General features: G+C 38.2%; 1 long non-coding RNA gene and 1 pseudogene across 1 annotated transcript; both read left to right on the top strand.

Moving 5' to 3' along the window:
* Nucleotides 1-54,759: 54,759 nt before the first annotated feature.
* On the top strand, nt 54,760-60,183 carry LOC138334550 (uncharacterized; annotated as a pseudogene).
* LOC138335793 (uncharacterized) lies at nt 57,402-59,677 on the top strand. Its single transcript, XR_011210328.1, has 3 exons — nt 57,402-57,466; nt 58,796-58,880; nt 59,484-59,677. It is a non-coding gene; the product is annotated as an uncharacterized lncRNA (long non-coding RNA).
* Nucleotides 60,184-72,089: the final 11,906 nt, after the last annotated feature.

The following is a 72,089-nucleotide window of genomic DNA, read 5'->3' as shown; positions in this document are numbered from 1 at the left end:
AGAAGACACAACATAAATATACCGCAGTCTCCCAAAACACGCACCACGCACTACATACACGCAACACACCGCATGCATGGGAGGCCGTCCTTACATGACCATAGCTGTTAATAGGACGTTAATTAATCAAACAAACAAGTATCCGGATACAAATTTCTGTTTACTTACACCCAAAAGCACATAAATTACAAAAAATATGCATCGACATAATTTGATTCTTTTGAAGATTTTAAAAGTAGGTCTCCAGAAAACGATTTCACTGATTGCATTTTATTTTATGTCTACAGTTCGTGTGAATGATAATGTGGCCCTGCAGGTAGGGCGTTAGAATTTACCTGCTGCCCCTATTGCATGATCGTAAAAGACGACAAAAGTTAGGATCTTATCTTTTCTCTTCTTCCTAACTGACAAATCCCATTAGGGGTCATGTCCAGGTGACCTTTGGAAATGGCCAATCAAATTTCTACTTGCAAAATTTTGACAGTGAATTTCAGGGACGAAATAGTTTGAAAAAAACTGTCAGAATTATTTTGGTTTACGTAGTCATCTCGCCCAAAGAGCACAATAAAGCTGATTGTATCGGTACACTGGGACGAAATATCGTTTTCAATGGATGTGACAAGATGTAGAAAATGTATCTTATATGAAGACCACGTGGTATAAAGGTCATTTGGACGTGACCCCTTATGGGATATTGTCAGATCCTTTATATAACAGAGTGGTTATAAGGATCTGTATTTCAATCAGATTGAATTCTAACGTCCTACCTGCAGAGCCAGCCCTTTGTGAGGTGCTACACCACTGAAGAATGCCGCCAAAGACACCAAGAAACAAAGCCCACCTGATCACTTGGAATTGTAGGCTATATAGTATACCTCAGCAACAAAGCATTGTTTGAGATTAATACTGAGTGCAATAAGTGTTTATATGCATGAATCTGGCATGGAAATAACACTGGAAATAAAACATGTAAATTGCAAACACGAGACCGTCGAATGATATATTGCCTGTCACACCTTATACCCTGTTTGGCTATTAAATCGAATAAAAAGTTATTTAGCAATCTTTAATCCGATATTAATTTATGTTTAATTGCACTGGAGAGTACAGTTAATTCAGAATTAGCTCATTAGCATTTGAAATATGTTTTCTTTCCGACATTTAAACGAGAAAGTAAATTTCCAGAAAAGTGTTTTACTGATTACGTTTTTATTTTATACGTTCTTAAATCACTGATTTTTGACGTAATTGTTCAAATTAACCTCTTTACACTTTCCACCAAAGACCTATATTGTGATATCAAATCAAATCATCTGAACTTGTTATAGTGTAACTGATTTGTGACTCAAATGTCATGGTGTTTGTTGACTTGAAATATCAACCTTGTGCACTAATCCTTACAATGTACATTACGCATGTCATGCCATGTATTCTTTTAAGATTCTGGATTAAGGGTTTTATTTCATATATAACTCCGGTATAAAGTTGTTTAAATCAAATCACTTAAAATATATGTATGTTAATTGCATGAAGAACGATGGTATCAGGGCGTCACCTTGATGTTAATTTATTTGTCAAGTAAGAGTTAATACTAAAACAATTAACATAACATTCGATGGTCTTAGAACGGAGACTATTACTATGAATCAAGTTGTGACGTAACAGAAAGACGTGGTTGGTAAACGTATTAATAACAGCAAAGACAATTTAACATACACGCAAGCACTGCATACATAGCTGTTGATAGGACGTTAATTAATCAAACAAACCTCTCCCCTCATGTGGTTGCAGCGTATTGTGTGTATATAAATGTGGAAGGCTAGGGATCATTCGTAAAGTACAGAATTTTGCAGAAGGTACAATTATATCGTCATACCTTCAGGGACTTGAGTGTGGCGTCGTTTGTCGCTTCGTGTTTCAAGATATTCATATGACGTTCGTCGAAATGAATCATCTGAAATTTAAAGACTCCTTACTATATGTTTCAGTGTTAGGTTCAAGAACTTTCCAGTATTCTATAGAAGTATGTAGGGCACCTAGTAAGTAATTTAGATATGTAGATGTGAAACCCTGTCACATGTACTTTGTACAGATATTATCTAACCCTAGATTACAAACATGTAAGAGAGAAGTACAGCTAATTATTATCTAATTCCTTGAATCTGATGGTGGCCGACGACCCGATAAAGAACCATGATTAAACCTAAATTACCTCCATGCATGTACCCTACGTACTATTAAAGTACCTAATATGCGGTATACCTTATATAGAATACATGTTGTATTGGCATTATGACAATCAACTTAAGAAGAACTTCTCGTGTGTTCGTCACGGCGTATAGTATATAATTGCAAGTAAATTTTAACAACACAATTTGTCAGTCCTCTTGTTGTTACGTTTTATAGAAACTCTTGCTCTATTTCCTTGTATGTTTGGGACTGCGGGTAATAAATCCACCTCCCTCCCCATTACTTATCAATTTGGATTTAATAGACCGTTGGTTGACGCATGTGTCTCGAACACCACCTTATATTTTGATCACATTTTAGCAGTACGTTTTTTCCTCCAGTCGTCTGAAAAAAATCCACATGTTATGATGAAAGATGTGTTCCTCTTCACTGCAAGTAAATGTGTATTTTTTGCTTTGCGTTTCATTATGTATAAATGATGCATCGTTTTTGGATACTGTGTATGGTAATGGTGTCAACAGCTAAATCCATCCCTGGTAATTCACAGCTTGCTTGCGTTTAGGCAGTTACAAGTTTTGCTAAATAATATAATGTATTTTTCAAAAGTTTGCTTGTACTTTAATCACACCGTTTGTGTTTTTGCATAGTACTTTTGTTACTCGTGTAATTAATATAAAACAATGCTTTCCATCATCATAAAATTTGTAAATATTTCTTATTCAATTTTTTTATCACTTTATGAACACCGTTAAAATTAAAACTACTTTGTTTATAATGCAAAAATACGCCAAAACGCTGTGTATATTTCAAACATTCACCCGATGATATTGGTCAATTTTCCTTGATTAATGAATTGAATGCACAGAATCAAAGGCCTGTTACATCGATACAGTCAGACATATTGTAGAAATAATATTGATTGATGGTCATAAATACTGCTCGGGTCAGAAGCGGTTTCGATAAATGGATTACCATTGATGTGCTACTAAGAAATACAATAAAAATAGCTTTTCGAAAGTAACCAGATAGCCTTATTTCTACAAATATTATCCATTTTGAAACGATATATCCAAACAAATAAAGAATGAATGGAAACATTGAGACAACATCTTAAATCACTTCCATCAGTAATTTAATGCACTCAATCAATTATTTATCAGAGGAATTCTTTAACAGAAAATATATACTATACATTGAATGCTACCATTCCGGTCACCATGTGCCGTTGATCTTTAAGCTCACATCATTAACCTAGGTACATGTATTTATAAAAACCTAACGGATTTACTTAGATTGATAAAGAACGTTTACATAAGAAGGGCTGGTAATTGTTCGCTACATCGATCACAACGTTGATATTATCCTTTGGAAAGCTATAGAGAATATTGTAAGGGTCTTTTCCGATCGAAATTGGATTTTGAAATTGATTTAATGAATACAGACACGTTATGTTTGTTATGTTCTTTAACAGTTTTACTAAAATGCCAATAAAAGGTAAAAGCAAAGTGAACGACAAACATATTCATATAAAACACACTGCATGTATGTACATGTATCCATTAAACCCAGCCTAATTTAAGGCAAGTTTTCTCATACTTAATAAATTCATTCTAAAGATTCTTTGTTAAACAGACATGTATACAAACTTAAACAGGGTAGGATGTGGGCGAGTGTTTGAGACAGGAGAGTGGAGCAAAGGAAAATAAGACCAGAGTATATTTTAATCGTTTTTAAAATATATGCAAATTCCTCGGAATCCACTTGGCTTTCAACAAGATGATAAAACGGTCGAAGATAATTAGGTTAAGTGTCAACTATTCAGTCTATGAAAACGTGGACAAACCAGTGGTTATGCCAATTATCTCAAAATCTGTCAAACGCTTACATCCTCCGTAACAGGATTGCCTATGGTAAGTTGACAAGGCTTCGGCAACAAGGAATTGTTATCTTTATCGGTTTAACGTCGTTGTTGAATACACCCGATATTTAAAATTCACAAGCGTTAAATTCGGTAAGCGATGCTAACATCTCATTTTTGGTTGACAATACTCACCATAACTAGCATGGGCAATAGGGTCGAATAGTAATGAAAGGGGTCGTTTAAAAGGCTAGCGATCAACTCATTACAGAGCTTTTCCGTACTCCCTTGTGTCCAAAACGCTTCGAATGCCTTCCTACTGAAGACAAACAAATTACTATCGCACTCGTGTCTGCTGCTAAACGAATGCTGATTCCAATAAAAATGTTAATAAATTTACAAGTATTTTGCTGTATTCATCAAGTACGTGTTATTATTGAAGTGGCTTGCTTAAGTGGAACATTGACACAGAAAAAACTAGCTTGGATGTAGTCTTCATACCCAAACTGTTCATAAGCATTCCCTTCAGTGTCAATTAAATATACTTTCTCAAGAAATCGAGTAGAAAATATCGATACACTGATTAAAGTGTTCAAATATGTTCACGCTTTCCTTAGATTCAGTGTGGTCAAGTTGCTCACTAAGGTCATTTTAAAGTGCCAAATGGGGTTGTTCACGTGCAAATAAATACTCACGGCAATCCCTCGTGTCTAGATAATACAGTGCGATATGACATAGAAAAATACTAGGTTGTTCCCACCGACCATTTTTCTCAAGGTGAGCTAAGTCTTACGGTTTCACTTAGGTTTTGTACAGATTACGTGGCGGCCTTGAGGATGGAAGAAAGGATGCCTTATAAGTTTAAATGTACATTACAGTTTGTCCTAAGGTCTACCACGGATACCACAACGTTTGCGCTAGGCCCGTTACGTTTGTTTATTTAATTAACTTCCCATTAACAGCTATGGTCATGTAAGAACGGCCTCCAATGTATGCGGTGTGTAGCGTGTATATTCATGCTTCAGTGATATAGCACTATAAAAAGGGCAACAGTTCCACTATACAAGAAGACACAACACGAACATACCGCAGTCTCCCAGTACACTCACCTCGCACAACATACACGCAACACACCGCATACATGGGAGGCCGTCCTTACATGACCATAGCTGTTAATAGGATGTTAATAAATCAAACAAACAAACAAAAAAATCATGTTGTGTCTTCTTGTATAGTGGAACTGTTGCCCTTTTTATAGTTCTATATTACTGAAACATGCCGCCGAAGACACCAAGCAACGCATCTCACCCGGTCACATTATACTGCAAACGGGTGAACCAGTCGTCCCACTCCCTGTATGCTGATCGCTAAGCAGGAGCAGAAACTCCCACTTTTATAGACTTTTGGTGTGTCTCGGCAAGGGGACAGAACCCAGAGCCTTCCTCATAGGGGCGAACGCTCAACTCAAGGCCAGTAGTAAGAACTAAGGAGAATGAAATAATTAGAGAAGAAACCATTCATTGCCGATAGTTCATAAAAAATGATTAAATTGCAACAAAATGTGTTGCAAATTTTTCGACCATCTAAACTATATGTGTTGCAAATTTTTCGACCATCTAAACTATATTGTATACACTATTTAATTTATTGCTACAGCAGCTAAGCCACACATAAGGCAGCAGCTGGGCAACAGGTCAACAGTCCCCAACGGAATATTCCAATACCTTTCCAACTATCACATAGCAATACTCCTATTGAATGATATATGGGAATTACTTACCCCAGACATCGAGATATAAGACAAAATGTACTGTTCCTCCATCTGGTCAGGACAGGAGGTGTTATTTGGACGTTAAACCTGATAAATCAAACTGTCGATGATATCCAGACAATGTGTCATTGTTTCAGGGTGCAGAGACATTTTACGAATGTTTATCGGTGTAGTAAAGCAGAGCAGACTCTGACATTTTGCTATATGACAACTACTCTTCTTCCCGTGCACCTATAGCCATTTCGATTTTGCTGTTGGATACGAGTAGTTAACAAAGGGCTTGTTCATTGCTGAAGAAAAGCGTCACTATAGGTGATAACGTTTGATGAGTCAAAGTGTTTCTATACCGATCAGATATGCTGTTCTGTTATTGTTTCATTAAAATCGGTCCAGTAGTTTATAGGAAAGCGTTGTCCGGATCAACTTTTTTCTTCGCACGATGGCCCTGCAGGTAGGGCGTTAGAATTGTACCTGCTGCCCCTATTGCATGATCGTAAAAGGCGACTAAATTTAGGATCTTATCTTTTCTCTTCTTCCTAACTGACTTTATCTTTCCTAATGCCTCCCTTGGCACCGCCTCACTTTTGGCCTTGAGTTGAGCGTTCGCCCCTGTGAGGAAGGCTCTTGGTTCTTCCCCCTGGCCGAGACACACCAAAGTCTATAAAAGTGGTAGTTTCTGCTCCTGCTTAGCGTTCAGCATACAGGGAGTGGGACGACTGGTTTGCCCGTTGTCAGTATAATGTGACCGGGTGGGGTGTGTTGTTTGTTGTCTTCGGCGGCATGCTTCAGTGATATAGCACTATAGAAAGGGTAACAGTTCCACTATACAAGAAGACACAACACGAACATACCGCAGTCTCCCAGTACACTCACCTCGCACAACATACACGCAACACACCGCATACATGGGAGGCCGTCCTTACATGACCATAGCTGTTAAAAGGACGTTAATAAATCAAACAAACAAAATCTTCGCACGATAGGTAGACAAGTTGATTCCAGTATACCCCACTGATAACTCAATATTGTCGTTAATAAAATTCAACACTTTTTGGCTCACATGGCCCGAAGAGTATGTATAAATTTTGGATTTAACACCCCACCCCCGAAGGCAGGAGGGACGGGGACTAGTAGGGGGGGAAATAGAGGGAAATCCTTTAAATTGCTCCTAATCATAGAGTTCTGCATGGATTCTAACCAAATTGAATCATAAACATCCTTCGGGGAAGGGAAACAGGGTATTTATAAATTTTTGCTCTGGCCCTCCGGGGGCAGGAGGGGCGGAAGCTTGAGCAGAAAACTGGGCCCATTAGGGGAATTAAAGGTAAAATTCAAGTTTCTTCAGAAAAGAAACAATAAACTTTATCAGAACATTACTTGGCATTACAAACCAGGTGAGCGATACAGGCCCTCTGGGCCTCTTGTTTAAATTAACACTTATATCTAAACATGTTCGTGAATACACGGAACTTCTAAAAGTGTCGATTATAACGTAAAACACAGACGGGGATCGTTCATTATGGACCGTAATTTCACGCCAATGACCAGCACCAGACTAGTCAAGGTCTTAAACTGGATTTTAGAAAATTTCTGCAGGCCTAATGGTGATATAATATTCTTTACAGTAACTATTTACAGCCAAACCTGATAAGGATTGATAGTGGAGAAAAAATATATATAAATGCATGTATACGCTGGACATAATTGGAAGCCAACAACAAAGTATAGAAAATTGTGCCCGATTGATTTTCGACACATATGTACCATTTCGTACCCAGCTGAAAGATATTGTTGGCCGTGTACGTATATTCGTTCAAACCGTCGGGATCCAACGTGACTTTTTTATTCTGAAGCAATTAAAGGGGTAATATGTAGGCATGCCGTCGACACTTTTTTGTTTGTTAGTTTGATTTATTAACGTCCTATTAACAGCTATGGTCATCTAAGGACGGCCTCCCATGTATGCTGTGTGTTGCGTGTATGTTGTGCGAGGTTTGTGTTTTCGGTATATTCATGTAGTGTCTTCTGGTATAGTGGAATTGTTGCCCTTTTTATAGTGCTATATCACTGAAGCATGCCGCCGAAGACACCAAGCAACAAACCCCACCCGGTCACATTATACTGACAACGGGCGAACCAGTCGTCCCACTCCCTGTATGCTGAGCGCTAAGCAGGAGAAGAAACCGTCGACACTTGTTTGCTTGAAAGTATATAAAATTGTAATTTCATTATTAAAAGCAATACTTTCTTCAAAATTCAAGATGGTTGCTTATCAGCCATTTTGTCTACATTTTGTTTTATCTGTAGGAATGTTATAAAATACTATTTTACAACGTGTATGAAAAAGTTTACTTATAAAACTGAGAATATTTGATTGCTTGTAGAACAGTGCTTTAATTCAAAATTGTTTACTTTCAATTTTGACAAAATATGGCGATCTGTGTCCTGATGCACCTTAAGAGCATCACACATCTTGCTATTACAAATAAACATCAGAATAATAATTTTGTTTTTCCTGCCGCAAAGTTTTATTCGAAACGTTTCCCACGTGGTGATATGGGGAAGGTCGTAACTTGTTCTGCAGACACCCTAAATCAATAATGTACTTTAAGAAGAAGGCCAAATTGAACAGTATACATTTAGATGAGTGAATAAAATCTGACGTATCTTGTGTCTCAATAACAAAGATGGTTTATCTAACCATCAAACAATTTATGTAAAGTACTTTACCATGTATGATGTAGTAATTTGACAATTACGAAGGTGTCGAAATGCAAATAACATGCGATGTTTATGTTTTTATGAAGATGGATCTTACTTGGTTTGTAATGTAAAGTAATATTCAGAGACACACCGAGACAGACCATAGTTTTTATAAGTGTAGTTTCTGCACCTGCTTATTAGCGCTCATCATATTCTACATGGAGTGGCATGACTAGTTCGCCCGTTGTCCATAAAATGTGATTGGGTGGAATGTGTTACGGTGTAATTGGTGTCTCCCGACAGCCTTATTTAGTGATATAACATTGCCAAAGGGACCTGATTAGGGTAACTGCAGTTACCCGTATCCTATATGGTGACGGTAGAAAAATATGAGGAAATCTTACTGTCTGTTCACAGAATAGTCATGACTAATAGCAATGTACAACAGAACTGTCAATATCGTATTCCGTCTTAAACGACCCAGTAGATAGAAACTTGGCCAGAAATATTGTGAAAGCAAGTTCAGTATACAGAGAATTAGAAAGAGGAAACTAGATAAAAATGGTAAGGCAGAAAACCTGATAAAAGTAGACAGAACTAAAAAAGTAAAAGCAATCAAAGCATGATCTGCAAACTCAAGCAGTGTAAGAGCGAGCTAGGCACGTAAAACAACAAGCTAGAGCAGCAAAAGTCAAAGAAGCTCACTTTATGTAGAAAATGATTGTGATGAAACTACTGTTTCAAGGATCATTTATTATATATATTATAATAGAAATGCATCTTGTTTCTCATTCATTTCAGAGACATTCAGAATTCGAAAACTCCGGAGGTCCTGGGGGGCTTCGCCCCTTGGGGCCCCCTACCAGGGCGCTGCTGTTGCCCCTAAACCCCCGAACTAATTAAGGTTCCTCTTCTCCAATATTGATCAATCGATGTATCCATTATTAGCAAAATTTGAGACGTAAGTCATATGTGTCATATATCCGTCAAAACAAGTTATAGCTGTTGACAGTTACCCTAATCCGGTTCCCCTGTGAATATGTCAGGACAACAGTTCCACTATACAAGAAGTCACAACACGAACATATCGCAGTCACCCAAATCGCCTTCAATCATGTATATGCTTTAATAGCGTTATGCATCGCAAATTCAAACGTCTGCATGAAAAACATGGTGAGTTGTCCGCCTACCATGGTTTCTTACCCTCAACATGAAACTACCATCTTAATTGCGATGATATTAGCCAATGTTTGATCCAACAAAGTTACTTAAACTTAAATCAAGTCCAAGAGTAATTCAATATATTATCAACAAATGAGCAAGAAAAACAACCTTTTCCACAAATAATAGTCTAGAAAGAGTTATAAGAATGCTAAAGTACATATACTGAAATTATTGTGATTCAAGAAAGAGTGTGAAATTAAAAATACAATTTATTTTTATTGCAAGGGAACGTGCAGTTATGAGATTGTAGGCGTCAGTATTTTAATACAGCTGTGAAAACACTTCATTTCCTTCTCGGAGTTCAATTATCTTGTTTTTGAATTAACGTCTCCCAAGTTTTCTGCATTATAATTATAATTGATCTTTTCTGGTACTTATGATTGGATTTAATCTCGATTGTTTTAAAGGAATTGTATTTAAGTCGTAGGTTTCCGTCTTTTATTGTATTTGGAAGATGTTCAAATTGATACTAAGAAATCAAATAAAAGTACAGATGACTTTTCAATCCACTAATGAATAAAACTTTATATACGATTAAATGAAACGATGGTAATGTTGTTTTTCTTCATTAATACAGCTTCACCTAGATATATTTGCCTACTTGTCTATTGTACAACTCCCAATCATAACGTTGTTGCGCCACATGGATGTACTAAAAGTACATTGAGATTTCACAGTAATATGTTCTTTATTGGATAAGTTATTGATATCATACCACAAATTTGGATATGTTTCTAAAATATATTGCTACTATATACTATCGAGATATCAGGTGATAGACATTCTTTACCTGCGTCTTATTAACAGCCAGGGTAATTTAAGGATAGCCCAATCTGATTAAAATGCAGATCTTAATTATCATCACTACGTTTGATAAGAGGATCTGAGAAAATACCGTTAGGGGTCATGTCCAGGTGACCTTTGGAAATGGCCAATCAAATTGCTACTTGAATTTTGACAGTGAATTTCGGGACGAAATAGTTTGAAAAAACTCTCAGAATTATTTTGGTTTACGTAGTCATCTCGCCCAAAGAGCACAATACAGCTGATTGTATCGGTCACTGGGACGAAATATCGTTTTCAATGGATCTGACAAGATGTAGAAAATGTATCTTATATAAAGACCACGTGGTATAAAGGTCATTTGGACGTGACCCCCTATGGGATATTGTCAGATCCTTTATATAACGGAGTGGTTATAAGGATCTGTATTTCAATCAGATTGAGGATAGCCTCAACTTTATGCATGTGCAGCCAGGATTGATCATGCTTTATGTGGAATGGAAGTTTATACCGTGACACGGTCAATCATTATTCGGTTATCCAATGCATGTAGTTGAGAGCGAAGAGAGCAAATACTCCTTTCTCGCGCGGCGGCCATCTTAAAACGAGGCTGTGGGCGCAGGAGCAATATGGCGACAAAACTGGATCCAGGTCATAGCGCCTGGACAAAACTTTTGAAGAATGTGCCTATTCTGACACAAATCGGAATTGAAAAGTGGGCTAACGAGTGTGCCAGGATTCCTAGATCCCAACAAAGGAAAGGCTACAGCAATTTTGCTGAAAATTATATACACGACATCGAAGGTTAGCTGACAGAGAGTTTTCAAAGTCAAAGCGGTTCTACTTTCACTTTCACTTTTCCGTGAATTACAAAGCGACTGTAGATCAGAAATTTCGGGTCGCTCATATCGATGGATTTATTTATTCTTTTGTCACTCAATATGTGTTTCTGATTGACGTTTTATTCTGTAAATATGTATACGTGGTAGATATATTATGACAATCAACTGTTTTTTCCCAGTTAAGGCAACTACAGACGGACAAACTACATACTACTTTCTTCGTGGAAAGTGTTTTCCGTCCATGCGGAAAAATATTGAACCATACAATATTGAACCATACAATTTAAATGTAAGAATAAAGTTTATTTGTAAATTTTTGGTTTATACTTTCTATTGACTCCCGGATGACCAACACCTTCGCATGCATGTTTGTTTTTGGTGCTAGTCATCTGTAATTTCATGTTACAACTCATGCAGTTTTAAGGTGAAGATCTAGGCCTAGCCAATAAAAAATAAAAAAAAAACCGATTTGAATGCTGGCATGAGAACTGCAGATGTATTTCAAAAGTAATTCATATGTCACACAATTAAGCTTAATAAACTTAATAAACATGAATGACTCATGTGAAAATGCATTATTATAGACAGGAACTGATCATGAGGTGCCTGTAAACTGTATTCATTATATAAACATAATAATATATCAATATTAAACTTGATTTAAAACACCATTTAAACCATGAGGTTGATATTCCATATTTTCGTTTGTTTTTCTTTATATACATTGTCATCTAAAGTTCTAATAAACACATTAGGTTTATTGTATTTTGTCAATATCTTGAATATTTACCTTTGACCTTTGAAACAAGTAAAAACATATTTCTAAGATAGCATATATATCTATAGTATGGTATCACAAAAGATAGAAACAAGTTTTGACAATTCTTCATCTTGCATAATTGATATAGAACATTTTGGATGACAGTGTGTATTTTTGTTGTGAAATAAAATCAAAACCTGCCTGTAGACAATATACTTTAATTTTATTGGAATTCTTATTTATAAATTTACCAAAAATAAATAAGAAGGTACAATTTGTAGTTTTCCATCCACTCTTCTTTGTGGCATTACAAAAGAAAAGTCTAGTTACATATATACTTCATTTTTTGAATTTAGTATTACACATTTATACAATGTCAATCAAAATGCAATGATCTCAAGATGTACATATATTAAATATGTTATTGATAGGTCATGGAGTACATGTATGTGTGTTTATTTGTTTTTATTGTTTTTATGAGAATACAGTGGAACCTAGATCTATTGAAGTTTTTGTGGAATGGGAATTAAAATCTCGTCATATTTTCAGATTCCATATACCTATAACAAAGAAGAAAGACTATTGCTATGTGAGAGCAAGGATGTTAAAAATATTGCATTTCAAATTAAACAGTTCAATGTAACTGATTTCAAATTTAGTGAGTTCCACTGTTTTAACATTCTTTAGTAACATGCGACCAAAATTAATTATTGACATCAAACTTCATATATTGTTAAGTTTTCTAGTGTCCATTACTAGTGCAAAGTAATATGTAAATTGCCAGTTTTGTTAAATGTATGCTTTTACATGATGTACATATTATACAATGTACAAGTTGTATCCTGTTTGATATTAATCAATATATACTATGAATGTCTGATAACTGAATTGTTTCTGTATTCAAATGAAAAGCTTGCTTTGAAACAAACATATCAGTAGTACCATTTTTATCTGACAATTTTCAACATACCAATCTCATACCCATATTTGCGAAAATTATGCAAAATTACATATGTAATTATTCTGTAATCATGATTCTCATCATCCTTGATACTCCAGGGGATCTGATCACTTACAATCTCTACACGCCTGGACTATCTCATAGTAAAATTGGAGGCAACTCAGCAGAAAACATCTGACCAATCACAGGCCAGCAAAGATATCCTTTGAAAACTACAGAGAGGGCCTGCCGGCCACACAGTCGACCAGTGTACCGTTATACGGCTCCTTTGAAAGAGGTCGGACTTTCTATATGGAACCTCTTCTGTTCTGTCGCCTCCAATTTTACTATGAGATAGCCCAGGGGCATAGAGATCATAAGTGATCGGAACCCCTGGAGTATCGAGGATGGATTCTCATCTCATCTAACTTTAAAAGTTTAATGAGATATGGTCCCTGGCTGATTGTTGGATTGTTGAATGAATATGGTACTAGTAATAAGTAATGGAAATTGATCAAAGCTTCTTTATTTTAGGTCGAGTTGACATCACCTTTCAAGATTGTACAAGCGGTTTGCACATGTAAGGCCGGTAGAGCCGAATGTAACCACTTGATAGGGTTGTTGTACACGCTGCAGCATTATCAGAAGCTAGAGTTGAAAACCATACCTTTACAGGTGTCAAAAACATCAGTGCCACAGATATGGCATTTACCATCAAGAGTAGATGGTATAACTAATAGACCGATTGAGGAAATCAGGGTAAAAAGGTTGAGCCTCCTGCCGCTTCAGATAAAATTCAAAAGCATTCCATTTTAAAGAGAAAGATTGACGGTGTTCAAAGCACATTATACTGTCCATTGAAAACCATTCCCTACAAAGAGTTCACAAGTCGATTATACAAAAACTTGATGGAAATTGATATCGATTCACAATATATAAGATTGTTAGAAAATACTGACGTTGACAATTTGGATACATGTGAATCTAAGTTTGGACACGTCCCTGTTGGGAGTGTGCTGTCATATCAGCAAAAAGTAAACACTGTCGACTGTGGTGACATTATAAATGATGAAATTGCACCACCGCGACCTAATGTCATTTCTAATTACTTAACACAGCAATAATATAATTGTGTAATGACACAAGGTGAAGTTGATGTGTACCAAGGATTATATATTACAAAAGAACAAGCCAGCGAGGTTGAGAACAACACAAAAGAACAATCTGCATCATCATCTTGGCACAGTTTCCGGAAAACGAGACTAACATCCTCTAAATTCAAAATTATTTGTTCCCGCAGAAAAGATTTCTATAACCTTGCAGAAAATTTATGTAGCAAAAAAAGGGTAGTTACAAAGGCGATGCAACATGGTTTATCTCATGAAAAGACAGCTTGTGAATGTTACGCCAATGTTACTAATAACAATGTATACAAATGTGGATTTGTCATCTGCCCCAGCTGTCCTTACTTGGGTACTTCTCCTGACCGTGTTGTCTTTGACTCAACAACACGGTCTTGGGGACTACTCGAAGTCAAATGTCCCCAATCTGACTCAATTGTCGAATTGGGGTATTTGAAACTTGTTAATAATAGTTATAAGTTGAAGAAAACGCATGACTATTTTTACCAAATGCTGGGGCAGATGGCTATAACCGCAATGCCATGGTGTGACTTCTTCGTCTGGTGTTCAAATGACTACCACTTGGAAAGAATTGTCTTTGACCAAGCAAAATGGGAAGAAATGCAATCAAAACTTGACATATTCTACTTCACATATTTCCTCCTACTTCATGTCAAGTAGGGCTTGATACAGGTACTCATACAGGTGACCGTAAGTGTGTGTAAGAGCATGGTCTTTAAGTCTTGCAATTATGTTTTATAACGCAAAGTGCATTGTCCTTGCAATAACTTGTTCCTATTAGTACAATGATAAAGCAAATTAAATAGTTATTGTTTTAAACAATCCTGTATACAATTTAGGTAGAGTCATTAAGAATGTGCCATGAATAAGGACATGAAGGGAATTAAGTCAAATTGCTCATAGAAACACATTAAAACACTCATCTACAGTTAGAAACCTGCATCTACCTAACATAGATGTTTTTGTGTCAAAATGTGTCTATAATAGAAATGTGCATTTTTAAATAAACCCCATCACCAAATTATACAATCATATATGTTGTGATATGACAAGAAATATTATGACCAAAAATGTACATATTAGATAGGCTTAAATGCTTTTGAATGTAGGGGCTCATAATAAGTTCTAAAATAATTTGCCCCTAAAATTTGTCAAAAGACAACATACTGTCCAGACCTGGTTCACAGAACCAGCCAGAGTGAGTGGCAATACAGTGTCAAAGATTTTATACTCTTTGCACCGCCTGATGGCTCTCTCAACATGAATCCTTAGTCTGGCAATTTCCTGTATGTTTTTCACCTCGTGCTTTGAAAACTGACCTTTCAAACCAAGAAAAGGTGGAATAACACGTTTTGCACCAACCTTATGTAAAAGATCGTTAATCAAAAAGCCTTTGTCAGCCATTACCTCATCTCCAACATCAAGTAGTTCAATCATACCAGACACCCTGGTTATTTCTTTGTCTGAAATAGATCCAGTATGTAAGGCACTCACAAAGCTTATAGCACCACATGGTGTTATGCCAATCAAACCTTTGAACGTAGTATGTGATTTATACTCTGTGCAGTCGATCACAACCCTAGTGTTAGGATATGTCATTCTGAAACAAACTGGCATGTTGGCATTTACAACTTGTTGAGAAGGCCAAATAGGCAAAGAGCCTAACATGAAATATAGGTAATTAATCCATGTGATCAACAGTCTGCTAACAGTGCTTGTTGAAATATTGAAACGAACCCCAAGGTCATGCTCATTATGCCCCTGTCGAATACGACATAAACACATAAAAACTGGTCAATAAGAGGAAGACTTTCAGATCTAAAAGGATCTTCCTTGCTATCAACTCCTACTCTCTGGCGCTGAATCTGACTCCAACGTGTCATAGAGGTGGCTGTTGGCTGAATACTTTGAAACACAGCCTTAAAACAAGAATAGGTTTTAAAGCCAGTATACATACATAATGTATTGTCATCTCAGCAAATCTTTCAACACAAAACCTCTGTACTGTTTGTGCCTCCAACTTAGCTTCTAATGATGCTATGTGCTGTCTGGCCAGTTCCAATTTCTCACTATCACTCAGCTGAGTTGGCACATAGTCATGATCCTGGCTTGGGAGGGGCTGGTGACTGTTGTCTGGATCGACAGGCTTCACTTCAACATCTAGACTTGGATTATCTCTGTCCATTTAAAAAGAACATACTATTTCCCTTCATTTGTTTACAGAAAAAATATTTCATAAGACATAGAAAATTATGAAGTATCATTTTCACTGACACAAGCTTAAGTAAATATTAACACGTTCATATCAAAATATTTGTTTCTTAGTTAAATTCTTCCGACGTATGAAGTTCTTTTCAAATTGAGGATTCTTTATATGTGAATAAAGGGTGTTTAACAGTTAATGAAGATAATAAAATGCCCATTATAAAATGCATATCAAATTTCTGACAGAAATATTCTATTTTTATTGTGTAAAAGTTTTTCGAATGTATGTAGGAGTCCTCTGGGACTCGAACCCAGCATCCAAAACAAATGGATGGTACCAAAATACAAAACTCTGAATACAAACGCATCGAAAAACCAACACTGTATCAAACTCACAACACAATCCATAGAAACATAGTTTAGGTGTGATGTATGCTCTATATGTATAAGATTTATATGTACTTTTTCATTTGATATACAATTACCTGTATAATATTTTAAGTATTATACTTATACAAACAGGAGTTTATGTTTCGATACACAATATTCCTCATGACGATTGTCTGTGGGGCCGCGGTGGCCGAGTGGTAAAGATGTCCCAAGATATTACCATAAGCCCTCAACCTCTGGCATGCAGATTGGAATCCCATGCGGGCCATTGCCAGGTACTGACTGGCTGTCGGTGGTTTTTCTCCTGGTACTCCTGTTTTGCAGGTAGGGCGTTAGAATTGTACCTGCTGCCCCTATTGCATGATCGTAAAAGGCGACTAAATTTAGGATCTTATCTTTTCTAATCTTCCTAACTGACTTTATCCTTCCTAACGTCTCCCTTGGCACCGCCTCACTTTTGGCCTTGAGTTGAGCGTTCGCCCCTGTGAGAAAGGCTCTGGGTTCTGTTCCCTGGCCGAGACACACCAAAGTCTGTAAAAGTGGTAGTTTCTGCTCCTGCTTAGCGCTCAGCAAAAAGGGAGTGGGACGACTGGTTCGCCCGTTGTCAGTATAATGTGACCGAGTGGGGTGTGTTGCTTGGTGTCTTCGGCGGCATGCTTCAGTGATATAGCACTATAAAAAGGGCAAAAGTTCCACTATACAAGAAGACACAACATGAATATACCGCAGTCTCCCGAAACACGCGCCTCGCACAACATACACGCAACACACCGCATACATGGGAGGCCGTCCTTACATGACCATAGCTGTTAATAGGACGTTAATTAATCAAACAAACAAACAAACAAACAAACTCCTGCTTTCCTCAACCAACAAACCTGACACGTCCTTACATGACCCTGGCTGTTAATAGGACGTTAAATAAAACCAAAAGGATTTTCTGTCTAGGTCCAATGTACAGCAATTGAAAACTTCAGCAAGACCTTCAATATTATATCAACAACCTGTATTAAATAATTCAGATTAAATTTAAGAAAACTTACATGTAAAAACCATATTTCAAGGGAAAATGGAAAATAATATAATTATGTATAATATGTATAACTTTATTAAAAGCTGAACAAATTTGCTTCGTATAAAATGTAGTGGTTTTTTTCTCGAAATGTTTTAAGAGTGAAATGAAACTAGTAAAATCAGATAAAAAAGAAAAACTAAATGGAGTTATCAACACAAACTGTGTATGTTAGAAATTTCAAATTTATCATGCATTAACTCTCCTTACAATTCAATGAATGGACGCTTTTTAGGAGGTGCTCTCTCCGGCCTGGTTTTATTCCATACAAAAACAGTTGGAACTGCTCCCTCCCTCAATTTCTTCATTCCAGTGAGGGTTCTCTGAAAGTCATCCGCGGTAAAATGCTCCGAACACACAAATGTTGACCCCGTTATCTGTAAATAAATGAATGCTATATAACGGCACATGAAAATCAGAAATAACACAGATTTCAGTGTAAAGATTCTTGTTAAGAGAAACTTACTTTGAATTAAATGCAGAGTGAAAATATGAGAACTCTGTTGGTTTGCTAACTGATTATATTTTTGAAAATTGATTAATTTACTTTGTAAACAAAATATGCATCAAAGGCTAGTCCAAATTTGTTTTTATTCAGTGCCCCGGACCCTATTTGCTTCAATTTTTATTGGGTCAAATATGGGGTATTATTTATAATGTTCAGGGCCTACTTAGCTTGTTCAAAAGGTGATGATATGCTAATTCTCAAATTCTCAAATTCAGAGTTTATATGACAACATTGTTCATATTCAAATTTCTTTTAATATAAAATATTAACTTTACACAATATATTATTTTTAAACTCCATTCCTTTCATGCTTGCTGAAATATAAATACAAGTTTTGCAGCAGAGGAGAAGTGCAAAAATCTATTATGGAATGATTTAAGTTACCAGTAATCACCTTTTGAACAATCAGGACAGCTGGTGTATAGGTATTATCACAATTTATAAAAATTAGTGTCTTGTTTTATTTAATTACTGTATCTTATAACGTTGTTAAGCAATTTTAGGAATACTATCTCTGTTTTGTGAATTTTGTCCCATCATACCCATATGTCGGGGATTATCTGTATATTATGTCCCATATATGTGACCAGCTGACTCTAAACAGAAAATAAAATATTTATCTTAATCAGCATATAATGCATTGAGGTTATATAATACAATGTACTTATATTTTATATGACAATATTTATATTGCACTAACAATTTCAGCAATGTTAACAACGTTAATTTCTGTTTTATCCTGTCCTTCATACTGTAGACATAATATGTTACCTGCTGCATGTACTGTGCATTTGAAACTATTATCATCCATACCGGAAGTCAAATCAGATGTGTCAACACTAAAACCCAGAGAAAAGAACTCGGATGACGTGATATCGGTACGGACACTAATCATGAAATGAGATGCATGCAAGCGCTTAAAATAATTGCGAACCTACAACAAAGTACATGTATAGAAAACTGCCCGAGTGATTTTCTAAGGCAGTGCTCCATTAGAATATATAGGGACCATTTCGTAGACATACCCGGCCGGGAACGTATATTCGTTCTACCTGTACAGATGCATACAATGAAGTACTATTATATACATGTAAGTACATATGACGTCGTCCTTTGGCATGTATGAGGGAGAGGGGTGTAGGTGGTCTTTGTTGCATTATAATTAACAGCAACATGTAGTATAAGACCTACAGTATGTATTAAAATTTTAGATAAATGCTGATAACACAAGTTAGACGAAGATATCTGCTTCCCATAGATGTCACTGTATATATATATATATATATAATGCCCATAAAAAACTTTCTCATCGTCGAACAAAAAGACATGTACATAGTTGGATTCAGTCCGCAGTACAGACAGCAACAATATCAACAGTACATAGTACTGTCATACGAGTCGACAGGGACACACATGTGTATTATTATTGATCTTCATCAGTTCCGTAAGGAGCAACAATTTAAAAGGACTAACCATAGACTAGCCTAATAAGCCTACAATTAGTAATATTACGTGTCTAGCTAATACCATACATAATCAATGCATAGGAGTTTGAAATTCTGTCAATAATATATAGTAAAATTATATAAGAAATACCCCTTTGTAGTATATAGTGGTATTTTTTTTATATAATTTTACTATATATTATTGACAGAACGTCATACTCCTGTGATCAATATGTGTGCCCTGTATTTATAACGTTACACTACTGGCAGGCGACCAGTTCTCGCCATCGCATCTGTATCTCTATGAAGCCTTCTTCTGATAAAAGACACTTTCAAGCTGATTTCCATAAAAAATTGTCCCAAAATTCGTTTGTCATTATATTAATTATGCGATGGCGAGAATTGGTACTTCAGCGAGAACTGGTCAACAGTAGGCAGGTAGGCCCTACGTAAACTTTAGATCTGCTTTGGTATAATACTGTGTCATGCCTTGAAAAAATCACCCTCGTCTCGTCTGATATTAACGATCCATCTCCTTCTTCTTATTTCGTTTTTCGGAAAAAGATGAAACGATACAGACTGACATTTCCTTGAATCGTTACTGCACAGTGGTACACAACAGTGCTTGGCGGCCATGTTGCACTGGTAGGTGGCGCTGGTGGTGCGCCCACAGCCTCGTTTCCAGTTCGGTGGCCATGATGCGCGAGAAAGGAGTATTCATTTCTGTACATTGGTGAAACCACTGCATTCCAAAGTACGATAGTTGAATTATTGACAATATTACCATACAAAATGTATTTATATGCTTGTAATGAACATTTATTTACATTGATGCAAACGCATTTTTTTTCAAATTTACATTAATTATATGCAATGCTATATATTAGTAGTTTAGGAGGTTTTGTCCGAACATACTTTTTGAGGTCATCTGACCGAAGGTCAGGATGACCTATTGTCATCGTGTTTTGTCTGTCGTCTTGTGTAAGACTATTTATACAAAAGCCGAACCCTCCTTAACCCTTGAGTGGATTACATCCATATTTCATGTGAAACATCATTGGGGAAGGACAATCATATTTTATATAAATGAGCCTGGTCCGACCCCTAGGGGCTGACGGGTGGTGACCCAAAAGGGCAAATTTTCTAAATTTTAGCTTTAAAATCCTACTCCTCCTTTATCCTTGGATGGATTTCATCCATATTTGGTGTGGAACATCATTGGGGAATAACAATTATTTCTAATTAAATGAGCCTTGTCCAACCCCTAGGGGCTGAGGGGTGGTGCCCCAAAAGGGCAAATTTTCTAAATTTTAGCTTTAATATCCTACTCCTCCTTCATCGTTGGATGGATTTCATCCATATTTGGTGTGAAACATCATTGGGGAAGGACAATGTTTTTTTATAAATGAGCCTGGTCTGACCCCTAGGGACAGAGGGGCGGGGCCCCAAAGGGGGAAGTTTTCCTAAATTTTAGATTTAGAATCCTACTTCTCCTTTATCCTTGGATGGATGGGAACTAAATTTGGTTTGAAACATTATTGGGAAAGGGCAATCATATTTTATATAAATGAGCCTGGTCCAACTCCTAGGGGCTGAGGGTTGGGGTCCAAAACGTAGAAAATTTTCTAATTTAGTTTTAAATTCCTACTCCTCCTTAACCCTGGAGTGGATTTCATCCATATTTGGTGTGAAACATCATTGGGGAAGGACAATCATATTCTATATAAACAAGTAAGGTCCGGGTACAGAGGGATGGGGCTCAGAAGGGAAAGCTTTAGGTGAGGACAATCATATTTTATAAAGGACGAGGTAAGACCCATGGAGATAGAACGGAGGAGGTAAAAAATTGGAGCTTTGCTGAAATGTGGCTTTAAAAACTGACTCCTCCTTTATCCTTAAATGGGTTACAACCATATATTGATGAAGGGCAACCAAGTTTGTTCAACAATTGACCTTTACCTATTTCGGAAACTTATATATTCAAAAAAGGAGTTTCTGGTATTGCTTATTATTATATTGTTTTGTGCCACGAGTCAGATGTCCGTTAAGGCCCATGGGCCTCTTGTTCATTTGGACGTACAGGCAGACAGACAAGCTGATTCCACTATACCCCTAGTTGAGGGGGTGTTGTTAGAAAATGTTATTAACTACATAGTAGTTATCGTCCTGTAGCTGGTTGAAAGCGACCTTCGCATTCAAAACAAATTTCACTGCGCACGCAGGATACCTCTTATTTTTTGCCTTTTCATGCGTCGTAATGCTAAAATGGTGATGTTTATTTAGTCTTAAACGGAATATATTGTTTGCTTTCTCTTTGAAAAGTAAAGTTTATGGCTGGTATTTTTGCGAAGAAGATATTTCGCCTGATCTTGATTATCAATTTTTCGGGTCAATAACAATAACAAAGCCATATTAAATAGGATTAATATCTTTGTGTTTTAAACAATATGGCTACTTGCTTCAATGATCTCTGTTTTGATAGTCTATAACGGATATTTATATCTTCAAATCTCGAACAACACGAGAATAAATTGAATTAAGTAATCTGTGATTAATAATATTCCAATATTTGAATATTACATAACAAGCGGAATCACCCCCATTTATACATTCATAGTTATTAAAAGTGTTGGCCTGATTTTACAAGGTAATTGCAGCTATCGGCATTCTCAATGTTCAGTGAAGTTATTAAAATTATATGTGTCGTAACTTAAACTTCAGCTTTCAAAATCATCTTTGATATGTCTTCGACAACCATTGTCACGGTCTCCTTTAAAATATCTGTCGTATATACCGTTCTTTTACTGATTCAACATAATACATATTTATGAAAACGAAAATACATATGTGCTTATTAGTTTTTCGAATTTTATGCGATAAACATGTTGATGTATTGATTTTTAATGATCAAGACGATAGCATGTGGGGACATTACTTATATAATTATATACATGGTTGAGATCGTAAAAGGCGACTAAATTTAGGATATCATCTTTCCTCTTCTTCCTAACTGACTTTATCTTTCCTAATGGCTCCCTCGGCACCGCCTCACTTTTGGCCTTGAGTTGAGCGTTCGCCCCTGTAAGGCTCTTGCTTATGCCCCCTGGCCGAGACACACCAAAGTCGACAATATTTGTAGATTCTGCTCCTGCTTACGCTCAGCAAACAGGGAGTGGTACGACTGGTTCGCCCGTTGTCAGTATAATGTGACCGGTGCTTCAGTGATATAGCAATGAAAAGGGCAACAGTTCCACTATACAAGACACAACACGAACATACCACAGTCTCCCAAAACACGCACCTCGCACTTCACACACGCTACACACTGCATACATGCAAGGCCGTCCTTAAATGATTTTGTTTGTTTGTTTGATTTATTAACGTCCTATTAACAGCTATGGTCATGTAAGGACGGCCTCCCATGTATGCGGTGTGTTGCGTGTATGTTGTGCGAGAGGAGTGTATGAGGAGACTGCGGTATGTTTGTGTTGTGTCTTCTTGTATAGTGGAATTGTTGCCCTTTTTATAGTGCTATATCACTGAAGCATGCCGCCGAAGACACCAAGCAACACACCCCACCCGGTCACATTATACTGACAACGGGCGAACCAGTCGTCCCACTCCCTGTATGATGAACGCTAAGCAGGAGCAGAAACTACCACTTTATAAGTGAGGCGGTGCCAAGGGAGGCATTAGGAAAAATAAAGTCAGTTAGGAAGAAGAGAAAAGATAAGATCCTAAATTTAGTCGCCTTTTACGATCATGCAATAGGGGCAGCAGATACAATTCTAACGCCCTACCTGCAGGGCCAATGAACCTGGCTGTTAATAGGACGTAAATATAATCAAAGAAAACAAGAGATCCCAGAGGGATCTTGGCGCCCACCAAAGAATGATCTATGTCTGACAACAGAAAGACGGATCTTTTCTCTGCTTTTCAAACTTTTACTACATATTACTACATAAGAAATTTGAGAAAGATCCTTTCAGTACTTTCTGAGATATATAACACTAACAAACTTCAATAATCAAAATCAAAGATGTTGTTGACCGATCAGTCCCAATATGCAATATACAGGTCCTAGGAGTATCTACATATAAAATTTGAGACAGATCGCTTAAGTACTTTCTGAGAAATAGCAGTAACAAACTTCAATTATCAAAATTCAAAATGGTGGCCTATCGGCCATCTTGTTGACCGTTCGGACCCAAAATGTAATTAGGGACCTAAGGGAACCTGCACATGGAATTTGAGACATATCCCTTCAGTACTTTCAGAGCGTTGGTTCTCTTACTCTACGTGTTTTACCTGTTTCTGAGAAAAAGAGTAACAAACTTCAACTATCAAAATCCAAGATGGTGGCCATCTTGTTGACCGATCGGTCCCAAAATGAAATATGCACAACAAGGGCCCTAGGGGAACCTACATGTGACATTTGGGAGAGATCCCTTCAGCACTTTCTGAGAAATAGCGGTAACAAACTTTAACTATCAAAATCCAAGATGGCAGCTTAAAGGCCATCTTGTCAACCGATCGGTTCAAAAATGAAATATTCACAACTAGGGCCCTAGGGGAACCTACATGTGAAATTTGAGAAATCCCTTCAGTACTTTCTGAGAAATAGCGGTAACAAACTTTAACTATCAAAATCCAAGATGGCGGCCATCTTGTTGACCGATCGGTCCTAAAATGCAATATGCACAACTAGGGCCCTAGGGGAACCTACATGTGAAATTTGAGAGAGATCCCTTCAGTACTTTATGAGAAATAGCGGTAACAAACTTTAACAATCAAAATCTAAGATGGCGGCCTGGTGGCCATCTTGTTGACCGATTGGTCCTAAAATGCAATATGCACAACTAGGGCCCTAGGGGAACCTACATGTGAAATTTGAGAGAGATCCCTTCAGTACTTTCTGAGAAATAGCGGTAACAAACTCTAACTATCAAAATCCAAAATGGCGGCCTGGCAGCCATCTTGTTAACCGATCGGTCATAAAATGCAATATGCACAACTAGGGCCCTAGGGGAACCTACATGTAAAATTTGAGAGAGATCCCTTAAGTACTTTCTGAGAAATAGTGGTAACAAACTTTAACAATCAAAATCCAAGATGGCGGCCATCTTGGTAACCGATCGGTCTTAAAATGCAATATACACAACTAGGGCCCTAGGGGAACCTACATATGAAATTTGAGAAAGATCCCTTCAGCCCTTTCTGAGAAATAGCGGTAACAAGAAATGTTAACGGACGGAAGGACGACGGACCACGGACAAAAAGCGATTTGAATAGCCCACCATCATCAGATGGTGGGCTAAAAAGCAAAATAAACAAAAAGTTGAATTTGGGAGCAGTCAAATTAAAAAAAAATCAATTATTTGATTGTGCATTAAAGCATGAATAAAAATATGTTTACTCACATAGAATATTCTTTGATTATATCCAGCAATCTCATGCCGGTACTTCGAACTGTAATCCTTGAAAACTGCTACTCAAAAAGGGACAACAGAAGTTAATCACATTGTATAATTAATATAATGTATGCTATTTAAGATCCAGAATGTAAGTCATTATACCAAAAACAACAAGAGACCCATTGACCTTAACGGTCATCTGACTATTGGCACAACACTTTAATTTGTTTGTTGTTTGTTTGATTATTAACGTCCTATGAACAGCTATGGTCATGTAAGGACGGCCTCCTATGTATGCGGTGTGTTGCGTGTATGTTGTGCGAGGTGCGTGTTTTGGGAGACTCCAGACTGCGGTATATTCATGTTGTATCTTCTTGTATAGTGGAACTGTTGCCCTTTTTATAGTGCTTTAATATACATCTACTTTATTTACGCTATATAAAAGTTACTTGGTTAAATTGACTAGCTCCCTACTTTTTTCCAAAACCCTCGCTCAGCTGTGTGCTAGTTTAGTCTTCGAACTAGCACACCGCTGGAAGCTAGCACACACCCGGACTCGGCTATTTCCGTTTAACCAATCAGATTCGAGGTGGGCGGGACTTGTTTCCGATCACGTCATCAGTTGCTAGGTGACGTAACAATTGGGCGGAGCTAGTTTCCGATCACGCCATCTCCGTTGACGTACTCAGACGACGTTAGTATCGATCGGAATCTGTTGCCGAACACGTCGTCATGTTTATCTTGTAAGTGAGAGGATTGTGAAAAATGCAATGGGGTCAGAGGATTTACCTTTTATATGTACATGTATGTACAGTTATGTATATATTTAGGCTACCTGTAAGTGGTTAACGTCTCGGAATTTCAACAATACTTGTACATGTATATTTTAGTATTATGCCTAGTGGTATAAATGTTAAATATTGAGAAATCATAGCTGAATCAAATTTTAACCTGCGGTTTGAAAAGAAGCAAAACAAAACGGACATGGAATCACAATATTATCATCTCGGAATAATTTGTATGTTTAAAGATAAGATTACGTAGATCCATTACAATGTAAAATTCTCTCAATCTCTGACCATTGTCGTAGGCGACAGGAATATATAGCGTATGAGAGAAACATATTTTAGTCTAATCATAGCTTTTGTATGTATCGGTATATTAAAACAGTTAAAGTATGTGATTGAGTGATATAACAAGTTTCCGGTTTCCCTCGAACTTGCCTATTTCCCTCGGTTCCGCCTCGGGAAATAGACAAGTCTCGGGAAACCGGAAACTTGCTATATTCCTCAACCCCATACTTTAACTGTATAATATCACTCAAGCATGCCGCCAAAAACACCAAGCAACACACCCCACCCGGTCACATTATACTGACAACGGGCGAACCAGTCGTCCCACTCCCTGTATGCTGAACGCTAAGCAGGAGCAGAAACTACCACTTTTATAGACTTTGGTGCGTCTCGGCCAGGGGACAGAACCCAGAGCCTTCCTCACAGGGGCGAACGCTCAACTCAAGGCCAAAAGTGAGGCGGTGTTAAGGGAGGCATTAGGAAAGATAAAGTCAGTTAGGAAGAAGAGAAAAGATAAGATCCTAAATTTAGTCGCCTTTTACGATCATGCAATAGGGGCAGCAGGTACAATTCTAACGCCCTACCTGCAGGGCCATCATTCATTTGAACAAACTTGGTAGCCCTTCATCCCAGCATACTATAGTACAAATATCAGTGGCCTATGCCTTTCAGTTATTGAGAAGTCGTTTGAATGAAAAGTTTAAGCACGAAGACAAACGATGCATGATGACAATAAGTCCTAAAACTACATTCCTTTCACAATTTCATAAGAGAATTCGTGTTTTATTTATGTATACTGCACTGGTTCTTGCATAGTCGTAAATAATGCATTTTCAATCATTCAACAAAACATCAAAGTACTCTTTTCTATGAGAAGAAAATTTTCTCTGCCTCACATTTCCACTTTTTGTTGTATTTACCCACGTTCGTTTGTGATAATGGATTTAATGTTTCTTTAAACATTACTTTGTAAAATGGATGTACAAAAATGTATCTAATTTCACAATAAACTCGTACCGATTAAGTTTTTTGTGCAAATGCATTGATAGATCCTTGTTTTTATATACAAAATTATATTAATTTGAAGACCAGTCAACACTTTTTTGAATCTCTCACTACCAGATGTATAATCGTCATTCATACATTATCTATAATTGGAGTGTCTACACCAAGATAAATCTAATCAAGAAAATTCTGCTTTGTCAAAATGGTGACATAAATTGTATCTGTCACTTTTATCAAGAGAAAAAGATCCGCGCCGACCCACTCGTGATTCTGTCTGTAGCGGACCCATTCTAGGATATCACACCTACAAGGCGAAGACGTAAGTCTCCGGGGGACGGACATCACGTGACAGATGTCAAATACAGGCAGTGCATTATGGATCTTTTATCTTGTGTGTATATAAGTAAAGTAATTCCCGCGTATAATAAATTAACGTTAATATACGCATTAGAGTCTGGCACAAAAGGCGCTATTTGTCCCATTGTATATGTGTTTCTGGTATGGAATGATCTCATTCTTAGCAATCTCGCGACAGTATTGAATGTGATTAACTAACTTATCGCCAGCAATTTGGTGATGGCGGTAACATATTACTACGTCCGTTTCAATAATAGCCTCATTCAATGAATGACATCTCGCTTTCATTCAATTCCAATATCTTGCCGAGCTTACGTATTTACATTGACAGCCAAATAGTCTATGATATAGTAAGCAATTACCGATATTGTTTCAAAACAACTTTGGATTCAGAAATAAATGACCAAATATGAAAATATAAAATCTTAGTGTTCCTTTTCCTGGATGATGTTACTGGAGACATGACTAATTTGAAGTTCCATTTACTAGTATGATGATAGTAAATCGTCGTTATTAGCAAGTAATTATGTCCCCCAAACGAAGTGGGGGCATATTTTTTGCTCGGGTTCTTCTTATTTATTATTATTCTAACATCTTCCACTTTCTTCCGACAGAATGGTTTCCTATACTTTTCTCAGAACCTACTAGGCCGATGATCATTTGACTTGGTAGGCATACTCCATTGGGTGTGGGATAGTGCATAAAGGTTTTTTTCCTGACCAAAAGTCCAAGAATGCTGTTTTCAGGTTTCGGTCTCCGATCTCAATGAAATTTGATCTATAGGGGTTTTAAGGGATTGCGAATAACATGCAAATATTTTCGTAAATATTTTGGTATATTCCAAGATGGCCGCTGGGCCAATTTCCTGTTTCTCTATTTCGGTATCTAATTTCAATGAAAATTTGGGATATAGGGTATTAAGGAATGCTGATCAATATGATAAAAAAAATTGAAAGAGTGTCGCTGGGACAGCTTCCTGTTTTCAAAAATTTCTTCTGCAGTTCATTGAAATGTATCATGCCCATAATGATAAAATGAGGCATTTGATTGGTCAATCTTTAGTGTTAAAACACCAGCATTGATTCATAGTAGTTATGAAGGGTCGATTTTTTCTTGCATTTTTACCCATACCATGTTAATTTTGAAAGCTTTAGGATAGAACCAAGGCCTTACCCCTAAATTATGCATTGTGTCGGTCTTTTTCAAATAATTATGTATATGAAGATACAATATAAATCCAATCGGTAATACAGATTCTTATTATCACTACGTTGGATAAGAGGATCTGAGAAAATCCCATTAGGGGTCATGTCCAGGTGACCTTTGGAAATGACCAATCAAATTGCTGCCTGCAATATTTTGACAGTGAATTTCAGGGGACGGAATTGTTTGAAAAAGCCGTGAATTATATTCATGTTTGTAGTCATCTCGCCCAAACAGCACAACAAAGCTAATTGTATAATGTACATGTATATTGGGGCGAAATGGCGTTGTCAAGTGATATAGCAGTCTTCCCTTTTTCGATGTGTCCCTGCTGCGTAGCTGACGCAACAGATGAACTAAGATGCGACCCGAGATGAGAGCCTTTATATAGCCAGCCAATGAGATTGAAGCATAGGCCTAGCTCATGCATATTTTATCCGGATCGGCCACTGTGAATATTAATTAGCTGCCGTTCAAAGTGTTTGTCATAATGGGCTTAAATCGTCTTAACGACGGCACTTTGTATAGATGTGTAGGATGATTTCGAAAGGAAAATGATCGCTCTTTCCAACGGTAGTAACCGTTTTTGTGACGATGTACTAGAAATGTGTTTTTTTATAACAGTTAAAGGTAGGCGGGTTAGAACTTTGGAGCCTAAGTCTTGCCACCCTTCTCGCATATAGTACCATGTAGAGTATGATTTTTATCTCTTTTTTTATCTAGAGCTTTAAAACGTCTAAAAATGGTCACAGGGCACTTTGGTGGGTCCATGATTATATAGTCTGTAACTAATTCTCAGATCCCTGTGAGTGGAAGGGGTCGTTTTGGGGACTATGTAATGGTGTCCATTACAATTAGTACTTGTTTATTGTCACATTTGTACATAAAGTATTCGCCAAAGCTTTTCTGTGCGAAATATTATCTGCAAGATACTTACATTAAAATTGCATTTGTTTGATTAAATTAACGTCCTATTACCAGCCAGGGTCGACCAAATTATTTTCAAAATGAAAACAATTGAAACCGAAACATACAGTTGGTCTACATTAAGTACAAAATGATTCCGTTTGTATTACTTTGCAATTTTTCACTGTAGCATACTACAGCAGTCCGACTACAAATTTACAAGACATAAACCAGGCGAACACTTATTATAGTTTTAAATCAGGGAATTAAAATCTAGTTTTAAATCAGAGAATTAAAATCTTTTGTTATACAATCTAGCCTGTCGAAACATTAATGGAGAAAGCACAACTTAAATCATTGCATATTGCTGTCTATATATACATGTATATCTAATCAAGTTGATTTACAAAGCAAAGACGTTATTCGTGTTTTTATTTTTACATGTTGACAACATGTAAAAATAAAAGCACGAATAACGTCTTTGCTTTGTTCAATTTATGAATAATGCACCGACAAACTATCCGATCTTTCTGTAACATTACATTGTATAAAGTCATTGTTTGATGACTTTGTATTATATTCGACATGTACTGATCTTCATTATGCATATATAAATAAATCAGTCATTTCAATTGTTCAGTATACCATTCACATTTACTTATCAATGCACCAAGCAATGTTTCTTTAATATTCTGGAAACGATAAATTCGTCTTGATTTTGTTTCATTTCTTTGCAGCATAAGGAACTTGTCAGTCTTGCTCTCGTGACGTTGTCGCTATGCTAGCGAATCCCGGAGTATAGGAAATTCGGAGACAGATTCAGTCATCTAGATAACAAAATTATGCGATCATGGTTTCTAAACACGAACGGTTTTATTAGTTCTTCCTGATTCGCTGTAAACTGTTGCCGGTCTAACTCGGCACACAAAGCTCCCTTAATATATCGTATTCAGAATGTGTATTGAGACGCAATGTAAAAGTACATCATTGACCTTATTCATGTAAAATGCATTCCAAACCCATTCACCGCTGTTGCTGAATCTTTAAAGTAACTTAGCTGTTATAATAACAGCTGGGATAATAAAAAGATGAATAAAAAATAACAAACCAGGTACTATAGACCTGACTCATGTACTGTGATATTAGAGTTTGATGGTTTTACGATCTCGTTAGGCTGTAATGAGATTTTAATCTAGCAAAAAATAAATGCATGTCCATGGTAGTAACTTCCTGAATATTGTCCATACACGACTAAACTTCCTTGTGCTTATCCAATGATGCCTTGGTTTTTCTTTTATAGACGATATATTGCCTACCATGCAATATTTTAGATATCACATATGCGATATCTAAAATATCACATGGCTTTTTCTGATTGGTCCATGCCACCGTTTGTAGACGGAGCCAATCTTCAAAGTGGGCTTGACAAATCAACAAAGATACATAAAATATATTTAATCATATTTTCAGTGTAATTGAATAAAAAAAACAGTGTTTTTCTCAATTGAACAAGTTCCTTGGAACCTTCGTGACGGAACGCTGCACGCGTTATTAGAAATTAAAATGTCCTACCAATGTAGTATGTTACCTCTACATGTTGAGTTAAAAGTCATGTACATGTATGAATGCACGAGAGCTCTGCATTAACTTTTGCAATAGAAAGTCACGTTGCAATTGTTTAACTAGTACTGAGCACTAGCACTAGGAATCCTGTCATTTTCCTTGTTTTCCTAATTGTACTTTGTTTCCGTTTTTACCTTTTTACCTGCCTGGCGGCCATCTTGTTGGCCGATCAGTCCCAAAATGCAATATACACAACTAGGGTCAAAGGGGAACCTGCACATGAAATTTGAGAAAGATCCCTTCGGTACTTTTTTGAGAAATAGCTGTAACAAAAATTGTTAACGGACAGACGAAAGGCGATTTGAATAGCCCACCATCTGATGATGGTTGGCTAAAAACTCGAAAACCCCAGGATGTATTCCTACTGGTGTTCTTTCTGTTGTGCCCGCTGTTTTTTATATCGGTTTCAGTGACTGGGGCGCCAAATGTTTTGTCTGTCTCCTCATTTAAAAACTCTTCCACCCATTCCTTTGAATCAAACACTCCTGTGTCAATTTCATTTTCCATTGCATCGATGTCTTTTCGTTCCAGTTCATATTTATCGACGGCCTGTGATAATATCATATCATCTAGATCATTGAATAAGTTAGCATCACTTTTCACGAGATCGTCCCTTCCCTGATCCGCCATCGTTGACGATGAAGTCTATAACTGGAGCGAATACTAGGACAGGTAGTCAGATATGGTACAAAATGGCGGGAAAATGTGACGGCGATTACTTGACAGGTTGTTTTATGCTGTGACAGGAAGTGGCGGGAACATTATCACAGTGATTGCTTCTATAGCTCCGCCCCTCGGCACGTGGAGTCAAAACCTCGGCTGTCATTAGTAATTGGCACTCGTGACGTATCGGATATATCACTCGTGCCCATTATCTATTACGTGTCACCCGTGATTTATATGTTTGGTTATGTTTAAAGGCGACCAATAACAACCACAATGTGTAAACAAAATTTCGAAACTTAAATTTGGAGAAGAGAGTCTTAATTTTCAAACAAAATGGCAAAATAGATGTAAAGGTGTACAACGACATTTTCTTTTTTCGGACATTCAAAGCATTTCCTTTCGTTAAGTCTTAATTTTTAAGGTCTTTTGAGAAGTTCAGTCAATTTTAGAATGAAGTTTTGTTTCGGATGAGAATCCGTACGATGGATCTTTTGATTTTGGTGCACAGTAGTATCGGGTTCTATACATTTATCATAGGAATTCCTGAGGCGTGCTAACTACGAATACATCACTAAGTTACTTTATGACATTGACTGCTTAAGCGCAATAATTGGTTAATCGATTAACATTTTTTATATTTCCACTCTTTAACGTGCATGTTTGTGATTGGTATAAAAAGGGCAACAGTTCCACTATACAAGAAGACACAACACGAACATACCGCAGTCTCCCAGTACACTCACCTCGCACAACATACACGCAACACACCGCATACATGGGAGGCCGTCCTTACATGACCATAGCTGTTAATAGGACGTTAATAAAACAAACAAACAAACAAACAAAATACGTCCCAGAGTCATCCAAGGATAGGGTTTGCGTTGAAGCCGTCCCCATACCTTTTTTAGGCACAGAAAATGAAAACTTTTGTTTTGAAAACCCATTCCATTTACTTGTACATAAGGGTCTCCATTTATGGAACATCCCGTAGATAACAAACTTCAACTGCCAAAATTAAAGATGGCTTCCTGGCGGCCATCTTGTTTCTCCGATCAGCCTCAAAATCTGTATGGCACAAATATGGACCAAGGGGACCCTCCATGTGAAGTTTGAACAAAATCCCTGCAGCAATTTTTAAGAAATAGTGATAACAAGCATTGTTTACGGACGGACCACGGACGCATGGCGATTTGAATAGCCCACCATCTGATGATGGTGGGCTAAAAATATTGTTTTTAGGTCACCTGAGACGAAGTCTCAAGTGACCTATTCTAATCGCCTTTTGTCCGTCGTCGTGCGTCGTCGTCGTCGTCTGTCGTATGTCCGTAAACAATTTACATTTTCGACTTCTTCTCCAAAACTGCTGAAGCAATTTCAATGAAATTTTGCATAAACCTTCTAAGGCATAAGGCCAATCAAAATTGTGAATTATATGGTCCCCACCCCCCAGGGGGCTGTGGGAGGGGCCAAAAGGGGTAAAATTGAGTAAAATTTCAAAAATCTTCTTCTCTACTCACAGATGTGGTAGAATCAAATACTCTTCATAGATAGAAAGCTCTGAAGGTCCTTTACAAAAATTGTGAATTATATGACCCTGGGGTCTCTAGTTTCCCCCTGGGGAGGGGGTTAAGTTTACTATAGTTTATATTGGGAAAACACATTTTTGCGCATTATTTGGTCATTTGTAATAGGAAATGAGTCAAATGTTGTCAGAATTATCAGTATGAGATGGCCATTTAATCCTATTAACAAATTTTCTATGACTGACCCCCAGGGGCCTTAGGGGCGGGGTCAAAAGGGGTCAAATAGGCTAAAACTTCAAAAATCTTCTTCTGAAGTTCTGGAAATGGTAGAATCAAATACTTTTAATAAATAGAAAGGTCTTAAGGTCCTTTACAAAAATTGTGAATTATATGACCCTGGGGTCTCACGTTTCCCCCTGGGGAGGGGGTCAAGTTTACTATAGTTTATATAGGGAAAAAACATTTATGAGCATGTTTTGCTCAATTTTCATTGGAAATGAGTCAAACTTGGTTAGAATTATTAGCCTGACATAGCATTTTAATATCATATCCATATTGGTCCAGGCCGACCCCCTGGGGCAGTGGGGCGGGGTCAAATAGGCTAAAATTTCGAAAATATTCTTTTAAAATTCTGGCAATGGTATAAACAAATACACTTTATAGATGAAAAGGTCTTAAAGTTTGTTTATAAAAATTGTCAATTATATGACCCTGGGGTCTCCTGTTTCCCCTTGGGGAGGGGGTCAAGTTTACTATAGTTTATATAGGAAAAACACATTTATGAGCATGTTTTGCTCAATTTTCATTGGAAACGAGTCAAACTTGGTTAGAATTATAAGCCTGAGATTGCATTTAAATATATCCACATTGGTCCTGGCCGACCCCCTGGGGGCAGAGGGGCGGGGCAAAAAAAGGGTCAAATAGGCTAAAACTTCAAAAATCTTCTAAAATTCTGGATATAGTAGAATCAAATAATTATAGATGGAAAGGTCTTAAGATGTTTTATAAAAATTGTGAATTATATGACCTTGGGGTCTCACGTTACCCCCTGGGGAGGGTTGACGTCAAGTTTACTTTAGTTTATATAGGAAAAACATATTTGTGAACATTATTTGCCCAATTTTCGTAGGAAATGAGTCATACTTGATTAGAATTATTAGCCGAAGATATAGCATTTTAACATCCATATCCGTCCTCAATGACCCCCTGGGGGACCAGAGGGGCAGGACCAAACAGGGTCAAAATGATTAAAATTTCAAAAAATACCTCTAAATTCACAGGTTTGATGGAAGCAAATACTCTTCATAGTCTAAAAAGTCAAATTTATAAATCACTGACCAACTTCAAGGCCCAGCATATAGTGTTTATATGCCTTTAATTTGTTTCATTATTTGTTTAATTATATATTCTAACTCAGGTGACCGTTAAGGCCCATGGGCCTCTTGTTATTTATTTTTTAAGTCATGTTCATGAAGGTTTACACCAAATTACATTTGACACAATAAAAAAATTACAATAATATAATACACATCAGTTTACAGTTTACTTTATATAGAGACAAAGCAATCTAAAATTAAACATTTGCTGCCTTGTTCAAACAAATAACGTATATAAAAAGATGTTGCACTGTTCGTAGTTTATCCAAACATTTCCTATTCAGTTCATATCTCCATCCTGTGCCAATATTTCAAGATCGTTTTACGTTCTGGGAACGATCCAATTTTCAAATGGAAGACAGAACGTAATTTATGTTGTCCGGTTACAGTTGCACCCATCAAATAATCGTTTATATTGCATTACGGTACAAAGTGATAAAAATGTCTGTAGACACGTATCTCGTCTTGTAGCTAAGATTAAGGTTTTTATAATAATTATACAGTAACATTTTCCTTTTTTATATGGATTAATTTTTAAAAACAAGAGCTGTTGGAGAACAGCAAAGCTCGCCTATTCAGAAAAGATGATGTTTAAGTATTTACTATTTAAACATGGAAATATGACACATTAACAGACTCCAAAAACCCCCTAAAGGGCCCTAAATTGGTTGTATTATCACGTTCAGCATCCATACACATTAGGAAAATAAAATCATAAACATTTATGATGACTTATGCTTAAACAATTGACAAAATAGAAACTTGCTCAAAAACTTTAACATGGAAATATGACAAATTAACAGACTCAAGACACCCCTAAAGGACCCCAAATTGGTTGTATTATCACGTTCAGCATCCATACACATTAGGAAATTAAAATCATAAACATTTATGATGACTTATGCTTAAACAATAGACAAAAAAGAAACTTGCTCAAAAACTTTAACATGGAAATATGACAAATTAACAGACTCAAAACACCCCTAAAGGGCCCCAAATTGGTTGTATTATCACGTTCAGCATCCATACACATTAGGAAAATAAAATCATAAACATTTATGATGACTTAAGCTTAAACAATTGACGAAATAGAAACTTGCTCGAAAACTTTAACGTGAAATGGGACGCCAACGCTGACGCCGGGGTGACAACATTAGCTCCCCCTATTCTTCGAATAGGCGAGCTAAAAATGTGCAACAATATTTTAAAGATTGATATACAAATACTCTTTGTTTGCTTTATATTCTTGCATCAGCAGTGTGTGCCACTAGTAGCAATATAGCAATTGTTGCACTCTCCGATACTTTAATGCCTAAACTAGCGCATTCAAAGTTACTCCTATTGGATGATCGTAAATTTAAGATATTTTTTTCTTCCTAGCGTCTCCCTTGACACCACCTCACTTTTTGCCTTCGGTTAAACGCTCGCCCCTGTGAGGAATGGGTTACGTCCCCTGGCCGAGACGCATCATATTCTATAAAAGTTGTAGTTTCTTATCCTGCTTGGCAACATAAGGACAACACTTATATACTATACATTCCCAAAATATAGACAATCACATAAACACATCGCATAAACGGGAGGCCGTCTCCAATGGCCTTGTCTGTTAATGATGATAGATATTAATAACCTAACCTTCTAACGTAAAACATTTTCATTACGACATGATTAACACAAGAGGCCAATGGGCCCTAAAGAATGAAACAAAGACATAAATACTATATTTCCGTATATATTGGTACATTTGCACCTTGAAATCGGTCAGAGATTTATTTTTTGACCTTTAAATCTATGACACGAGCCTTTTGTTTCCTTGTGAATATGTGAATGCAGAAAGTTTTTGAAATTTTAGTCATATAATTTAACCCTTTTGGATCTTGCACATTGAGGTCAGCCACGCCGTTTAAGGACCTTCTATCTATCCATGGTGTTCGTACTAAACGAACTCCTTCCTAATGTCTCTCCTGAGGCTGTCTCGCGTATGGACTTGCATTCAGTGTTCGTCCTTTAAAGGGACGATTTAGTGCATGCACACTGGCCAGGAGTTTGAGACATTATGGTCTATAACAGGATTAGATTTCCGCTGCTGTGTGTCAAAACGAGCGTACTCGCCGAACGCAACACATCACATACACTAATGACCATATTTCTTGATTACGAATACGGCATCAAGTTAAAGAATAAAATCAACCGAATGCTCGATTAAGACTTATATCAATGCAATATGAAGAAAGTATTTAATCCTTCAAAAGTTTCTGCAATCACAAGGATCCAACACTCAAATTTATTTAACATGTACTCGGTATGTAAATGACAATTTTCACAGGCAGCGGTAACACAGTTTCCATAATTTGACATTTAATACCACAATATTTCATGCAAATGCTAATAGCATTTCATATTGAAGTCGTATTCCTTGCGCAATTAAATACCAACGTACCAGAATGGGAAATAAAAATAAGATGATCGTCCATGTCTTCATGATGTTCTTACTTTGACGATGATCCAAGTATATATAGGCCTATAAACTTACAATGTTTTAGCAGATGAGCATTTTATAGCATATTAAACCGATATGTTCTACTTCATTTGTATGTCGTTGCCAATAATACTGGTGCATGTTATTTAAAGGAGACAACGATATGCAAGTAAATGTAATTAATTTTGGGGCCCTATACATTCTTTAGGCACTGGGCATTCAACGTCTGTACGATTTTTTTGTTTGTTTGATTAATTAACGTCTTATTAACAGCTATGGTCATGTAAGGACGGCCTCCCATGTATGCGGTGTATTGCGTGTATGTTGTGCTGGGTGCAAGTTTTGGGAGACTGTGGTATATTCATGTTGTGTCTTCTTGTATAGTGGAACTGTTACCCTTTTTATAGTGCTTTATCACTTTAGCATGCCGCCGAAGACACAACGCAACACATCCCACCCGGTCACATTATACTGACAACGGGAGAACCAGTCGTCCCACTCCCTGTATGCTGAGCGCTAAGCAGGAGCAGAAACTACCACTTTTTAGGTCACCTGAGAAGAAGTCTCAAGTGACCTATTCTAATCGCCTTTTGTCCGTCGTCGTCCTTCATGCGTCGTATGTCCGTAAACAATTTACATTTTCGACTTCTCAAAAACTGCTGAAGCAATTTCAATGGAATTTTGCACAAACCTTCTAAGGCATCAGGCCAATCAAAATTGTGAATTATATGGTCCCAACCCCCCAGGGAGCTATGGGAGGGGCCAAGAGTAAAATTGACTAAAATTTCAAAAATCTTCTTCTCCACTCACAGATGTGATGGAATTAAATACTCTTCATAGATAGAAAGGTCCTAAGGTCCTTTACAAAAATTGTGAATTATATGACCCTGGAGTCTCAGGTTTCCCCCTGGGGAGGGGGTTAAGTTCACTATAGTTTATATAGGGAAAACACATTTTTGAGTACTATTTGATCATTTGTAATAGGAAATGAGTCAAATATTGTCAGAATTATCAGTATGAGATGGTCATTGAATCCTATTTACCAATTTTCCATGACTGACCCCCAGGGGCCTTAGAAGCGGGGTCAAAAGGGGTCAAATAGGCTATAACTTCAAAAATCTTCTTCTGAAATTCTGGAAATGGTAGAAACACATACTCGTCATATATGGACAGTCTTAAGGTTGTTTATGAAAATTGTGAATTTTATGACCCTTGGGTCTCACGTTTCCCCCTGGGGAGGGAGTCAAGTTTACTATAGTTTATATAGGGAAAACACATTTATGAGCATGTTTTGCTCAATTTTCATAGGAAATGAGTCAAACTTGTTTAGAATTATTAGCCTGAGATAAAATTTTAATATCATATCTATATTGGTCCTGGTCAACCCCCTCAGGGCAGAGGGGCGGGCTAAAACGGGCAAATAGGCTAAAACTTTAAAAATCTTCTTCTTAAATACTGGAAATGGTAGAATCACATACTCTTCATAGATGGACATGTACAGGTCTTAAGGTGGTTTATGAAAATTGTGAATTATATGACCCTGGGGTGTCTCGTTTCCCCGTGGGGAGGGGGTTAAGTTTACTATAGTTTATATTTGGAAAACACATTTATGAGCATTTTTTGCTCAATTTTCATAGGAAATGAGTCAAACTTGTTTAGAATTATTAGCCTAAGATAACATTTTAATATCATATCTATATTGGTCCTGGTCAACCCCCTCAGGGCAGAGGGGCGGGCTAAAAGGGGCAAATAGGCTAAAACTTTAAAAATCTTCTTCTTAAATACTGGAAATGGTAGAATCAGATACTCGTCATAAATGGACAGGTCTTAAGATGTTTTATGAAAATTGTGAATTATATGACCCTTGGGTCTCAGATTTCCCCCTTGGGAGGGGGTTAAGTTTACTGTAGTTTATATAGGGGAAACACATTTTTGAGCATTATTTAGTCATTATAATAGGAAATTAGTCAATTGTAGTCAGAATTATCCCTATGTGATGGCCATTGAATCTTATTACCAAATTTTCCATGATTGATCCCCAGGGGCCTTAGGGGCGGGGCCAAAACGGGTCAAATAGGCTAAAACTTCAAAAATCTTCTGGAACTGGTAGAATCAAATACTCTGCAAAGATGGAAAGGTCTTGAGGTCCTTTACAAAAATTGTGAATAATTTGACCCTGGGGTCTCATGTTTCCCTCTGGGGAGGGGGTCAAGTTTGGAAAACACATTTATGAACATTATTTGCCTATTTTTCATTGGAAATTAGTCAAAGTGGATTAGAATTATTAGTCTGAAATAGCATTTTAACATCATATCCCTAATGGCCATGGCCGACCCCCAGCGGCCAGAGGGGCGGAGCCAAAAGGGGTCAAAATGGTAATTTAAAAAATCTTTTTGAATTCACAGATTTGATGGAACCAAATAATCTTCATAGATTAAAAAGTCAAATTTATAAAATCACTTACTGATTTCAATGGCCTGATGGGCAAATATAGTGTTTATATGCATGTCTTTGTTTCATTCTGTATCTGAACCCATGGGCCTCTTGTATAGACTTTGGTGTGTCTCGGTCAGGGGACAGAACCCAGAGCCTTCCTCACAGGGGCGAAGGCTCAACTCAAGGCAAAAAGTGAGGTGGTGCAAAGGGAGGCATTAGGAAGGATAAAGTCAGTTAGGAAGAAGAGAAAAGATAAGATCCTAAATTATGTTGCCTTTTACGATCATGCAATAGGGGCAGCAGGTACAATTCTAACGCCCTACCCGCAAGGCAGTTCCAAAACCCAGAGCCCTGATCACAGTGCTGCTAGTAAGTAATCCTCCCTCCTTTTCTCATAAATGTCAGTCCTTTATTTCGCTATTCTTGCAGTTTGACAAAACCATTAAGCACAATGCTGTCCTCTACACTTCGGACATACAGCAAATCATTTTGCAATTTAGCAATATTATTTTTGTTTGCAAACATGCATTCCACAAAATGCTTAATCACATCTTCTGGTGTGTTGGTGAAGACGTCGTTCATCGGGGTAAATATCTATCTGAAATACAGAGTTAACATAAGCAACTTCCGTGGTACAAACATCAACTCTGCGAATTTCATCACGGTACGATCATCATATAATATAGGTACATACATCATTGTCATTTTTATTTTGAAAAGAATCTGAGTTATTTGATTACAACATACAATTATCAGTAGTACATGAATTCCATATCGGACATTCGTTTTATTTATGCCTAATCAAAAATATTTAATTAATATAATTAGGATATAACAAAGAAAGATTAAGTGATATATGTGTAGCGGGTGGAATTTGTTGAATAAATGACAAACCCGCTGGGTTCATATTCCTTTATGATGTTTTATTCCATTTTAAGAACATTCTGTAAATATAATAAAACACAATTAGAATATTCAACTCTCAAATCATATATCATTCATTCAACACCGAATCACGCGAATAACTTGCAAAGACAAACTTTACATTTCACACAATACCGAAAACGTATTATTGAAAAATAGATATGATATATGAAAGTAAAAACACACACTTACAACACGTATGGTGTATCAATGTAATTGATGTATACACTACAAAGTATACTAGCTCCGTACGCATGTCATGAGTACGACCATGCAATCACAACAGATTGAACTACAATATAAAAGAACACACAATTCTTATTTCATTTCAGAAATATATAACTCAGACATTACACACTTTGCAATTACAATAATCGAATCACATGTATACAATACATGTTTATCCGTATATATTTCATATTTTAAAAATATCTAAATTATAATAATCACATTCAAACCATTTTCATACTGGGAGAATAGAATAATGTATTAACCAAGATGAAGAACAAATAATAGAACAACCGAAAAGCAAGACTTACCCAAATTAATGAATTTCTCGACCGATCAAACCAAACGTCCAACCAAGCACAGGGACGAAATTCAAATATCCCGAAATACAAAAAGATATATATCAAATACGTTAAACTGACCACACTGACCAATCAAACAACTTCGTCAATGTCCGTAACAGTCACATGTCCTGTCCGTCATAAAAGTCCATCAGTGAACACTACTAACGGGTACACAAACATATACGTACATACACATATAGAAAAACGCAGCGCTCGCGAATATATACGATATATTACGCACGCGAGTAAAACACGGCACGGCATAGATACATATTACTATTACTATTCACTGCAAATTATATATTTGCAAATATTGAAACACCTTTCAAATACACTTTTATACCACTTTTATTTATTACATAAATTCACATAAAATATGACCCTACTACATATGTATGAATTCAATCTGATTAAAATGCAGATCCTTATTATCACTACGTTTGATTTATATAACGGAGTGGTTATAAGGATCTGTATTTCAATCAGATTGGTATAAATTTTAATGTTTTTAATTCTGAATAAATCTATAAATACTTTTCGGTGAGTGACAAGATGCTGCAATAAGGTGATGATTAATTAACGCCCTATGAACAGCCAGTGTCATGTAAGAATGACCTCCCATGTGTAAAGTGTGTGTGTGCGTGTGTTTTGGGAGGCTGCGGTATATTAATGTTTTGTCATCTTGTATAGTGGAACTCGTGTCTTTTTATAGTGCTATATTACTGAAGCAAAACAGCCCGTTCGGTCAAAATATACTGACAAAAGGCGAACTAGTCGTCCTACTCCCTGTATGCTAAGCGCTAAGCAGGAGCAGTAACTATCCCTTTTATAGACTTTGGCGTATCTTAGCCAAGTGCCAGAACTCGGCCTATCTCACATACAAGAGCGAGCGCTCAAAAGAAGGCCTAAAGTGAGGCAATGTCAAGGAAGACATTAGGAAATCGGTAAATAAAAGTTTGCTTGCCCTATTGTACTAAGTTACATGTTGTCTTGATTATTTCTTCGAAATGAACCCTCAAGGTATCTCCAATTTTTTAAGAGAGCGACCAGAGAGTTGAGGGATTTTAAGAAATAATTCTTTTGATGCTGCGATCCTCATTGGGTCGACCGTTGAAACTGGGTAATTGTGACACAAAAATAAGCATGTCAGCAATTTGATAGCAGCGGGTGGTGTTGTAAATTCAAGGATTGGTTTGGCTGCAAAATTTCCGAAAACAGGTCCCTAGTGTCAGATTATGGTGGTAGTATTTGTCTGGAAAAGCCATGGACAGTTTCCATTCCCGGTAGATTTATTTTCCATTCTCCGTACATTAAACATGGTAAAACACTTCCAGATGACTTCGAAAAAGATTTGATTACACAAACTTCCGATATCGTTGCAAGATACAGTATCACAGACAATTTGATAATCAACTGGGTGAACTAGTAAAGAAAGCCTGGGAAATGACATGATTACAATAGACTGCATGTCACCGAGGACTATTTCCAGTAATTATATACGTTTTGTGTACATAGCCATTTCTCGGTGACCAGGATATTGAGTGTTATATTCATTTATTAACTATATTAGGATAATGGCTCTTTTTGTCCCTTAAATCAACCAAATTTCAAATTAAGTATTTAAAATTAAGTTGCTGCATTTGAAATATTGAATACGCCCCTGATAAAAACTTCCTGATATTTTTGCTGACAGAGAGTATGTTTTTGCTATATAACTATGGTAACCTATAACAAACTTTACATTTTACGGGATTTAGCAGAAACGAAGAATACATCATTTTGAGAAGTATAAATTTTGTTCTAGAATGCGCTCTTTATTAACTAGATGTAAAACTGCATAAAAGGCCAATTTGATGAAATTTTCACATTTTGCATAATTTATGTATAATAAAGATTGCTACCATGGCAACATGAACTGCTATTTTAACGTCCTATTAACAGCTATGGTCATGTAAGGACGGTCCCCCATGTATGCGATGTGTTGCCTGTATGTTGTTTGATTTGCGTGTTTTGGGAGACTGCAGTAAATTCATGTTGTGTCTTCTTGTATAGTGGAACAGTTGCCGTTAAATATAGTTATAGTGCCGTTATAGTGTTAAATCACTGAAGCATACCGCCGAAGACACCAAGCAACACACCCCACCCGGTCACATATTGACAACGGGAGAACCAGTCGTCCAACTCCCTGTTTGCTGAGCGCTAAACTTGCTCTTGGAGTTTTAATACTAAGAGTAGCGACTGAGCGTGACAAAATACGCCACACTTGGTAATAGTTTCAAACATTGATACACTATACTAAACAAAAAAACAGCATCGTTATGAGAGAAGTGTGACCTATTATGGGAGTGTTGGTGTTATTTGTAGAGACTACTTAACTGAGAACAGTAAAGTTCTGTTTGATGTGTTTAAGAAAACCGTCGGTGTAGCTAAGCAGATAAGTTTTCGAAAATTGGTTGATCTGTTGACGGAAGATTTCCAAGTACATCCTGTGCCAATATTCTTAAACTTTCAGCGAGATGGAAACCTTTATGAATGTTGAACAAATAGTCTATCCAGGATTTAAAGATGCTCCACGCTGACAAATGGTTATTTTTCTCTTTCAAAAGTATGAGCAGACGATTTTGTATTTTTCATCAGTTACAAAAGTTACTCACTTTACACCAGTACCACCATTACATGTATAAAGTTTGACATTTTACTTCAAGATAAAAAGAATAATTAATTGCATCTTGAAAAAAATTCCGTGGCACTATGTCCTATATGGAATGCAGTACTGATTGCGCATGCACCGAAATCAAAATAAATTATTTTGAATAACTTTTTTGTGTTTGATATATGTAAACACGATTAAACACCAAGTGTTGTTCAAATGAAAGGTATCATTTATCCGTCTTATGTTGCGGGCTTAACGTTTAATGATGATCTCGGTTCTTCAACTGCCGAGTTCTCTCCAGTGGATTTCATATAAAGCGTTCCTTGTGTATAAAGCCTGTGCCTGGGAGGAATCCGATTTTCGGCATCTTGTTTCTGTAATGGTCTTGTATGCTGATCATTTCTTCCCAAATTGTCAAAATTTTGCAACCTCGGTGTGTTAGTCAACAATTTGTTGTTGATATTTCTATACTGCTCCATCAGACCCGGTGAATCTATAACCGAGACCTTTAGGCGCAGCTTACCGCTTTCTCCTGCTGGTTCTTGCTTCGGTATAAAATTTGTTGTTTACCCTGAACACCTGTTTCTGTTCATTTGCGCCTGTTTCTTGACTAAAACAACGGCGGTATGACAGATCGTGATGTCTTTGAACTTGTGGCGTTGATTCTAGCATTGTTTTGTCGCCTTAAAACAAACAAAAGTGTTCCGAACTGTGGAAGTTGTTGCCTATGTAACAAATTAGGCACCAGCAATAATGCCAAAACAATGCTATGATTCATCATCGCCGATGTTGCAGCACACAAAATGACACCGGTGATGCGTTCCAGGGTGAAATATTCATTTGATTAATCTCGGCTTGTAGTCTGTTAATAGTCATATACAACTCTTGTAGTCTTGACATTATATTTACGCCGTACATTGCTGCCACCAATTTTGTAACAGCCGTTCTGTTTCGCCGTTATTTCTCCGGGTCCTAACCTAAACTGGCATTGAGGCTCTTGGTGTGTTAGTAGTTAAGAGTTAGGAGTGAGCGTGACGAAATACACAGCACCTGATTATCAGTTTCAAACATTTATTACACTATGTACAAGACAATAACACAGCATTATGTTGACTTTGGGATAAATGCGACCTATTATGTTAATGCTGGAGACTTTTTACTGGCATTTGGTGCGATGATGAAAATAAATCAGAGACTGCAGCATTCCAAAAAACACCTCTGTGGCACTCCGGACAACATCCGATGCACACCCGCTGACGTCACAACTCTGCTGTTCTGGTCTGATGCCTTTCCTCACGTCACCAAATGTTGATACATCCATTTGATACAAATGCAGGTAAAAAGTAGTGTACATTACAGTTTGATGTCATTCGCTATTCTAGTACATGTATATAAGGTTAAAGGGATGTAGTGTCGCGGGGTGAGTTCGACAGGTAATCGGTTATACCGGAAGTACGTCACAGAACTACCCCGTGCCAGGCAAGGGTCGACCCTGAATCGCGCGTACTCTCTCTCTTCCTACACGGAGTTCAGCACATACAGACGCGTCTGAAGATACCTCCAGGCTTTTAGTCGGAGACAGTTTCCTCTACTTTGTAAAGTAGTGACAGAACCTCTACATTAGTGGAGCCAGATTCTACTGGAAACGTATATGTATATTGTGGCATACGTATATAGACATTCTATCATCGCCTATATTCCTGACCAGTCCAGCGAGGGATCATAGTCTGTAGATATCGTCTGCTACACCGACCACGTGGATTAATATAAGGTAACCAGCAACCTTGGTTTCAGATGCCTGTTCACTTTAATGGTGTCAGAAGTATTGGACAGAAATTGATATGAATATTTTTTATATGCATTCTATCAATTTTCGCGCAGTTTCCTGATATTTTCTGAGATTTTCATTTGCAATTTCATCGATTTGACCCTCAGTTTCAGTCACGTGGTCACGCACATTCATGATACTATTCCTGTCTCATATTTCATAATTATGGGGATAATTTTGTATCACTTTGCACGAGAATCGACATTTGCCATATATTTCTGTGTTATTTCATAACGCGGAATATATTTACGGTTGATATTATTGTATGCAGTTATTGAATAATATATTTTATCACACCCTCGTTTTGATTTCCCAACTTCCGGTACAAAATGGCGGCGCTTCCGGTTTTTAATATCAACACTGCTACCTTTGATGATATGGTGCAACATTTGCCAGGGATTGGACAGAAAAGGGCTACTGCCCTTATAGACCTTCGTCAAAGACATGGGTAATTATCGCTACCGCTTTTTACGTCGGTTATTCGCGGACAAAATATTAATCCGCGATTATTGGCCTCAATCACCTTTGGCGAGGAACATGAGCTTGAGACAGTCGATGGAGTGTCACCCTCTCAGGATCTTATTGGATTATCCAATACCTTAACTCCTACCCAGGTACATACTAGGGACACTTTATCAGGCCAAGTAGCAACCAGAGTAGGTGTCAATGATTTCTCTGTCGTATCTGAGTTCGACCCTATGTTCTTAGCCCCAACCCCTTCCAAACGCGATGTCTCAATGGGACTTTTGCAGTGGCGGAGAAGTTGTGGACCCCAATTCATACCGCAACTGAACTCAACAGTGAGGGGCCAGATATGATCCGAGATTACCCGGATGTTCCGGTTTATCAACTTAAAACGGAGGCAGGCGCCATTCCAAAGGCATCTAGGGCCAATCAACCCATTCAGTCATATGACCAATATGAGGAGATGACTAAGGAACGCCTTAATTCATTGTTTTTAGAGCGACCAGATGTCAAACCGACAATTCTACCTACAGCGCCTAGTGATCGTGGGACCATCAGCTCCTACCATTCAGTAAAACATGAGATTATTTCGCACCCTCAACCCAAGGTCGCTGATAGACACAACACTAATAGTGTCAAGGTAACTAAGCGTCGCCCAAGGTCACCTAACCAGAGGTCAACTTTGACTAGGCATACTTCAAGGTCACCAAGCTATAGGTCAGTGAGGTCACATGTGTCATCCAAACACACTAAACACCGCAGGAGGTCAAGGTCGTCGTGTAAGTCAAGGTCATCTTATGGCAGTCGTAGGAAACACTCCAGATGTAGTTCCAGGACAAATCATAGTCGCCATTCCTCACGAGGACATCGCCGTAGTCCATCAAAATCTTATCACAAGCCTAGTCGCCACGGCAAGCGGTCTACTTCAAGGACATCTCAGTCAAACCAGCGTAGGTCGTCAAGGTCATCCCATCACCAGGATCGTTATGTTCGAGGTCAGTCGAGATTTTATTTTGACTCTTCGAGTAGTGATAGCGATTCTGACGAGGGTTGTCATCGCCATTTAGGACCCAGAGGACAACCATAGAAGTTGCCTAAAAACCTTAAATACGATGGTACGACAAATTGGCTGTCCTTCAAGCAGAAATTTGACAGCTATCGGCGAGTTCTACACTGGTCCGAGGGAGAATGCCGCGATTACTTGACATGGTCTCTAGATGGTAAAGCCCTTAATTACTTCACCATAAATACCAATATGGGGAGTGATTGTTCCTTCAGGAGGATCATGAAAAAATTGGAAGGCCGATTTGGAGCTAAGGAACTTAACGAAACTTCGAAGGCTAAGTTTGTTTGTTTGTTTGATTTATTAACGTCCTATTAACAGCTATGGTCATGTAAGGACGGCCTCCCATGTGTGCGGTGTGTTGCGTGTATGTTGTGTGAGGTGAGTGTACTGGGAGTCTGCAGTATGTTCGTGTTGTGTCTTCTTGAATAGTGGAACTGTTGCCCTTTTTATAGTGCTATATCACTGAAGCATGCTGCCGAAGACACCAAGCAACACACCCCACCCAGTCACATTATACTGACAACAGGCGAACCAGTCGTCCCACTCCCTGTATGCTGACGCTAAGCTGGAGCAGAAACTACCACTTTTATAGACTTTCGTGTGTCTTGGCCAGGGGACAAAACCCAGAGCCTTCCTCACAGGGGCGAACGCTCAACTCAAGGCCAAAAGTGAGGCGGTGCCAAGGGAGGCATTAAGAAAGATAAAGTCAGTTAGGAAGAAGAGAAAAGATAAGATCCTAAATTTAGTCGCCTTTTACGATCATGCAATAGGGGCAGCAGGTACAATTCTAACGCCCTACCTGCAGGGACACGAAGGCTAAGTTTCAGCAGGCTATTATACGATATATTGATGGGGCAAAGCCTGAAAAGAAACTTAGAATCGAAACGGAAAGCCAACCTACAGTTTCTTCAAACAAAAAATACGAAGAAAAAAAGAGTCCGCAAGTTTCTCGACAAATGGCATAAAGGTAGGTCTTGGTTAAAATATGAAAATGAAACGACAGGCGCGTTTTGTGTCAGGACAAATAATTTTAAGCTGACTGCTGTAAAGCAGCATGAGAATACCAATATTCATAAGAAATACGCTTTGAAATATCTGAGGCTAAAAACAGTGGGAAAAAAACTAAAAAATGCCAGGCAGCGGACTGCCTAATGAAGTTTAAAAAAGCAGAATATGACGGATTTGTTATCAAGTTTAGGACAGCCCATGCACTAGCTAAATCCCACCAGAGTTTTCGTTTCTACAACACAATGTGCAGGAAAAATAATTTGTCACTACAAGAACAGAATATGATATTTAATAGGAATTTTAAAAATATATCAGAAATAGATTGTAAAAAAATCATGACTGTAATAAATGACTTTGGCGAGAGGGAGGTTGATAACATGCTCTTTTTCTTCCCCAGTGACTAAAACTATTAAAAACTGTAATATCTATACAGTGTTCAGCTTATTTTTTCTACTTTTATTTTATGGGTTTTTTCTTAAAATTTTCGGACCTGTAAAATTGTGATAGGGCCTGTTGATTCTGGAGTTCATAGGCCCAAAGGGCCTATAGCATTAAAACTTTGTCGTGCAGACTGTTCCTTAGTTAAAATAACTGTTGGAAATGTACCTATCACAGCTAGAATCGATTCTGGAGCGGAAATGACGATTATATCGACATCTGTCCATGACAGACTTCAGAAAAAAACCAGGAAAATAAAGGATGTTGTCATGCACCTCGCAGACACAGAATCATCTTTGAAGGGAACATGGATTGCACCAATTGACCTTAAAATCGGGTCCAGCATGTTTAAGGAGAGTGTGTATGTTGCCTTCATCAGCGATGAGATGTTATTAGGTCATGACCTTTTACACCATTGGGGCGCTATTCATGATATGAAAACCGACACTCTAATCATTGAGGAGGAAAGGATACCTCTTAACACCAAGTTCAGAGATGACAAACCAATTATTGCCAGGGTACAGCAGAGAGGAAAGTTGTGATACCTCCTAAGACTATAGTCAGTTTGTTTGTTTGTTTGTTTGATTAATTAACGTCATGTAAGGACGGCCTCCCATGTATGCGGTGTGTTGCGTGTATGTTGTGCGAGGTGCGTGTTTTGGAAGACTGCGGTAAATTCATGTTATGTCTTCTTGTATATTGGAACTATTGTCCTTTTTATAGTGCTATATCACTGAAGCATGCCGCCGAAACACCAAGCAACACACCCCACCCAGTCACATTATACTGACAACAGGCGAACCAGTCGTCCCACTCCCCGTTTGCTGAGCGCTAAGCAGGAGCAGAAACTACCACTTTTATAGACTTTGGTGTGTCTCGGTCAGGGGTCTTGACGCAGGTGTCATTCAAGAGTCCACGTCGGAATGGGCGTCCGCGCCAGTTTTTGTTCGACGAAAGGACGGCACAATGCGTTGGTGCATTGATTACAGAGCGCTCAATGATGTCACCGTTAAAGACACTTTTCCGTTACCTTTGGTGGAGGATTGTTTGGACACGCTGGCAGGAAGTTCGTGGTTTTCTAAACTCGACGCCAACAACACGTATTGGCAGATCAAGATTGAGGACACTAATAGAAAGAAAACAGCGTTTATCACTAAGTTTGGATTATTCAAACATGTCCATATGGGTTTTGGTCCGACAAATGCTCCAGCTACTTTTTCTCGTGCAATGAGCCTCATTTTACGTGGTCTTACCCGGAAAACAGTCCTAGCTTTTTTGGATGATATACTCGTCTTAGGAATGAACTTCAGGGAGCACCTTGATAATTTGAGGGAGACGTTGGAAAGATTTCGTCATTACGGAATGAGACTTGAGCCCCGGAAGTGCTTACTTTTCCAACAGGAAGTAGAATTCCTTGGTAGAATCGTGGGAAAGGACCAGATAGCCATGTCGGAAATAGACACTAAAACAGTAGCAGACTGGCCTTTACCAAAGTCCTCAAAGGACGTGGAGCATTTCCTCGGTCTGGTGAATTCCCATGTCAAAGTGGAAGGCAGTTCTTTAGCAGTTTTTAAGCCTTCACAGTTTACTGTATAAGCAGTTCTTTTAGCAGTTCTTTAGCCTTCATAATGCATCTGGCTGGGACTGTTAACCCTTAGCAATCCATTGGAAAAATTGGCAGTCCCTTAACCTTCACAGTCCACTAGCCGTCGGTTAGCAGTTCCTTAGCAGTTTTTAGACAGTCCCTTTTAAAATGAACTGCCTAAAATGTCCATATATGGCCCACGCGACTGCTTACTTTAGGCAGTTCTTAGGCAGTTTATTTCAAATTGAACTGCCTAAAACGTCCAAATATGGCGCAAGCGACTTCTTAATGTACGAATCAAAACTGCCTAATATCTATAAATAGCTCACAAAACTGCTAAAATCAATCCAAATATGGAGCATGCGACTGCTTATATTTATGAATCAAAATTGCTTAATACTTATAAATATAAGTTCAAGAAACTGTTAACACATTTCCAATTATATGGGAAAAAAATGAAAATACTATAAGGTGGAAAATATACATAGACAAGTTATATATTATTACACTAACTCTAAGATAAAGTTTGCAGTTTTTAAAAATAACTTGCCTTGCATTATGCATTTACTGGTATTCATTTTTCAGAAATGTAGAAAATAAAAGATTGAATAATATAAACCAATCCAAGATATATACACATAAATCATAATGTTTATTTTGTGTCATACAAATTGTTTTAAAAAGAAAATGCATCATCTATATTATACTGGGGGTGTATAAGAGTAAAATGGAAAATGAATTTGAATTTTATCAACCAAAAAAAATATAAACAGTTAACTTCTAATTAAAAGTTTTCAAATTTAAATGCATGGTTCCCATGCAGCTATATATATACATGCACATAGATTGCAAGCTCATTTGCATGCATCTTACCTTGTACTTTGAGGGTTTACAGCAAACTTATAGGGTTATAATCCAGTACAACACCAGAATGCACACATCCAAAACTGAAACGTTTTACCATTTCTATTCCTGGCTATACACAATTCCCTTTATACTTACACTTAACTAAGTAAAACTGCATGTTGAAAACTACACCTCACTTATTTAGATGTCAAAATATTCACCAAATAGTCCAAATTATGTAGAAGATTATTTGTGCACATGCTTCCTCACACCAAACTGTTCAAACTGACCGCTGAATTTTGGAGGGAGACTACAGGTTCAAAGGTCACCACATGTGTACACACAGCAACACTACATGTGGGGGTCACCATCTCTGTGTATAATGACCCATGGCTGTAGCTGCCTCCCCAGGGTGTTAGAGATAAGGGACTGTATATGCATCTATGTTCATATGTACAAAATAGTATTATTGGCACATATTTATCAATAATATGAGAAATTATAACAGGACTTTGATATTTTATGAATACATGTATAGAATAATTATGTTGATCAAACTTACCTTTATTTAGTTTTGAATTGCATTTAAATGGTTTATGGTGTGTAAAATTAAAAAAAAAGTTTTGAAGTAGGAATTAATCACACATTTAATATATACAATTTAATGATGTATCTTAATTCATATTCCTTTGCATTTAATAATAAGTTGCAAGACAACTTCACTATATAAGTTTTATTTTGCCATGCAATTTCTTGCCTTTGTCCATTTGGTATGTGAATTGCTCTGTTAGACTGCTAAGGTCTATAAGCAGTCAATGACAAGCAGTTTCAGTCTATGATAAGCAGTCACTGCTTACAAATATAGTTAGCAGTTCAACAAGCAGTTTTAAATCTTGTATGGTGAAATATTAGCAGTTTTCAGTGACTGCTTAAAACTGGACTGCTGAGAACTGCCTAAAATTTGTGGGACTGCTACAAAACTGCCTAATAACTGCTTATATTAGCAGTTCAGTTTGACATGGGTTATCACCGCTCTTTTATTAAAGATTTCGCCGAGATAGCTCAACCCTTGTATAGTCTCACAAGAAAAAACAAGTTTCATTGGGATGCAGAGCAGCAGCAGGCCTTTGATTTCCTTAAAAGGGCATTAACGGAACCACCTGCTTTAGGATTACCCAATAGTGTAGATCCATTTATTTTGGATACAGACGCCTCAGACATGGCGATTGGTGGAGTTCTAAGTCAAGTATAGGATGGGGTAGAGAGAGTTATTGCTTTCAGTAGTTTCTCTCTGACTCCGGAACAGAAAAGGTATTGCACCACCAGAAAGGAACTATTAAGTATCGTGAGATTTACAAGACAGTTTAAGTACTACCTATTAGGTAGGCAGTTTACCGTCAGGACAGACCATTCCAGTCTAACCTGGTTGTTACGTTTTAAGGAGCCACAGGTACAGCTTGCACGTTGGATGGAGGAACTCCCACAATACCATATGATTGTGAAACATAGGGCCGGTGCCAAACATGGAAATGCGGACGCGCTATCCAGAATGCCGGACTCGTTGACACCCTGTCCATTGTATATTGCTGGGATTAAGCCTGGGAACTTACCCTGTGGAGGCTGCAGTTATTGCGAGCGAGCCGACAAACAGTGGGGATAATTCTCACATACAGTAGACAACGTAACACACATGACGGGAAGGGATACTTGTGGAGATAAAGGAGGGTACATGGCTAGTACCACCAATGTGGCCACATTGAAGATTCCTCAAGGCCGGACAGAGGACTCTAATCTTGCTGAGTCCACTATAAGGACAGCGCACTCGACACTCATGCCAGGGGTCGTTTCATTCTTGAGTGGTCCGAGTAATCTTGCTCACCCTAGCGGTGATCATGCCAGTTCTCTTGTACAAAAGCAGGACACTCTCGCCAGCCCATTACTTACTCACTCTAGCAGTGAGCATGCCAGTTCTTCGGAGTGTTCTACAGTACATGACAGTTTGACCCCAACCCCTTCTCATAGTCATAATCGCTGCAGTCATCAGGTTAACCAGGCTGCCTCGATTACCCTTGATTATGCACACCCTGATTGTGGAAGTCATGGCAGTCGACTTAGAGATGACAGTTTATCCACACTTCCTGTGGATTATCGCGTAGATGGTTCAAGTTTCGATATAGAGCTTGTACACGATCAATTTCAGGTTAGGATGTGTACAGTCCAGTTAGCTAAGGAAGCTACAGCTGATACACCATCATGTTGGGGCTTCACCTATCGCGAGCTTGAAGACCAGCAGGAAAAAGATAAAGACCTCCAGATTATCCGAAAACATCTACTGGACAAATCAGAACCTGAACAGGGAGAGCTGTTTTAAGCCTCGCCAGAAGCTAAGTATTACTGGTTAAACAGAAGTATATGCAAACTTATCGACGGTGTTTTGTTCATGCTCAAAACAGATAAAGACGATTTGGTACTTGTAATACCCAATTCACTGACAGAAAAAGCTCTCGAATGGCATCATGATCTCCATTCAGCAGTACATCAGGGAATAGCGAGGACCAAAGCTAAGCTGAGGGAAAAATTCTTTTGGGTACACCTAGGACGAGATGTGGAGAGGTATGTAACCTCGTGCGACGTTTGTAGCCGTAACAAGAAAAATAAATGTTATGGACGAGTCCCTATGGTGGAGTACCACGCTGGAGCTCCAATGGAAAGGGTCCACATCGATTTCCTGGGACCATTGCCCAAAACAGCGAGTGGGAATGAGCACTGCCTGATGATGGTGGACCAGTTTACCAAATGGGTAGAGTGTATTCCCCTCCCCTCCCAGAAAGCTGAGATAACAGCCAAGGCAGCTGTGGATGGTTTCTTTTCGCGATTCGGTTATCCGTTTCAAATCTTCTCTGATCAGGGGTGCAATTTTGAAAGTAAATTGTTTCAGGCGCTGTGTAAAGCTTTAGAGATACATAAGGCTCGCACAACACCATACAGGCCGTCCTCCAATGGACAAGTAGAACGGTATAATCGAACGTTAATGGACGCTGTTCGCTGTTTCCTCAAGAAATCTCAGAACAAACGGGACGAACATGTTCAGCAAATAGCAGGAGCGATTCGATCATCAGTAAACAGGTCAACTGGATTTACGCCAAACATGCTGATGTTAGGGAAAGAGGTGAACACGCCTGCTCAGCTGATGTTCCCTTTACCAGGCCAGAAATCTGACCATGTTGAGGATTACGTGTCTACACTGGTAGGGAACCTGGAGAGAGCTCACACCGTCGCTTAGAGATAATTTGAAGACATCTCTGTATTTGTCGTAAGCCATGGCAAGGTCGATTCATGATTCAATGTGATTATTGTCAGGAATGGTATCATGGGTCGTGTGTCAATGAGTCTGCTACTGAGGCACTTGATATTGATAAATACAAATGCCGGAGTTGCTGTAGTAACTAATCATGTGTTCTATACTGAATATTTACAGATATGGCAAACAGAGGTACCATACAGCCCATGGATGAGCAGGCAGCGTCATTTTTATGCCGCGGCGAGCTGTACCAGCCCGCTACTGTGTTCATCGAACGTATGGCCCTGTGTCAAGTATAGGAGTCTCGGTTCGACCAACTGGTTATCGACATGTGTCGTCTTGCTCGGAGGAAAATGGATAAGAAAGGGGCCAACAGGAGGTTACTGCAGGGTTGGCTGAAGAGCGCTGCTGAGGCGCTGGACTTGCTTCAGCTCCGCACATCTTCATGGATTGAGCGGTTTGTTGCTCCGCTTGGTCGCCGCCCTAAGGTAGGACCCAAGGTGTCTCAATCCGCCACCTGTTATCGTGACATTCGTCTGTCCACAGACCCCGGTTTGGAGCGTAGGATGGAGGATGTTGGCGCCGACAGTCTTGCAGCAATGGATGATGTCTTGGATCTCACCTTTGAGGGCCCCATGGAGATCGACCCTGTTCCCCCAGTGTTGGAGGATCCATTGCCTATAGTGTCAGCATCGTTTCTACCTCAACGTCCCAGACGTAAGACGGCATCGCTGATTCGCGTCCCTGCTGCGGATAAGGTCAGTGTTGGTGAGGATTTTATCCAACCTTCCTGTGCTAAGTCCAAGGCTTGTAACCGGCCATCCCAGAGTACCCAACGTACCAGTCCAAGGAGGAGGAGTCCTAGGGAGTCCGTTAGGAGCCAGTTGTTGTCTGATTGTCGTACATGCTCTCGTAAGAGCTCGTCGTCGTTTGTTCGTTGCACCAGCCCTCGTAAACATGCTTCGTCTCTCCGGAATAGTACTCGGAGTTTGGCAAAGGTTCCCTCAGTGCCTACTCGTAGATCGAGCCCACGTAAACGACCCCATAGCCAGTCGTCTGGACCTGTAGCTAATAAGTCAACCCTTACTGTCGACGAATCTCCATCTTCAGCCTCGTCAAATAAAGGTGGTATACTGGTGGAGGTTTCCAGCCCAGGTCCTGCACCCAAGAATCGTTCTACGAGACCAAGGCGTTGTTGGATCCCTGATTGCCCTGCGGATGTGAGATACGCCAAACCACATGCCTTTATGTGTCATCTGCCTGGGATTGTTGACGAACGTTTACCTCCTGCTTCGATCGCAGTTCTCAGAGGACGGAAGGAAGCTTTGTTGCAAGCCGCTGTTTGGTTACTAAGACGAGCTGTGTCAGACCTTGAGGACCTGGTTGAATACGTCGGCATGCAACATCTGTTGGAGTCGGAGAAGGTCAGTATCTCAGACAGCCAGATAGTGGCTATGAGGGCATTCTGTGGCTATTTGAGTACACCGTGTCCTGACATTTTTACTATTGATCCAGTTAACTCTATAGCCGTCCTCACCCATTGGAAGGTTGTTCTGTTGATAGCTGCCAGGATACCTGTTGTCAAGAGAGACTAATGGAGGAGCCTATACCCTATTCCTGAGGAGGTAGAAATCCGTACACCTAGAGCATTCGATGCTAACTTCTATTTTGACCGAACTCTCAAGGCCATGGGATTACCACTAAATGCTACATTTGAGGCTGTGTTGGATGGCACCCCGATGGATAAAGGCAAGGAAATATTCGTCGCTGGGACCTGTGCATCATACTGTGATCCTGAGAACTTATCCGACCAGGGAAAGTCTATCGACCCTACAAACGGATATGGCTATTGCAGTAGGCATTCACCCCAAGAAGAGGTACAACGGCTCCGAGTTGGACAAAGTTATCAGAAAGCTGAAGGAACTCGTTAGGTTACCTAGAGTTGTAGCAGTCGGAGAGTTTGGCTTAGACCACTCTGTACCTGTGGAGTTTTGGCATCACCAGATGGTCATGTTGGAGAAGATAGAACCCCGTCATGTTGTGGTTTTGCACTGCAGGGGATTGGCTGGAGACAGTGAAACGGAAGCTTACCTCCTTCTTCACTTCGTTAAGAAGGCAGTGCCTGAAGACCAACGGATATATCTCCACTGTTTCAATGGAGATTCCTACGCCCGTGACAAGTGGTCCAGCACTTTCCGGAACCTGTACTTCGGTTTCACCAGCATGGCAGCAAAGTTCATCCCAGTACAGATACGAGCTTTGAAGGGGATTAACCCTGAGAGACTGTTGTTAGAGACCGACGCCCCCTATTTCAATCGGCCAGGACACCAATGGTCTGCGCCCAACTAGCTATATTGGACGGCAGAGGCTGTAGGGATCAACCAACTAAATAAAAAAATACCTTCGAAATGGCCCCTTCGAAAAGATGAGCCCCTGGCCGCTGATTGGCTGTAATTATAATTTCAAAAGTAAAAATTGTTTTCTGACAGGTAATTATTCCTAGATAACCATGATATGAATTTGGAAATTCATATTGAGATTTAGGTTCAAAATATCAACTTTGATAATGAATAGGTAAAAACATTAGAATTTCAGGATTTTTTAGTGCAAAATGCGCCTGATTTCAATAAAGCTACCCTGGTTGGAGTTTGAGCAGAAGGACCCAAACTTTTTTTTTCTATTTAGTGTTATATGAGAACCTAAACTTTAATTATAGAACACAATAGCTAACTAATATTCCCTTGTTTTAATAATACAGTACAAAACTTTAACAAAGTTTAACACTGTGGTCTATGTAAAATTATTTAGTTGGTTGCTCTCTATAGCGAACGCAACCGGAAGTATAAGAGTCAGTCACTGGAGCCGAGTGAGTCCATAGATACAAAGGTAAGTCGCCAAGTTTTAGAATAATACGTGTCACTGTGACTATGCATGCAGTTTATTTAGAATTGGCCAGTAAGTTAATAGTACAAATAACGTAGATGCAGGTAATTAGCACGGCTATAAACGTGTGCGTTTCACATTAGATGGGTACGATCACATGGGTGCGGGGTGCATGGTTTCCTCAGTTGTCAGAATTTAGTTCACGGAACTGTATGCATGTTCCGGTTAAGGTGAACCAGGAATTAGGGGTGGGGGTGGGGGGGGGGGGGGGGGGGTCAGTCGTCTCTGCCATATTGGAGTGCCGAAAGCCATAAAGGTATAAAATATAAAACATAAGTTACAGCTTATACATTTGAAATTGGTAACATTAAGGGGAGACAATTACATTTTATTACATAATGTCTAGTTTGGGGTGTGGTATTTGTACCTGCCAGGTATAATTGGTGGTAATTCAGGTTTGTTTGTTTGTTTGATTAATTAACGTCCTATTAACAGCTATGGTCATGTAAGGACGGGCCTCCCATGTATGCGGTGTGTTGCGTGTATGTTGTGCGAGGTGCGTGATTTGGGAGACTGCGGTATATTCGTGTTGTGTCTTCTTGTATAGTGGAACTGTTGCCCTTTTTAATAGTGCTATATCACTGAAGCATGCCGCCGAAGACACCAGGCAAACACACCCCACCCGATCACATTATACTGACAACGGGCAAACCAGTCGTCCCACTCCGGTTATGCTGAGCGCTAAGCAGGAGCAGAAACTACCACTTTTATAGACTTTGGTGTGTCTCGGCCAGGGGACAGAACCCAGAGCCTTCCTCACAGGGGCGAGCGCTCAACTAAAGGCCAAAAGTGAGGTGGTGTCAAGGGAGACTCTAGGAAGAACAAAGTAATTTAGGGAGAAAGAAAAGATAAGATCCTAAATTTAGTCGCCTTTTACGATCATGCAATAGGGGCAGCAGGTACAATTCTTACGCCCTACCTGCAGGGCCATCATCTCAGGTAAGCCATCTAAGTTTTGATAAATTTGGGTATTGCATTATCGTAAAAGTCGACTGAATTTAGGATTTTATCCTTTCTGTTTCCTAACTATGTTCTTCATAACAATCTCCTTTGATACTTTTAATAAACTTATCAGCCCTAATATTACAATTAATCAGTACAATTAGTTAAATTGGCTTCATTTCAGGTAAGCCAATTTAACTAATTGTACTGATTAATTGTAATATAAGGGCTAATAAGTTTATTAAAAGTATGCATTTTATGTTAAAATGATGAAAAATACCATTTTGTGAATATTTTTTCTGTTAATGAAACATATTAATGGTGTTTCAGGGTCATTCAAGATTTCCGGAAATATATGTTGGTTGCACAGATTCCAGTCACGGACAAAGACATGCATCTTTTGTGCTCATTACAGGTTTGATCTTTGTTTAATTTGTTTATTTTAAACACAAAAGACTCTGGAACCATGTTCCTGGTAAATTTGAATATGTAAAAGGTTTGGTATATCTGGTTTTCTTCCAAAATCTTGACATTTTCTGCTTAGCGTTCAGCACACAGGGAGTGGGACGACTGGATCGCCCGTTGTCAGTATAATGTGACTGGGTGGGGTGTGTTGCTTGGTGTCTTCGGCGGCATGCTTCAGTGATATAGCACTATAAAAAGGGCAACAGTTCCACTATACAAGAAGACACAACACGAACATACCGCAGTCTCCCAGTACACTCACCTCGCACAACATACACGCAACACACCGCATACATGGGAGGCCGTCCTTACATGACCATAGCTGTTAATAGGACGTTAATAAATCAAGCAAACAAATATTACAGGGGTACCTGATTATGTAATGGATTATCTCTCCTTGGCTGGGGACTTTTCCTATTTTTTTCATTATATTCAGAAAGTTTAATGATGTAACCAATAATTAACTTAAACAACATTAATACTATTTCAATATTTAATACATAATTTGCAATTAATCAACACAGTGTGTAAGTTCAATATTTCATGTTTTCAGAATTACTCCGCGGGTGACTGTCCGAAGGTGAAGCCCTGTCCTGGACAAACCACTTGACCGATTAAGTTCATATTACAGATTTGACATACAGCCGAAATACACTTTACATCATAGGTGAGTATTGGAATTTTAATTTCTGCTATAGGGATCAACCAACTAAATAAAAAAAAGACCTTCGAAATGGCCCCTGTGTATACAAGATTGAGAGCCCAGGATAGAATTTTAACCCGGCCGCTGATTGGCTGGCTAATTATGAATTTCAAAAGTAAAAATGTTTTCTGACAAGTAATTATTCCTAGATAACCATGATATGAATTTGGAAATTCATATTGAGATTTAGGTTCAAAATATCAACTTTGATAATTATGAATAGGTAAAAACATTAGAATTTCAGGATTTTTAAGTGCAAAATGCGCCTGATTTCAATAAAGCTACCCTGGTTGGAGTTTGAGCAGAAGGACCCAAACTTTTTTTTCTATTTAGTGTTATATGAGAACCTAAACTTTAATTATAGAACACAATAGCTAACAAATATTCCATTGTTTTAATAATACAGTACAAAACTTTAACAAAGTTTAACACTGTGGTCTATGTAAAATTATTTAGTTGGTTGCTCTCTGTAGCTCAACATCTCAACTTCAAAGCAGTTTCTCTATTGAACGCTACGGTAACGAACGCCCAACGACTCTTTCAGCAATAGGACACTCCATAAAGGATCTACGAGGGGCGGGTTATCACCTGTGTATTCTACCAGGAGTGAGTCTATTATAGGCTGCCCGTACCCTAATCATCGATACGAACATTCCAGGTCGGGATTTACCTAGGTATTTTATCAGGTTGCATGTCCATTTTGGACTACCCGTACCTTTACCAGTGACTGCTAGAGATTTCATCTCGACCTCCCCTATTCTAGAGGAGTTATATTACCAGTGATACACCTGACATCTAGTAGCGCTTTTAGCGTGCTGAGTCAGACTTTTGAAACTTGATCAACACGTGGGAGAATCCTTATAATATCATTACGACTACCCCCAGAATGAAGGACTTTCATCATAAAGTTGGGAGGAATGTAGTGTCGCGGGTTGAGTTCGACAGGTAATCGGTTATACCGGAAGTACGTCGCAGAACTACCCCGTGCCAGGCAAGGGTCGACCCTGAATCGCGCGTACTCTCTCTCTCTTCCTACACGGAGTTCAGCACATACAGACGCGTCTGAAGATACCTCCAGGCTTTAAGTCGGAGACAGTTTCCTCTACTTTGTAAAGTAGTGACAGAACCTCTACATTAGTGGAGCCAGATTCTACTGGAAACGTATATATATATATTGTGGCATACGTATATAGACATTCTATCATCGCCTATAGTCCTGACCAGTCCAGCGAGGGATCATAGTCTGTAGATATCGTCTGCTACACCGACCACGTGGATTAATACAAGGTAACTAGCAACCTTGGTTTCAGGTGCCTGTTCACTTTAGGGACAATTCAGTCTAAGAGAACATTAAAATTTGTACATATATCGGAAACAAGAGGCCCAGTGGCCATAATCGCTCACCTTGTTTGTAATGCCAAGTAATGTTCTGAATACAAGTTCATAGAATTATACCTGCTGCCCCTATTGCATGATCGTAAAAGGCGACTAAATTTAGGATCTTATTTTTTCTTTTCTTCCTAACTGACTTTATCTTTCCTAATGCCTTCCTTGGCACCGCCTCACTTTTGGCCTTGCGTTGAGCGTTCGCCCCTGTGAGGAAGGCTCTGGGTTCTGTCCCCTGGCCGAGACACACCAAAGTCTATAAAAGTGGTAGTTTCTGCTCCTGCTTAGCGCTCAGCAAACGGGGAGTGGGACGACTGGTTCGCCCGTTGTCAGTATAATGTGACCGGGTGGGGTGTGTTGCTTGGTGTCTTCGGCGGCATGCTTCAGTGATATAGCACTATAAAAAGGGCAATAGTTCCACTATACAAGAAGACATAACATGAATTTACCGCAGTCTCCCAAAACACGCACCTCGCACAACATACACGCAACATACCGCATACATGCGAGGCCTTCCTTACATGACCATAGCTGTTAATAGGACGTTAATTGATCAAACAAACAAACCAATCAAATTGCTACTTGAAAAATTTTTGACTGAATTTCATGGACGAAATAGTTTGAAAAAAACTGTCAGAATTATTTTGGTTTACGTAGTTATTTCGCCCAAAGAGCACAATACAGCTGATTGTATCGGTACATTGGGACGAAATATCGTTTTCAATGGATGTGACAAGATGTAGAAAATGTATCTTATATGAAGACCACGTGGTATAAAGGTCATTTGGACGTGTCCCCCTATGGGATAGTATTTCAATCAGATTGTGTATCTGCTGCCCCTATTGCGTGACGGTAAAAGGCGACAAAATTTTAGGATCTTATCTTTTCACTTCTTCCTAACGTCTCCCTTGACACCACCTCACCTTTGGCCTTTTGTTGAGCGCTCGCCCCTGTGAGGTTGGGTCTGGGTTCTATCACCTGGCAGAGACGTTTTTTGTTTGTTTGATTATCTTTACGTCCTTATAACAGCCAGGGTCATGTAAGGACGGCCTCTCGTTTATGCTTGTTTCTTAAAGACGGCCTCTCATATACGCAGTGTGTTGCTTGTATGTGTGCGAGGTTCGTGTTCGGGGAGACTGCGGTCCCAAATCTACACATACACGTAGGTTTCCTTCAATTCTTGGTTTGTTTATTCCAAAAACTTCCAGAGCGTGCCATGCTGGTGTCCAACGTTGTTCTTCGTTGCGATTTTTGGGGAAAAACTCTCACTTGGCTGTGTAGGTGCGGGTATCTACCCGGATTCTCCACCAACTATAACAAGGAATTTTTTCACTTGTTATACAAAATATTGATTTCGTAAAAGAAACAAGGATCCGTAATGATTTCTTTTGACGGTCTTTTATAACACTAGCACTTTGGCCGTGAACGGTAGGCATATCCTGGATATTCCAAAATAGTGCCGTGTTGTCCGTTCCGTGGTCGTGGCCTTCACTCATCTTACAGAGTGTATACATAAACTTAAATGAAATACAACAGACAAACACCTGACATTTACTACTCTAAATTTACTGGTCAGGCGGGTAGGCTAATTATACTTAATTGGCGTGTCCATTGCCCTGATGCTAAGTGTCTTACCACCTGGTTGCCCCGTATAAGTAATATAATTACTTAATTAACTTTATGTGACAAGCAGATATCATTACCACGATTAATCCAACAACAATTAAATCAAAGAAACTTTATGGCAATGTCAAATGTAGTGTCTGAAATAAATATATACATTCATCTGTTCGTTAAAATTATATGTAGGTACGCGTTCATTGTCCTTTGTTTTACAATATTGTATTATTGTAGAAAGCACTAAAATCCTTATGATACTTATCGCTCAAAGAGCATCTGTTAAGGAAAGCAATTTACGGTGCAGATTTTAATCGTGCGATAACAACTAGAGTTGTGTCTGTCCAGCACTATCATAGAGTATGAAAACTATATTCAAATCCACATGGTTCTCTGAGCAAGATAATTGCTTGTGATACCAATCATTACAGAAATTATCTATAAGACAGCGATACATTTTACATGCCTTTTAGGATCGGCAGATTCATGAATCGGGAGGGTGAAAAATCTGTAGATCTATACAAAGTATTTTGAAAATTGCTTTTCAATATGTATTCGTAAATTAATTGCAATGTAAGATTGACTATGCATATTGAGAACATGATTATTAAGTGAAGAAATTGACACAACACAGCTGACATGTGTAGTACGTCTGTTTATATTTCAATTCTGATTGAATAACATGCAGACAAATTTAAGAAGCAACAATGTTGTTTAAAATAAATCAAACAAAGAGATATATATCCCTTTGGCCAAATATACGTTACACTTTGTCTTTATTTTCTACCACAGAATACACGTTGGGAAAATATGCAAATATAGTGTACGCTTAAATATGGCACTGTACCCCCATTTTGCGAGCTATGGGGGTACAAAAAACTCCATTTGAAAAAAATGACCGGGAACATCGAGTTCGATAATTATCAAAATCCGTCAATATTGTAAGAGTTGTGGGACCTCAAAATTTGGTATATTGCTTTATTTTAATATGATATCGGAGTGGTTTGATACTGGTTTAAATCCATCAGCATTTGCACGAGTTACGGGACTTGATAATTTCACATTATTAACAATGTTTTCAAATGTAAATAACTATTTAATGTGATGCCGTGCAGGCGACACATTCACTGGAATTCTTGTAGGTTTTAATCAAATAATGATAATGTAATGAACATTTAAATATATTTCAAGCGTTTGAATAAATATATGCACATTACAAATGAAGACCATATGCAATGTTGTTTATCCATACTTGAAAATTTTTATAGAAAATAAGACAAAATTACTACAATTACTACTGTAACAGTGCAGGCTCCAAAATAGTTGTACTATAGGTTGTCAGAGACGTGACATTTTGCCCGACCAATGTGGTATTTCTGGGAATTTTATCAAATCTCCACAAAAGAAAAATATCGCAAAACACCAAAATGCTTTTAGGATAATTATTGGTCCGAAAACGGAAATTGAACATATTGGAGCTGGCACTCCCAAAATCTCCCTAGTGTATAAACAATGCCTAAAAGTGCTTGTACGTGCGACGGTTTTCTTGTCGTTTTTCTCCTTAAATAATTCCAAGTTTGACATGTTATCTACCACCTTGTACACGTGTTTGTCCTTTAGTTGATTCCTACTGGCAATAAATGTGGTTATATTACAAAATTTACCTACGTGGGGTCTAGAGTCTTTGGCATGCATGCTTTTATTGGATGTCTTCTTGCAATTTTCACAGAATTTTTTTGATAAATGGATTTCCATTAAAGGATTTCGTTTAAATAGAGTATTATGGTAAGTCTTTCGCTTGTTTGTTTCAATAACGTCCTATTAATTATCATAACCGCCAAGATCTGGTAAGGACGGCCTACAATGTATGCAATATATTGCGTGTATGAAGTGTGTGGTGTGTATTTTGGGAGACTGAAATGTATTCATGTTGTGTCTTCTTGCATGGTGGAACTCTTCTCCATTTGGTAGTGCTCACCATTTTAATGCTGAGCGCTAAGTAGGAGCAGTATAACTACTACTTTTATAGACTTAAATGCTGTCTCATCCTATTAACATTCGGGGTCGTGTGAGGACGGCCTATCATGTATGCAATGTGTAGCGTGTGTGAAGTGAGAGGTGCATGTTTTGGGATACTGTGGTACTGTATGATCGTGTTGTGTCTTCTTGTATAGTGAAACTGTTGCCCTTCATGGTGCTAGATCAATGAAGCTGGGATACTGTGGTACTGTATGATCGTGTTGTGTCTTCTTGTATAGTGAAACTGTTGCCCTTCATGGTGCTAGATCAATGAAGCATGCCGCCGAAGACACCAAGCAACACATCCCACCCGGTCACATTATATTGACAACGGGCGAACCCGTCGGGCCACTGTATGTTGAGCGCTACACAGGAGCAGGAACTACCACTATTACACAAAGTTAAAAAAAAAGTTGAGCTTCTGCCCTGCATGAAGGGTGCAAGAATTGTACCAAACTGTCTATATTTTCCCTACCATTTCCCTTGACACCTCCTCACTTTTGGCCTTCTGTTCAGCGTTCGCCGTTGTGAAGTAGGTTCTTTTCTACCACAGTCTTCAAAATCACCCACCGCCCTCTTCATAACATGCAACAGACCGCCTACATTAGAGACCATCCTTACATGTCCCGGCTTTTAAAAGTATTGTATTTCTTTGATTAATCAACGTCCTATTACCAGCTATGGTCATGGAGGGACGGCCTCCCATGTATGCCGTTTGTTGCGTGTATGTTGTGCGAGGTGTTGTTTTGGGAGACTGCGGTATATTCATGTTATACTGGAGCGGGGAGTGGGACGACTGGTTCGCCTGTTGTCAGTATAATGTGACCGGGTGGGGTGGTGTTGCTTGGTGTCTTCGGCGGCATGCTTCAGTGATATAGCACTATAAAAAGGGCAACAGTTCCACTATACAAGAAGACACAACACGAACATACCGCAGTCTCCCAGTACACTCACCTCGCACAACATACACGCAACACACCGCATACATGGGAGGCCGTCCTTACATGACCATAGCTGTTAATAGAACGTTAATAAATCAAACAAACAAACTGGCGCCGTTACATGCGATGGATTCTAAGTTTTGCAGTACATCATTTTACAATTACCGGACCATTAGTCGCCTTTTACGATCATGCAATAGGGGCAGCAGGTACAATTGTCACGCCCTACCTGCCGGGCCGAAGACCTAGAGAAACTCCTGAATCGATTGATGTTTCTTCCAAGCTTACTCCTTCTACGATGTTTTTCATTTTTTCTGGTGGTGAGGAAGTTTTGTTAGCCATAGATGAATGTTACCTTGGATACCATACTAGAACATGAATGACTCGATTATAAATAGCTGTTCAAACTGATTCGTTGACTTTGATTGGGAGAACAAGAGGGCCTGTATCGCTCACCTGGTTATTGCAATGCCAAGAAATGTAATGATCTGCTTTGATTGGGAGAACAAGAGGGCCTGTATCGCTCACTTGGTTATTACAATGCCAAGAAATGTAATGATCTGATAAGACGATCATTGTATCTTTTCTGAAGGACTTTAAAAATTTACCTCTATTTTCCCTTTTGGAAAACATTCTTTCTGCTCCAAGGGGTATACAAACTATGTTCCCCTTCCCGAAAGGATGTTTCCAGCCAAATTTTGTTACATTCAATGCATAACTTTATGACTAGTAGCAATTTAACGGATTGACCTCTATTTTCCCAATTTGGCATCGCCCCTCCTGCCTCTACGGAGTAAGAGCCGAAATTTATACAAATTATATTATCCTTCCACGAAAGATGTTTCTGGCCAAATTTGGTTACATTCCATGCAAAACTCTATGACAAGTAGCGATTTTAAGGAAATGTTGACGGACGGACGCTGCGACATGGCATAAGTTCACCGGCCCTTTGGGCCAGGTGAGCTAAAAATATGGGTATATAAAAAAGTATGCATCTGTCGCAAGAATTAATACTATTCATTTGCGTGAAAAACTGTAAATATAAGGAATGATAATGGATCACGTGTAATTTATGTAACCGCTTTTACAAGTGCTCCAATATCATTTTACCCTCATAACTTCAACAAAATAAAAATCTATTCTTTTAATAAACGTCAGTTACAACTCAGAATTAAGGCACTGTAAAATTTTAAAGGAAACACGTATGCAAAAATTACTGTGCAATTACTAATAACACTGTAAAAATGTAAAATGAAATGGTAGACCACAACTTGTCTTCATGGTCTGACCATATGTACTCTTTTCAGCTCTTTGTACTTGTAACATTAAAACCTATGCATTGTTATTATTGTAATTTTCGGTGGTGAATAACTTAGTTCATGAGAATGTAAATTAGGGCAAAGTCTCATTTACATCTGCATCGAACTTTTCCACCACAATTTGTGCTGGAAGACGATTTTGTGGGTTTGGATAAAAGTTCTTGATACCAACAACAACGTTTATCAGGATGACAAACATCGGGCACTCTATGGGACTGAAACTGAATGTTTCGAAACAGGTGAATATAGTCAGTAGAAATTAGGTAATCCAGAAAAGCATATTCACACCCTTTACAGTTTAGCGTCAGGAGGTCAACTTTCCTTCTTTCTGAAATCTTTAGTTTCTGAAGAAACTCCGAAACTGCTATTACCTGGAGCTTAATTGTACCGTTTTGATTTTTGTAGATCGATAAACCATCGTTTCCTTAACCACTGGGAAAGTGCTGCTCTTTTACATCGACACCAGTTATACACAACAATATTTAGCAATTTCCTAAATTTATCTATCGTAGAACTCTCTAACGGGTTCTAGAACAACATATACTCCTTGATGAAACTCGCTTACATCCATTAATGACCGCCATTGACGTAGCCAGTGATCTCATTTACTCCTTTACAGGACCGATAACATCGACATCAAGGTGTTGGAGTACGTGTGTAGTATGAGCAGAAAATGCAAGGATTTCCACCTGAAACAAAGACATGAAAAATCTAGTATAGACTTTCTCTTTGCTCATTGCACATCATATTAGAATTTGTATTTGTAATTGATAAAAATTTTAAAAAAAAGTTGTAATTAAATTTGAAAGAATAAATCATATAAATGATTATTATAAGCTGATATAATAAATTCCAGAAAAAAATATTCCCAAATTTATGTAGATGTATTTACTGTGTATTAACTTCATTACCCTCTCAGATCTTGCCATATCAATGATAGGTATGCGACTCTCATGGCTATCTAATAACAGCAGGACAGGTTTGTTTGTTTGTTTGATTATCTTATCGGCCTATTAACAGCCAGGGTCATGTCTCTCCTTTGAACAATACTTCAAAAACATATTCTTGATTCATATTTGGAACAAGCCTGTGTGAAAAAAGAGGATGCGATGTGTTAAAATGTATACTGGTATGATAAATTAGTACATTATTAGGTACACAGTTTGTTAGTGACATAATACGGAAAAATATTGGGTCTAAAATAAACTTGTTTCGGGCGAGGCTGAGTATGAAAACCAAAACGACTTAAAATAATTAATTTTCACATCATTGTAGATTCGAATGCGTTGTCATGGTCCATCTATGTTAAATAATCCTAAATAAGTGTTGTCGATTTCGGTTTGCTTTGAAAGTGGTCTTCAGCGCTATCATTCAAACATTTTGTCTCCATCTCTTTGAGTGTCGTCGTCGTGAAGCGTTACTTGACTGCCATCTTGTTGCTAATGACCTTAGGGGCAAAGAACGATAACTTTATCGTCCAAACCTGATACGATTTCTACTAACCTGATACGACTATATCTTGGATATCACCGCCACGTGACATCATTTTAACCAATATGAATACAAGATTCTTGTCTGAGGCGGGATAATAGCATTTATCATTTGACAGTATAATTCACATATCTTAAGAAATGTGGATTCAGGATTTTAATGTATACAGTGTATTTAAATCCATCAGTCTCGAATTTGATGCATGTAATAATTGACTCCATGGATATGTTGAAAATTAATTTATATTATATATGTAATGTGATAACGTGTACCTGACTCTGACACACCAAACATCCATGACCTGGGCACGTCTCCTCAGTCACACAAATGGGCTGTCACATGATCTATTGTATAAACCTGAAAAATAGTTACAAATATAGCTGTTGTACGCAAATGTAAGCAAAGTACGATTGTAAGAAGTTTACAGTACCAAATAGTTAGTTACATCTTTTAAAATTGTACATATCTGTTGCAAGTTGCAAGGGCGCGCCCTTTCGCCAATCACTTTCTTGGAAGTGCCTTGTTTATCGACAAATCCGGTTCCATCGCAGTTATATACTTGTCCCGGTTTTGTTTGGAGTTTTAATTTCTGTTATGTTTCTTCTGCAAATAAGAATACATAAGTAGAGATAATCATAGAAATATTAAGTTCATGCTGTAAAGAAAAATGGTTAGATTTTTTCTCTTTAAAGGGACATGAACCTAATTAAACCATGTAAATTTGAGTAAAATAAATATTTAAGACGTGTCGGATACCTTACTAAGTAAAATACATCAGTTAGTGTGCAAATGTGTCAAATAAAATGATTATAATGGAAATTCCATCTTTCTGTATTTTGAACCGGCCCGGTCGAATTTTGTAACGATAGTATAGTAAGTAGTGTTGAACTTTAGTGACCTCCTACAATGCACTGCACAAATGTAAACAAAATGGTGGGTCGAAAACGTGGGTGAAGCGAACACAAACGAATCCCGATAGAAAACAGTGTACATCAAGAGTCAGTTACGTGCGCGATTTGGAAACTAGATAAATATAAATGGTACTCTGAAATGCAAGAGACGGGAGCAACTCCCCACTTTATACTGCGTGATGTACATATGTGCAGTAAGTCAGGAACCTCACTTCGCGGTGCCCTGTCGAATGAAATGTCTCATTTGACTTTTGACTTATCATTCTTACGCTAAATACGAATTGTTTTATAACAAATATGGCTTAAACTTAATTTGACAACCATCGTAAACTAGAAAATAATCTTAAAATGTGGAAAACTAATATTTCTTGTCATGTCAGCAAGTTTGTTGTTCATTATAACCTCGCTTTCGGCCAGCTTTCGTTTTGTGTTCCAAAAATAGAATATAACGGTCTATTTCTATCATTTTTGAGGTAGGTATTCCCCACGTTTTCCTGCCGTTTTAGATAACCAATCATTGTAATAAAATATTCAATAAACATCTGAAAACCATATCTAAGCATACATAACAACCTATTTAAGGTCCATGTCCCTTTAAATTTTGAATACTTATCCAGCACATCCATTCTAACACACAAGTTCCAGTCCATTTCATATTTTAAATCTGTTTCTTTCTTTGTTTCAAATAAAATATTTGTATTTAAATTCAATTACTTACTATATTCCTTGAAAACATTGTCTATTAAAAATTTGTTGGACATTCTGGTCCTGCCTTTGTCCCGCAGTTGATGAGTCTTTTCTGCTAATTCTTTGTGATTACTGATAAAGGTCCGATCCCATTTATCTGATGATCCTTTTCCGCATTGAACAAAGAAGTTCTTTCAAATCTGTTATTAAAATTAAATCATTTAAGATAATTTAATCTTTGAATTAATTTCTTACAGGTTTAGCTAATAAAACATATCTAAAAAAAAACAAAGCTAAATTAAAGCCAATTGTTTGTTTGATTAATTAACGTCCTATTAACAGCTATGGTCATGTAAGGACGGTCTCCCAATGTATTCGATGTGTTGCGTGTATGTGTATGTGTGCGAGTTGTGTGTTTTGGGAGTGAGACTGTGGTATATTCATGTGTGTGTGTTTGTAAATGTGGTACTTTGCACCCTTTTAATACATAAAGTATGTTTTCTTTGACTATTCAGTCTATATACGTACGATACATACACATCTTCTGAAGGTTTGTTTGTTTGTTTGTTTGTTTTGTTTGTTTAATTAACTCCTATTAACAAGCTATGAGCTATGTAAGGGACGGCCTCCCATTGTATGCGGTGTTTTTGCGTGTATGTTGTGCGAGGTGCCGTGTTTTGGGAGGCCTTGCATAAAGTATGTTGTGTCTTCTTGTAATAGTGGAAATTGCCAGTTTTATATGTGCATATACTGAACGAGAAGGACAACCAAGCACCACTCACCCCACCGTCTTATACTGAAACGGGCGAGGTAGAGGTCTGCACAGCATAAATCAGGTCTGGTTTCTATTCATAACTTTTTCTCCAAGTTATTACCTCTGCTGCCATAATACTGTTACTGGATATATATAAATATATCAGCAACTGGTATAATATATAATATGAGGAACACAACAAGCATCAATTTATTTACTTATCTACCGTTTGTAAATAAATGCCTCTATGAGCTTGTATTCACCACCTTTTATACACTGCAAATGACATCACACCATCTACTGACGTCACACTGTAACCAAATATGTTTCTGCTCTTCGCTCGCCCTCGATCATATCAGCTAATCAGCGGCGTCTTAATATAGCGGCAAATGATGTTGTTTCCTCACAATATATACAAGGAACAACTCTCTCGATCTCGGTGTAAATTAAAGCTATTTTCAAAGGAAGTATAGACTACTAAACCATAAATATGTTTGATAGGTATGTGCAACATGTTTATGAATCGTACCTTGTTATATCTTTTTATGCCACCTGACCATAGGTCATTTGTTTGTTTGTTTGTTTGATTAATTTACGTCCTATTAACAGCTATGGTCATGTAAGGACGGCCTCCCATGTATGCGGTGTGTTGCATGTATGTTGTGCGGGGTGTGTGTTTTGGAAGACTGCGGTATGTTCGTGTTGTGTCTTCTTGTATAGTGGAACTGTTGCCCTTTTTATAGTGCTATATCACTATAGCATGCCGCCGAAGACACCAAGCAACACACCTCACCCGGTCACATCAAACTGACAACGGGCGAACCAGTCGTCCCACTCCCTGTATGCTGAGCGCCAAGCAGGAGCAGAAACTACCATTTTTATAGTCTTTGGTGTGTCTCGGCCAGGGGACAGAACCAAGAGCCTTCCTCACAGGGGCGAACGCTCATCTCAAGGCCAAAAGTGAGGCGGTGCCAAGGGAGGCATTAGGAAAGATTAATGTCAGTAAGGAAGAAGAGAAAAGATAAGATCCTAAATTTAGTCGCCTTTTACGATCATGCAATAGGGGCAGCAGGTACAATTCTAACGCCCTACCTGCAGGGATATACATGTATATCTACTTATTGTTCATATATACAGTTAATACATCATGTGATAGAATATTGGATTTCGATTGGCTACACACATAGGAGTGCCCAGACGCTGCCACTATGGAAGTGGCACAAATTGAACGATCAGTTACCTTGTCTGTCCTCGTGCGACGTGCGTAACATTTTCTTGTGAACGCGATATCTTGAGTAAATATAAACTGAGCTAATGAATCTTTGTTTGTA

Source organism: Argopecten irradians, chromosome 11, assembly GCF_041381155.1.
Source record: "Argopecten irradians isolate NY chromosome 11, Ai_NY, whole genome shotgun sequence".
Lineage (NCBI taxonomy): Eukaryota > Metazoa > Mollusca > Bivalvia > Pectinida > Pectinidae > Argopecten > Argopecten irradians.
Note: the sequence above shows the minus strand (reverse complement) of the source record. Positions and strands in the feature narration are given on the sequence as shown.